General features: G+C 40.5%; 1 protein-coding gene across 1 annotated transcript; it reads right to left on the bottom strand.

Annotated features, from left to right (window-relative positions):
* Positions 1-15017: 15017 nt before the first annotated feature.
* GARS1 (glycyl-tRNA synthetase 1) lies at positions 15018-53708 on the bottom strand (the record flags this gene model as incomplete). The annotated part of the gene is made up of 17 exons (XM_084229316.1): positions 15018-15143; positions 16488-16678; positions 17234-17327; positions 19384-19493; positions 21037-21122; positions 25712-25857; positions 26640-26747; positions 29389-29553; positions 30827-30989; positions 34689-34838; positions 36790-36935; positions 40152-40228; positions 40576-40664; positions 42075-42216; positions 43572-43674; positions 44298-44399; positions 53487-53708. 17 exons carry the CDS (start codon positions 53706-53708, stop codon positions 15018-15020), a joined length of 2220 nt encoding a protein of 739 aa, XP_084085442.1.
* Between the last annotated feature and the right edge of the window lie 18381 nt (positions 53709-72089).

The following is a 72089-nucleotide window of genomic DNA, read 5'->3' as shown; positions in this document are numbered from 1 at the left end:
CAGCTTCACAGGGCTGCATCTTAACCTACCAGGGAGGCCTCTGATTTTTTTTTTTACATAAGGTTTAAAATTTGTGAGGGATGTGATTTATGGCATTTGGTAAATATTTACATTTTTAAAAATATTTACCTTTTAAAATAAATCTGCTACAACACTTTAAAATACATCATACAGAATCCAAACACAGAAATGATTTAATACTCACTCTCATCTATTTTTTCAAAAACCAGAACTGCTCTTCTTTGGAAATTTTACATTGTTCCTTTTCATTTTGAACTTGTATGTTCACTCTATTTCCCCTATAGAATTTTATATTAATGCAGTATTTTTATGTTTCAGAGTCTTTTATTGCTTGTCATATTCCCTGCCACAAAATATACTTATTAATTAAAATAGAAATATTTAATGTATTGTCACCAAAGGTTCTAAGACTTTTTAAAAAGTCTTCTAGATAGTGTTATTACAACTACTTTTATATACAATATTGTATGCAATTAATCAAAACAACATAGATAGTAAACATTTTTTATAAGTAATTGTCAAGCTAAAGAGGAAATTTATTGGAAACAGATCTTAATGAAATGGATAGAAATCTAACTTTCATGAATCTATAGATGAATATTTATTGCTAGAGAATATCTCATTTTTTATATTGCTGCATGCAGAGAGGTCTTTGCACATAAATAAGTAAATGTCACATAGATAAGTAGATATCACTCAGTTTCTGAACTCCTTCTGAGACATAGATCAAAAATTACTTAGTGATTTATCATCAAAAATAATGTGTCAGCTGGCCACTTGATTAAGTCCTCTTTAAATCTGACTAAAAAAAGTGAATTGAAAATTAATGAGGCTTGCAAAGGGCTTTGCTAGCTGGGCACACGCTGGTTTAATTTCTCATCACAGGCAGCAGGGTATCAGCTGGCACTTGCTCGGCCAGGTTGGGGTGCAGGGTGGTGCACATGAGTGAGATGCAGGGTATGCCCTGCTTCTGCTGGGCAGGCAGGAGGCCAGTGGGGTGCCTTGACTTTGAATTTTCTCGAGAGTTCTTGTGCATGTCTTGAAAGGTCTTCATGCACACCTGGGGGAGGTGAGGCGGCATGATGGCAGCTTCCATTAGCATCGTGGAGGGCTCTTGTAGAGCAAGGAGCTGCAAATGTCTGGGACCCAAGAGGCCACTTTGGCAAGCTTGCTGCCAGAAGAGGCAAGCACTCATCAGTGCAGCCAGGCTGAAACCGGACCTCAGTGCCAAATTGGGGCCATTTAGCTCTGCTGTTCAGCAGCAACAACTCCCCAGAAAGCCTGCAGGGATGAACATCTAAGATACTGACCTTTGTCCATTCAGTAAGCAGCTTGACCACCTCTCACTCCAGTTTCCCTCCTCGGTCTTGCGTTGACCCTGCATGCCCTCATTATAAGGGTCCCTGGTCTTGGCCCCCATTGATGTCACTTTGAAATACCATTGCACCCATTAGGACTCTCTCAGAGTCCCTGCCTTGTCATCCTCATTAGGAACCTGTTCCTCACTGTTCCATACAGCCACGCCAGTCCTCATTAGCGTCTGCTTCAGCGGGGGCAGTCCCTCACTGTGCTGGCCTTCCTGGAAAGTGGCCTCATTAGCAGGCTTTCCTCTGTAGCAGGCAAGTTGGCACCCAGACCTCAGGCCCTCAGGCTCTCTTGTTTAACATCTGCACCCCTGATTTAATAAAGCAGAACACTTGAGCCCATGTGGGTAGTCCTCACACTGGCCTGCTGGGCTCCTCCCTCAGGTCTCTGCAGACAGAGTTCTGAGCCCACACAGCCCCGAGCCCCTGCCTTATCATCAAGGTGAGCCATAACTTGGCTGATGGGGTACAAGCCAGTAAAGGACAAACCTGCCAACAGGAGAGGCAGACGATGGAGCACCTGTGGGAGAGGACTTGAAACCTGAGGATGATGTTTCCCTCCCAAGGACCCCAGCTGGGAGGCTCCATAGTCAGATGCCACCCAAGGGCTGAAGCCTCAAGAGTTCTGGCCTCCTGGGGAAGAGACTAACTAGCAGCAGAAAAGAAAATCAACCTAAAGTGGAGCTAGGACGTGAGCAGAAACTGATGTCTAGTATACCGACCTGCACGGGGGAGGGGACACACTCAGGCTGGAAGACTGGAGGCAAATTCCTGGGATGTATGCTTGCTCACCAGCCACTCCCCATTAACTAAGCGCCACTGTGTGCCAGGTGTAGGGAAAACACACAAATAAGAAACTCGGAATCTAGCTGAGCTCCCGAACAACACAAGGTAAAAGCAGGAAAAGGACCAGAGGCTGTGTCTCTACCTGGGAGGGCGTCAGCAGCCATTTCTGTTTGTCCTAGTGGGGAGGGCTCAACCTGAGCACTGAAAAGCCAGTCGGCTTCCGCCATTGCCATCCTCCTTAGTCTCTGCCCTTCCCACACCCATCATGGGCCCAAGCCAGACAAAGTTTATGGGACACAGGATCCTCAGCTGCCCTCCCTATTTCTTTTTTTTTTTCTTTAAATATTTATACAAGAGCTGGGGAACAGGCCAGAGGTATGGGGGAGTGGGGGTGAGAGGATTCACCACAGACAGAGGGGAACAGAACAGGCAGATCTACTGAAACACACCGCTGACGGGAGCAGCAGGCGAGGCAGGAGAGGTCTGCCGTGCCATGTGGGTATATCTCTGTGGCCGACTGGGGATCGAACCGGCGCTGCAGAGGCTACAGCTTCACAGGGCTGTGCTCAACCCGCTGCACCACCGGGGAGGCCCCCTCCCTATTTCTTTCCTCCTCCCCGAGGTCTGCGCCTGGGTCCTTGGCAGAACTGCTGCAGAGACAACTGGGAGAGATCCTGGAGTTGTCTGCTCTTCTTTTCCTGAACACCTCTGGAACCCTCTAGGCAGATGGGTGCATGCACAGTGAGGCAGTGAGAGGAGAAGGAGATGTCTCCGGGAAGAGATGAACCGCAAACTCAGGAGAAGCTGTAGTTGAGGCCTTCATAGGGCATGTCTGGGGCCTTTGAGACCCACGGGGAGTCCTTTCCCAGAGTGACATTTCAGGCAAGGTCAGGGAGTTTGGTGGTAAAGAGTTGTCCTCTGTGGAAGCAGTGGCTGGAGTGGCAGAGAGCACTGGAGGAGGGTCAGGAGGCCCTCCAGCCAGAGAGTTTGGCGAGGGGCCACCGCTCCGAGACGTCAGCAGAGCCGACTGGGCTCCTGGTGGAGAGCTGACTTCGGTAACCAGTACTTCCAGGCTGGGTGGATCAGGGAGTCTGTGCTTCTAAGATGCAGGGGCTTCTGTGGATGGTATAGAGCCACTGAACAAGGAAGCATCTTTGTTCTCCGACACGCACACAAGCACACACATAGAGAAGTAAAAGTGTGTGACCTGCCTTTCTGGAAACCTCCAATGGAAGGAAGCTGGGAGAAGAGAAGGAGCAAGTTTTCCCCAAGTTACCACTAATTCTCCCTAAGGGGCTGTGCCGCTTGGAGATGTTAATTAGCAGGAGGCGTGGGGGAGGGTGGGCTGAGATCACTCCCTGTGATTGACTGAGTTTCCTCCAATCCTCTCATTAAGGATGATTTGCTTAGAACTTAAGGTGCTCCGCAGACACATATCAAGCCTCCCCCATTATGGAATCACCACACAGTGGCCCCATCTGGCATATCCACCCCACCTTACCGGACCTAGCTCAAAGACCCTTTCCTCTAGGAAGCCTCCCTGCCAGCATCAGAGATGTATCCCCTCTGGAATCTCCTCCCACAATCCCCTCCAGGCTCCTCTGCCTAGGCTGGGAATTACTGGGGGAATGTGTTAGTACTGACGCCCACAGCAAGAACTCTGCACCCAGCAGGAAATCTCGAAACATTCATTGAATAAACTGGCCCTTCTTATTTGTTCCACCCAGAGCTGGTTCACTGTAGGGTAAATGAAGATTGCTCAGGCTTTTGTGCCCTTGTCCTCTGTGGCTATCACCTGCGGCACTGAATGCAAGAGGTGCCTGTGAGCGAGGGCTCGAGGTAAGCAGGCCTGATGGGGGACACCTGGAGTATGCTGTGGGCATGCGTAAATGGGCGTTCCTGAGCGGAGAGGCTGAGCATATAAGGTGTGGCAGAGGCCAGTGCAGCAGAGTGCGGTGGAGAGCTACAGAGCTTGAAGATTCACGGGGGCTGGGAGGCCCCCACAGCCTGCCTGGTGCGGGCTTGCCACTACGACTGGCGTAGGTCTGCGGGATGATTCAAAGCAGACAGTTATGGAGCCCTCCGCCTCAGGAGGGAGTGAGGGGTGATGCCCCCAAGTATGCAGTGCTCGGGGGTGGCCTCTCTGTGCACCTCCCAAGTGGCTGGTGCAGGTGGAGAGGACTCTGCACGCAGTGGGATGGCATTGGACGGACATGGTGCCTGCTCGGAGGCAGGGCTGAGGATTGAGTGTTCTCTCGCAGCTGTGCAAATGGAGTCAAGGACAATGCTGGAGGCGCCATGGTGGTGGCAAGGCAGCACAGGTGGTGACCAAAGTCCAGGGGCTTCAAGAAGAGCTAAAGACGCTGCAGGAGCACAGATGGTGGACAAGGTTCGGGACATGCAGAACAAGACCTCAATGGAGGAGGAGACAGCCTGCAAGGGCAGCCCACGACCCCTCAGGCAGCAGACCCTTTGGGGATGAAAGAGGACCATGATTCCTCTGTTGGAGCGCGCCCAGTGCTGACACAGGCTGAAAACTAGCAATTCTGCCAGGAAACAGGGGAACTTGGGTAAGTTGATGTTACATCTACGGGACCCTAGGGATGGAAGGGGTCATTTGTACACCCCAGGAGATGAAGATCAAGGGGTGGCCGGTGGGCCTGGGTGGCCTAAAGCAGTCTTGTGTGAAGTTGTCTGCAGCCAGGCAGAGGAGAGGGGTCAAAAAGGCCAAAATTGGTGCCAAGGTTGGGAAGCCTGAGGGGTTGATGAGCGGTTGAGAGGAACCAAAAGAATCAAGCTGAACAAAGATATCTCCCCAGAATCAATTTCCCGAAGCCGGGAGCTTTATTATTCACAGTCTGTGAGAAAACATTTATTTCTTGGAGGAATGCCTGTCTCCTTTATTGATTGCTCCCTTTATTCAGCCTCCCATTGCCTCTTATTTCATCCTGAGTTTGGGCTCTTACCCTGAGCAGAAAGAGTCCCTGCCCAGTGGGACACCATGTGACACCATCTCTGGTCTCACGCAGGACCTTTCATCTGCGTCGTCTGTCATCTGTGTGCCCTTTCTGTGTCTGGCCCACCCCCAATCCTAAATATTTTAAATCAGACAGTTGTCAAAACCACTTTCAAGTAAATGCCTCCAAGTACACTGTTTGCACAGACATGTTCATTTTAATACATTTGATTGCTTTTTAAGTTCCTGGTCTTTTTCTTTTGCCATATGAACATTTAATACCCTGAATGAAAGTTGTAGGAAATTAAGCTCATTCAGTTGTCACACTGATTGCCGTGAGAACTTTAGTATTTTCTCTTCTAAAAATTGCAAAGAAATGTGAGGGCCTAGAGAGCCTTCTCCCTTAGTGTCTTTACTCCATGTCTTCAGGGTTACTATTATAGTCTCACCATGTCATTCCTCTGAAGGACTGAGAAAGATCCTCACTTGGAAACATGAATTATCTTCCCTGGAAAAATACGGTGGATGATCCATCTCATGACATATATACAGAAATCTACAAAGGTTTAAAAGCCCCTGAGCTCAGGATAAATGTAACCTCTCTAGTGAGAAGTCCTTGAGTTGGTGGTGCTCAAGCCTGTCTGGGTGCTCAAGCCTGCCCAGAAGCTCTGGGTGTTTTACTCCACACAGACTTCTGAGTTGTTCCTGACGTCCTGAGACAATACTGGGAGGTGTGAACTAGTCACCCACATATAGACCTTCACTGGCATCTCTCCCACTGCTCCCCCACACACAGACCCCCACCCACAAGGGAGTACACCTTTCTCAGCTGGGCCAAGCTCTCCACAGTGGCCACACAAACAGTATAGAAGGCCTCCTCCATCACGTCGTGAAGGCCGTGTTGAAACTTGAGAGAAAAGCACTGGGAGAAGGCTCGCCTGAGGCGACTGCGGAGTGAAGTCCTGAGGGTCATGTCTGTTCCAGCTCTGAGCTTCCAGTGCCCAGGAATATCAGGGTTCCAGGAGATTTCACTGAACCAAGTGTCCCACAAGCGTGCGCCTGAAGGCCATTGCATTTACACATTTCAGTCCCGAGGACATTTTCTTGGTGCCCAGCAGGTACTAAGTCCATTTAGTGGAGCACCGCGGACTGGGAGAAGCCAGCAGAGACTCACGTGAGTCGGAGGGGCAGACGTGTCCATTGAATATGGAGCATAAAAGGAGAGAAATGAACACTGCAAGTATCTGCAGAATGGATAGAAGTTCTTCCTTGTGCTTTCTCATTTAATTCTTTTAAGATTCCTACAATATAGGAAACCTTCGTTTACAAAGGAAAACAAACCAAAAAAAGCTACCATGGGTGACCAGTTCTTTTGGGAAGCCTCACCTAAGCCCAGAAACTCTTTCCTCTAAAGCACCTTGAAATCTTAAGAGTTTCTCTGCCGAGAGCCTTTCTCCGGGGCTCCAAGTTTTACAAGAATGTTTGAATTTACTACTTTCATTCTGCTGATACTCTTGAAATCTAGTGATAATCCTAAAAATTTAGTGATCTTAAAAATATATTTTACATAAAACACCTTTTTTATAGTACCAAACATTACAATTTTCTCAAATTGGATTGAGATCTTGTTTCCTCTATAAAAGGCCACAACAATATAAAGCTTGAGATCTAGCTTTGTACTAGCCATTCAGCGCCTGCGGAGCTTTTGCAAAGAGGGGACACGTTTAGAACCAAGAACTGAGTGGTTCTAATACTAATACATTAGTATTAGCCCAAAAATGGGCTTCCTTGGAACTGACTAGTTTTACATTACTGATATGTTAGTAATGTAATATTAATGCATTAGTATTAGGAGTAATCATTTCCAAGGAAGCCCATTTTTTACACCAAAATAATGAATGTGGAGCTTCCTCTAAAGAGAAGATTCATTAACTCATTCAAATATTTATTGAACATCTACCGAGTGGTAGGCATTCCTCTGGGTATAACAGGATACAGTCATGAACAAAACAGATCCAAAGCCAAGTTCCATCCATGTTCCCGAGGAACTTACATTGTGATGGGAAGACAGAATGAAATGAAGAAGCAAAATACACTCTACAATGCCTGGTGCTAAAGAGAAAAAGAAAGCAAGGGGATACAAACTATCTATGTGTCTGGCTGTGTGTGAGGATTTGGGATCAGGTTCACTGTTTAAACTTGCGATAAAATGACTGGGAAGGGCCTCCCTGGTGGCGCAAGGGGTTAAGACACAACCTATGAAGTTATCCACAGCCACTGCAGCACGAGTTCGAGCCCCAGCCCTCCAGGGAGAAACCCATATGGCGCAGCTGGCCTCTCCTGACTCGCCTGCTGCTCCCTTCAGCAGTGTACCAGTCAATCTGCCTGATCTGTTTCCCACTCTGTCTCTGGTGAATTCTCCCCCCACACACACCTCTGGCTGTACCCCAGCTCTCAGAAAAAAAAATGACTGGGAGAAGGTGTTCCTGAGGTGACTGTGGAGTAAAATCCTGAGGGAATTGAGGGTTCGTAGCCAGAAGCAGACAAGGACTAGTGTGCACCACAGTCCTGCTTCTGGGTGAGCTGGGCCAACACAAAAGAGGGTGTGTGTGTGTGTGTGTGTGTGTGTGTGTGTGTGGTTGGTATGGGGGAGCTTGTGCAAGGGTTTTGAATGGGATCACTGACTGTTCAAAAATAGATTGTGAAGGGATGAGATTGTGTACAGTAGGGAGTTCAGGTCTTTTATAACAAACCAGGTAGAAATGATGGTGGCTTGGACCAGGGTGATGGCCAGAAAAAAAAAAAAAATGGTGATTAGCAGCCAATTTCTGAATATCTGGTGAAGATGGAGTTGGTGGCCTATATGTGGGTGTGAGAGAAAAAGGAGTCAAGATTGGCATGGAGGTTAATGAAGTGTGTCAATTGGCAAGTTTGCTGCAAGATTCTTTCCAGAACAAATGGGAGGCTGGTCTCAATTTAAAATGTTAAAGATTTTTTAAAGCTTGTTAGTGTTTTTTCCTTCTCCACAATTTCATTGTGCTTAATCTCATTATCAATTAACTCAGATGCAGAACAGTAGGTTTGATGAGCTAAAAATGGTTTTAATTAGCCTAAGTTGTTTAATTAGCCTAAGTTATTTTAGTTAGCATAACTGATTTTGCACTAATTGTTGGTGATTGAGTTTTAAAACTTGACAAATGCAGAAACTGGTTGGGAAAGTTCTCCACCAAGTCACGAATATTGAAAATGAAGGCAGAGGACTTTGGCTCTCAGAGGAAAGGGTTCTCTCTAGCCAGCTTCAAGCTCAGAAGCTTCCATTAGATGAAGTCTTGGAGGGTTAGAGGGTTAGCACAGCTAGCTAGAGACTCAAAGAGCTAGGGCAGAGTCCATTTACTTCATTTCCAGCACAGAGTTCACCCCCACCCAGCAAGAAGCTGGTGCCACAAGATATTCCTGGAGTACTGAAATCCCACTGCTCACTTCCCTGTTCCCATATCATTTCTCTCATTTGGGTAGACGTCTTTTTTTTTTAAAAAAAAATTATTTATTTATGCATACAAGAGCTGGGGTACAGGCCAGAGATGCAGGGGGTAAGAGGATCCACCAGAGACAGAGTGGGGAACAGAAAAGGCGGATTGACTGAAATATACTGCTGAGGGGAGCAGTGGGCGAGACAGGAGAGGTCTGCCTCGCCATGTGGGTTTCTCCCTGGCCGGCCAGGGATCGAACTCATGCTGCAGAGGCTACGGATTGCTTCATAGTGTGGGCTTAACCCCTTGCGCCACCAAGGATGCCATACAAGTTTCTTAGAAATCCACATTCTCTCTGGGAGAGCAGTGGGTTCATTATTTCACATGGCAAGAAGTTCATTATTTCATAGTGGTGCCATAGAGGGGAATCCACTTAAAAGGAAGGACAGCCCCTTCTGAGGGATTGCCTACAGCGCACCTTAGCCAGCCATACCACCAGCACCGACACACATAGATGCAGAATCTGGGCTCCCAGAGTAGACAGCTGATGCACACTGGCAAATTCAGTCAGAGCCTTTTCTCTTTGAAAATCAAGGGCACAGGGCCCAGTACTGAAGCCTCATTATCCCGTGTACAGGACTATCATTCTTTAGTCTTCTCATTGGGCAGCTTGGAGTGACCTTAGGATTTTTTGTTTTATTTTTAATCATTAAAAAAATCAAGTCAGAAATGGCTCACTCATTAGCCTAAGCAGATCCATCTGCCCCCATTTGCTGATGGAGGACTTTTTCTCTTTCCCGTTCTCCTTCCCCTGATTTTTTTAAGTGAGAACATAAAGTTTCTTTAAAGGCAGAGGAGTGTCAGCTTTAGGTTATACAGATTGCTCAGGGGAACATTACCTGTAGTGTCAGTGCTGATTCATATGTGGCTACATTGGCCTCCAAGATTAGCCTTAAACTCACACTTCCCATCAGCGGAAATGACATTGGGCACAGACACAAAAATGGTTGCAGACTCAGAATCCAACTAACAACTGCAGAGAAGCCAGGTCAAGGGCAGGAAACTTCATCTCAGCCTGCTCTGATGGCAGCTCCAAAGAGTGAGGGGAAAGTCTTTATTATTCAGCTATTTCATGGACAGACTTGCTAAAAATGGAAATCATTCTATTCAACCAGCTTTCAGAAAAGGAAACAACCCCTCAACTACCTCCTCTCCTCAAGGAGAGGAGTATAAGGACAGAGTGACTCAAGTGACAGCTCAGTTCTCCTCTCTTCAAGCAAGGGCCCTGCCTCAAAGTTCATTTTATGACTCTTAGCACTGGCCACAGCACTCTGTTATCCCACATGGCGCGCAGGTTAATCCCCTGTCAGTCATGCGGTTCTGTCCGATACATGCCCTGAATTCATATCCTGGGCAAAAAACCTTAAATAACTTCATACGTGATATCTAAGAGGTTCTGAATAAGAGGTGAAAGCAGGAAGATAAGCAAGGACTAGATCAGGGAGGGATAGGAGAGGTAACAATTAGCGAAGACGAGGTAAGTAAAATCATTGCCTGAGAACAGAAAGCAGGGTGCACGGAGGCAGAAGCTACGTTCTAACAGTGAGCCCAACGGCCTTCCTGCCGCTTCTCTGTCTCCCCTTCTAGTGTAAGCAGCACCCTTTTGGGCTAGTACAGTTTCTCTGGAAAAAAGTCATGGTTGGTAAAACTAGACTTCCAATCCTGGCTGAGAAGCTACTTCTATCAACACCACAGTTGGAAGTCAAGGTTTTATGTATTTTCCAATAGTAACAAACTTTTAAAACTTGGTAGTAAGTATGGCTCAGGTGCAGTTAAGATACTGACAAGGACAGGGAGCTCCTCCAGAAGCCCCATCCTCTACAGCATGAGGAGACTGTCTAATCAGCCCCGAGGCCAACTCCAAGTTTCTGAGATAGTGATTCAGCAGGCTCTTGGTTCTCGGTCAGCCATTTTGATTGCAAGAGCTCGGGCTGTCCCTACATTTGAGGTTTCCACTGCCATCAGAGAATGTAGGTTTCCACATTCAATCAGGATGAGAATACTGGGAGAATACTAGGGCACTTTTCTTCCATACACTCATCAAGACACTCTCGTCATCTTCATCCCTAGTGATAAGGGAGATTAGCAGATCAGGTAACAGCCTAGTGTGACAGAATCATGTACTTTGAACTTGGTCCCAAACTAGTTCTGCCCCTCTGCTAGCCAAGTGAACCTGAAAAGGTTCAACTTCCTTTTCCTTCTATGGGCATGAGGGTTCAAGCAGATAGGTCCATGAGGGTTCAAGCAGATAGCACATAGGAGCTCTCTTAGAGCAGTCTGGCATAAGGGAGACATCCAACAAATGTTCCTTTCTCCCTATAAACACAGTGTTACAACTTTGCTAAAAGCTCTAGGGAAACAGAGCAGGCTGGGCTTGTGGGGCAGAGAGGAATTCATTCCCTAACACTATACATTAAACAGTGTAAGGGAAGCAACACATACACAATGTAGATTCTTGAGGGTTGCAAGAGCATGTACAGAGATCAATGGATTAGCACAAAACAGTGGTTGCTCAATTAAATCTTTCCTGGAAACTTCAGTGTTGACAACACCTATAGTTAGAAGAAACACTTTGTTTAGCAGACCTTTCCCCACTCCAGGACGGCTTGAGTCGAAGCATATTACAGTGGTGGTTCTTCTAATAAGTTTTCAAAACTGATGCCCGAAGTCCACTGCAGAGAAACTCATTAAATTGGTTTGAGATAGAGATAGTGACTTTGAGATAGAGATAGTGACTCTGATGTGCAGATGGGGTGAAAACTGCGCCAACATCCTGTACTGCTGCAAGTTTTAAAAAGATGTGTCCTTGAACCCACCCTTGTCATGAAGCAGGAGACGCATGTCAACCAGCACGACGTGCTCCTGGATGGAGGTCAGGGGCCACAGGCTGCTTCTCTGAGGCAATTCCTGGCAAAGCTCCCAAATTATATCCCAATTTCCTGAAGACGTTAATTCCATCCACGTGGTCTTAATACAATTACGTTTTAGAGGCTGCCCAATAACCAAGAATTATTGAAGAGGCAATAAGAGGTGAATTTTGAGGCACAGCAGAATTATTCATCCATTCACTTACTGAATCAAGTAAATTTCATTTTGGTGTTGGCCAAATGCCAAAACACCAGCTTAAACATAGTGAAACTATCAGCAAGATACTGATGCAAGGCTCTTAAAATAAGCAATGCTATCAAAACTTCAACCTAGCCCACCCAAGAGACAGAGATTGGTTTTCCCTGGTGATAGGTTAAGTTAGGAGTAGCAATAGCTAGACATCATTTGGATTTCATTCCAGGGCATTCAGGTCTCTCATGAATAGATACCACTGGCTAAGTAAGACAGTCATCCTAAATTTATACAGATTAATAAAGGTCTAGAATAAAATCTATTTTCAATTTATTTATTCACTAAAATAATCTTTTTTTTTTTTTTTTAGAGGCATGTTTTTTATTTATTTATTTGTTTGCTTGTTTGTTTTGTTTATACATGCACTGGGTACAGTCAGAAGCACGGGAGGGTGAGAGAATTCACCAGAGCCAGAGCGGGGAGCAGAGCAGGCAAAAGGACCCAAGTACACTGCTGAGGGGAGCAGCGGGCGGCAGGAGAGGTCTGCGTGCCATGTGGGACCCTCCTCCGGTGGCCGGGGAGCAGCCGGGGATCGAACCGGCGCCGCAGAGGCCGCGGGCAGCTTCGCAACCCAGCGCTCAACCACTGCGCCACCGGGGAGGCCCTATTCACTAAAATAATCTTATGTTACTGTCACAAAGATCTTTGACTTCTGACATCTCCAGTACCACCTCATACAATTAGCAAGATCATCACTATATATGTATGGCTTGGCAATTAATTCCAATAGATGGAATATCCATCTATATTCACTATTTTACTATTTTGAGTGGTTAAACAATATTAAAGTTTGGACTCCTGCAGAAACCAGGCAGACACTTCTGTAGACATAATTCCTTGCTGTATTTAATGGAATGCCCTTAATTCCAACCTAGATACATTTCAAGACTCTATTGTATTTTATATACATTCCATGGAACTTCCCCATCATGATTTTTGGGGAGAACGGTTAACAGGAATTCTTCTCTGAGAAACAGTGCTGATTATCTAGCTCTTGTTTTGCTAGCCCAGTGCGATACATACAAAGCCAGAAAATCCTGGCTTTAAACATATACTGGGCTTGAAAAGAAGAGGGATCTGTGTGTTGTTGTCTATGTGCACACACACACAATTCTCTTTTTTTTTTTTTTTGGTTTTTTTAAGGTTTTGTTTTAAGATTGATTTATTTATGCATACAAGAGCTAGGGTACAGGCCAGAGATGTGGGAGGGTGAGCGGACTCACCAGATACAGAACAGGGAACAAAACAGGCAGACTGACTGAAACACACTGCTGAGGGGAGCAGCGGGCGAGACAAGAGAGGTTGCCATGTGGGTTGCTCCTTGGCCGACTGGGGATCGAACTCATGCTGCAGATTGCTTCATAGTGCAGTGTTGAACTGCTTGCACCACCAGGGGGGCCCAAAACAATTCTCATTTGTAAAGAGATTCTTTGTTTAGTAAACAGTTCATTAACTGCTTGTGTTTAGAATCAAACATATATGGTACAAACAGTACAAAGAAAGCTCTGTTACTTCCATCTTCCCTACTCAGGTAATCCATCACTGGCGACAGTGGGTGTTCTCTCAAGAGAAATTGTACATTGTACCTTAGAGCAAATGGGAGGGTTTGCAGAAATAATCTCCAACATCTAAGTCTTGACAACTGTATCTGCCAATGCATAGTGAAAAGAGCTTACGTTCCAATTCCTTTATGATCCAAAGTAGGTGAATTCCACTACTTATTTAATGTCTTTTGCTATTAATAAGCTGATAACAATGTCTCTGGTGATATTGCCTGTTTGACTATGGAGTTAAGTGCTCCAGAATGAAGTAAATAAATGGGAAGAGTAAAGACCCCTCCTGCCTGTGAGAATGCTAGAATATACCCCAAAAGCTGTATTAAAATGTGGAATTTGAAGTAGAAGGAATTCCTAGAAAATGAAAACTCAATTTATTTTCAATATAGTTCTTTCTAACTTAATAATGAATGCTTTATAAAGTATCAGGCAGAAAAGAAATAAGCTTTAGTGAAAGCTTAGTAAAAGGCTTTCTTCCCCAAAGATTTATTCAAAAATTCAAGACTTACCCGAAGGCTACTAATTGAACACCTACTCTGTACAGTACTGTGGAAGGAAGCACAGGAGAGATGAAATGAGGTACTCTGGGAGGAAGTTACTATCAGTTGCTCTTCAAACCCAAGACAAAGGAAAACATTCTGGTGATCACCCCTCCCCACACTCTTTGAGAGGAAGTTAGAACGCGAGGCAAGGTCTTTACTGCAAATAACAAGTTGCTCAAATTCCTCCATCCTTGCTTTTTTCCTAACAAATAAACATACGTGTTGAGTGCTCTATATAAAAATATAATAAAAATAACATCCCTCAGAAGCCGAGTCCAGAACCACTAGGCTAGGATCAACACACTGTGATGGTTGAATACTGCCAAGTCAGGGTAGATTGATGGGGCTCCTCTAGCATCAGGAATTCCATGATTTCCAGGACTATGTGGGAAGTCAAGTACAAGCACACCCTAAAATAGAGGGCTTCGGCTACTGCATCCACTACCAGAGACTTTGAAGACATGGATGTCTGTCAGCAGAACATGAGAGGCAGCAGCCCTAAACCTCCACACCAGCACTCCTCTCTCTCCGCCTCCCCTGCTCCTGCCACCCCGTCCCCCACTGAGCTTTTCCCAGACGCCTTCCCACTTGCTTAGAAACTGCTGTCTCCTTTTAGCAAAATTCACTGCTTTTTCAGAAAAAGGACAGAAAAGACAAATCTAGAGAGACAGAAAGTAGCTAAGAGGTTGCTTGGGGCTGGGGTTGGACTGGAGAAAGATGCTAAATGCAAATAAAGTTTCTTTTTGGTGTGCTGGAAATATTCTAAAACTGGATTGTGGCAGAGTTGGACAACTCTAAATAGAGTAAACATCACTGAATTCAACATTACTTAAAATGGGTCAATTTAATGATATGTAAATTGTACCCCAATAAAGCTGTTGATTAATGTATTGTGTGTAATGTTAAGCCATAGCATGTTTAGCAAAAGGTAGAAGAAACAGTTTTGCTGAAAACATAAAACATATGCAAATGATTACAAGATTGTTCAGAATTCCTTCAACTTTAATTGTGGGAGTGAGATCAGGCAGCCACTGAGGATAAAAGGCAGTCCCTGGGAGCAATCACAATGCTGTTTTCTCATAAAATGGACATGATAAGAGTTATTTATTAGCGCAAGTGGTCAAAAGTCACCAAAACTGTCTTCATTCCTCGACTGTCTCTTTTTTACCAGTCTCTTGTCCTTCAAAGAGAGGATATCTGGCTTCCACATCAGCCCATGTGATGCAGCCGTTGGCTAGATCTCGGACTAGACTGGGCAGTTCAGAGACCTGGGGCGAAAGAAAAGAGAAGTCCACGAATCAAACATTTGGGGTAGATAAGCCTATCAAAGAAATGAGGAAATCTTTCAGTTCTAGGTAATGACAGGATCTTTCCACAAACTGGTCCCCATAGGACGTTCCATGTCACTCCCACTGAAGCCTCATTATGTGACTATACTCACTTTCCTCGCAGGTGTGGGTTTCATGCTCTTCCTCTAGCCCAGATGCCAGTCCCCATCCCCTGAAATGACTCAATTCTCCAACAAGGCCTTTTCTAATTATTCTGAAGTTCTGTATCACCGGAAGTAATTTCATGGTGTATTCATTTACTGCTTAGAAAGAGGTCAATCAAGTAACAAGAGTGAAGGGAGTGAGGGGAGACTAGCAAGTTACAGCATCCTAGGGGCAGCCGTTCTTCAGCATAACCAAACATTGGCTGCTACAGGGCACGTGTTCTCAAACTTAAATATCTTGTCTAGAGGTCTCATCAAAACACTTCTGCCCCTCATCTCTCCCTCTCCAACACCCTAATCACCACCACCCTCAGCTCCTGGCTCAGCGGGGCAGACAAGGGGTTGTAACAAGTTCCCAGGTGATAAAGACGCTGCTGGGCCACACCTGGAGAACCACTGCTAGATGAGAATGGAGGTAAGCACATCTGGGGAGGCGTAGCCAGACCTAGTTTTGTATAAAAACCAGCCAGAAATCTATGACTTCTAAATTAGACTATAAACTCCCTTGGGAAAAAAGGCAGTATTTACTTCTGTTTTCCTTATTACTGTCTGTGTTAGAGTACATAATTTACATTCTAAATAAACACCCACTCTAAGTTAATAAGTTAGTCAAGTGCTTGTCAATTTAAGTAGCCACTCTTTCCCCTCCCTCACCATCCTTCCTTCTGCACTTTCCTATCTCCATTACTCCCTTCCCATTAGGTAAAATTACTGAAACATTCACTGTTTTGAATGGATTAATATGGAAAAGTTTATACATATACAGGTCCGTATTTATATAGAATTATAAAGATAAAAATGTCTAGGCTCCCTCAAAGACTGTCAATAGAAACTATGGCAACAACCACTTGGGATCATCTTTCTCTTGCCCAAATAAACAACTATAAAAGCAAAAGAATGAGCCCAGAGTGATCCATATGGCTATAAAATATTAGAGAAGTGTTAGTGGATATTTTCATAATTAACAAAGGGGATTTGAGAATCTGAGCTGATACAAGCCTACGATTAAAATTAAAAAGGAAAAAAAATGCAGCATAAATACATCAAAATCAATCCAGCTCAAATTAAGGAACCAATACAAATTTCTAAAACTAAAGATGAGGAAGAGTAGGCCAGCCACCTCTGCTCTGATCTGTCTCATGGAGTCTCGGTCTCGCAGAGTTGCAGTGTGAGGGGTCTTGTTCACTGTATCGAAGTCAACGGTGATCCCAAAAGCCACACCAATCTCATCAGTCCGGGCATAGCGTCTTCCAATAGATCCGGAGGAATCGTCTACTTTGTAAGAGACTCCATTCCTGGTCAGGGCTTCCGCTATCCAAAATAAATTAAGTATATTAAAAACAAAAGAATGGAGAATTCCATTGTTATCTTTATGTTACCATGTAAGTTCAAAAAACTTAAAGGGAGAAGATAACATTAAGTTACAGTTGCAAGAGAAAGAAAAATCCAAAAGTGTTAATAGTCCCTGGCTGGAGCCTAACCCCTTACTTAGAGCTACATCTGACTCAGCTGTAGGGGAACAGTCTCAGCTCAGAAAGGCCAGGAGGCTGGTCCTGACTTCACCACCCCTACCTGCATGACCCTAAATTCCACTAAGGGTGTCCCTGATGAAGTGGACACCAAAGTTAATAGAAGACGCAAGGACCTCTTAAATCTGACTCTTGGGGGCTACTCTGACTCCTGGAAATGCCAGGAGAAAACATCCTGAGTAAGTATACTTTCTCTTAGAAATAAGAGCAGAGGCTAAAGTCACTGAGATTTATTCTTTATTCAATAAGTAATTTCATTGAAAAAAACAATACATTTCCTAAAATTCAGTCTACTTGACGGTGTTCCCATGGAGATTACCCAATTGGATTTGCTTACATAATTCCTTGACAAACGGCACGAACTCCTGGTTTTGGCTCAGGGGAAGGACAGAACATTTGAATGGAGCTACCACCGCCGGGAAACTGAAGAACTAGATAATTTAAAAAGAAAGAAACCCAAATAGTCAGTTTATGAAGATCTAAAAGTTAATGTTCAAACTTCACTGTGTACCACAAAGTAAAGTGACAGAGAATAAAAGTAGGATAACCAGAAGCAGAAGCAGAATCAGTAAGATCTGGTTTTCAGCTCTGAACACAGACACCTCAGTGAATGAACTCTCTCTCTAGACCTTAGTTTCTCTAAAGAGTAATCTCTTCCATGTGTTCTGCTTACTTACAAATCTGTTATAAATAGATGAAGTAGTGTAAAAGCATTCTGAAATCTACCATATAAAATGGCAATTTCTTGGTACCACATAAATTCTTACAGTGAAGACCCCTAAAGAGCCTCCCCCCTAAATCATCAAATTAATATGTGGCAGTACCAAAATAAAAAATAATCCTATTGTATTCCTTAAGAATTGGCATAGCGGAAGGATCTGTGAACCTCAGTGACCAAGTAAGCAGAAAAGTTTAAATTAGGTGACATAAGAAATAGCACAAAACAAAAACCCTTAAAACTGCTCCTGAAACAGGGTTTAGAGTTACTCAGAAATAAAAGAGGACAAATATAGTCTGTGGAATGCAAACTAGTCTACCATTTGAACTTGGAAATGAGACCTGAAGGGAGTTTTTAAGTAATTCTTATACAAATAATCCACTTCTAGGGAAGAAAATGGAATTCAGAATGAACAGTACTCCCTCAAAAATGAGTGACACAGGTTCCAATTTAACCCCTCAAAGTCTTTATTAACCTAATTAAGTGCCAAAGTAAAGGAGAATATCCCACTATAAGTAAACCCTGGACTCCACCAATATGGCTGCCTGAGGAGTAGAACGTTCGGAGCTCTACTCCCTGCTTCTATCTTGTGATAATCCTATATAATGTGAGAAAGACGCAGAGACCTGCCTTTATAGCAAAATAATATTTTTTTAATCTCACTAGCAATGTTTTCCTATCAAATTTAGAGGAAAATGAGCTTCAGGACTATTTGTTAATAATTTAGAAACATTTTTTTGAAACATTTTCAATAGCCTAATCAAATTTCTCTTCATGACAGGAATCTCTGTGTAATTCATAAAACTGTTACTAACTTATTTTTTATTAGTCCTTATAAAATTTTTCTATTAAAACTCTAGTTCTACCAATATTGCTAAGTTCAAATGAATAGCTAACGGATTCTTTTAAAAACTTCTTTTATAAGAAAAATAAGCAGGAAAACTTAATGCAAACTTGGCACCTAAAAAGAACACATTCAGAGATACATGTCATCTTTTCTAAAGCCCAGGTTCTTATTGACTGAAGAGCCACTTAAATTTCAGAAAACAAAGATGCAACTTTAGGGCAGAGATTACAATAGTAACTTTATTAGACACATATTACCAATAGTATGTCGGAGTTCTAAAAACATTGGAAAGAAGAATTAATCAGCCCATTCTTCAAATTTAACAATCCGAGAAGTACTACAGTGCTGATGCCCAGGACTATGTGCTCACTAACCTTTCAATGGGTATACAGATGGAAATGTTTCTTTCAGTTATTTTGATATCTACAATCTCTCTTTTCTGGTCATTCTTAGGATTAATTTTCCTGGAAATATGTGCCTAGAAATTAAAGGAGTATAATTTCTGCAGGCAGAGGCAAGTTGAGAAAAGCAAAAAGGCAGAATAAGGGAATAAAGTATAAGGCAGGGAACAGTGATTCAGAAGCATCAGAGGCAAAAGAAAACTTGTGGAAGTTGATGGAAGACTTCTTACAACATCTATCTTCAAATATTCATGAATCTAGGAAAAGCTATCCTCCAAATACTAATGCCCAATTAATAATCTATCAATCTCTCACATCAGAATCACCTAGGTTCTTATAAAAAACAAAGATCTTGTATTTTACACCTAGTAAATCAGCACCTCTGGAATAGAACCTAGAAATTTACATATTTATCCCAAAAGTACTGCAGACTATTTTATCCCAAAGACATTAATGTACTTCAGTAAATTTTATTCTATGACACCGTTAAGAGAATCAGCATCCTGTACAGGACAACTTACAGTTCTCTGTTCATCTCCCTCGCGTACATGGAATGTATGTTCAAATACTGTATACATGATCCTGCCCAGGCCAAAGGAGGGCTCAATTACATTTGGAACAACTTCTTCCACTGAAAAAGAGAGAGAAATTCAGTAACATTCTCTCAAACCCCAATGCGGCATTTTAGGTACTCTCTAACAATTCATCAGCCACTAATAATAATTTTATTTTAGTTGGAGTTTGAGCCATCCTGTACATCAGGGCAAGAGATCAGAGATTCCCAAAAACTATTTGCTAGTGGGGTTTAGCCATTTTAAAGAGGAAGTTGGAATGAAAAAAAAAATCCACCAATTTAATTCTTTGTTTCTATAGTATAAAAATGAAACAAGGAACAAAGGTTTGTCTTCCCTAGTTAGTAAGTTACAAGCAACAGCAGCTAGACTCCAAAGTCATCTTTGTTGCCTATCCAGAAAGGAAGAAAACTACAGTGCTTTTACAAGACTGCTGGAATTAAAAACTACCATCATGGCTGGCAAAATTCACAAAAACAATTCCTTCATGCAGCAAGTATCACATTGATTGTATTTGTTTTACTTTTTCTCTTGCTATCTTGTTGAGAACACTTTAAAAATAGAGCTAAGTTATTGTAGTTGTATATACTTCCAAGGCTCTGGGGTCAGGAGGTCGTTAGAGGAGAGTTTGCACAGGATCAGCCTTCCCATGTGTGAGGCTGCAGTACACACTGCACATGAATTCATTAAGCATTCAGGAAGGTAGTCTACGGTAGTAGATCCTAACTCTGGAGATTTTATGTTTCAAGGGAAATAACTAGAACCTGAAACTCACACACAAGAAAAAGAGGCTGTTTCCTTTGTCTGTGCTAAAAACAAAAATATTTTAGAAACATGATCATAAGGTAGAATCTGCCCATCCTTCCATGGCATTCGAGCAATGGTGAAGTATAGTACTGAATCAGGTGCCAGGGTGGTGGCCAAAAAGCTCCTAAGTATGAAGAAGGACCCAGTGCTTCTGCTACCAGTGTGCAGACTGCTTTTACTTTGTGAGCCAGGTTCACAAAAGCCTGGCTAAAAAAGGGCCAAAAACATATAGAAAGGTAGATCTGCTCTCTTATGACTGCAATTCAGTCATAACTAGTCATAAACAACCTTCATAAAAGCTCCAAACACTCAGTTCCCAATTTATAAAGCTGCTCTACAACAAGTAATCATCTCTTTGGCTTTTAATAAAAGCAATAAAGGTCACAATCTAAAAGTCTTTTTAACAAACTATTTTGGAAAAAAAAAAAGAGGAGAGTTTCTTATTTTCCTTAAGAAAAAATGGACTCTCCCTTTAAATGAAAACAATGATGCTTTTAATGAAAGAAATGTTCATTATTTCTTAGGTCTCAAGAAATATAAAGGTATCATTATATATTAGTATTCAAGATAAGTACAATTATGTTTTAAAAAAAGTAAAAGAAAGGCCCAAAATAATGCCTTAGACATTAATCAATGTCAGGATTGTGGCATAAGGATTTATTTTTTCCTCTTCAAGTTTCTGTAAAATAGTTACATTATAAAACTTTTTAAAAAATGAAACATTAAAAAACCACTTTAAGAAGTAGTAACTTCACTGTATACATGCTTGCTTCTTAAATATTTTTCACAATTTACCATGTAATGTTTTCTGGAACCGCTTCACACTGACCATGTTTTTTGTTAACTGAAATGTTTTCCCTTCAGTTTCAATAGTGAATTCCCTAGAAAGAAATAACACATTATATATTAGCTAAAACATGCATTCTTATACCTTCATTTTAAGGAGTTTTACAGACTGCTAAATTGTGTTTCATTTTACGTATAATACAATTTGGTCAACTCCGCAGAAATAACAGCTGAAGTCAAATTTAAATTGTTTTATAAGGAATAACAAGTTACTATTAAGATTTTTAAAATTTATTTATGCATACAAGAACTGGGGTACAGACCAGACATATGGGGGGGGGGGTGAGAGGATTCACCAGAAGACAGTGTGGGGAGCGGAACAGGCAGATCTACTGAAACACATTGCTGAGGGAAGCAGTGAGATGGAGTCACCTCCCTGGCTGGGGATCAAACTCATGCTGTGGAGGCTGCAGATAGCTTAACAGTGCTGAGACTTAACCCCTGCACCACCAGGGAGGAGCACAAATTATTATTTTAACAATGGTACCAGACTATTCTGAAAGGTACCCAAAAATGCAACTACTTTTATTAAATTCCACAAGTAACTTAATGACTAATTCCTTTGGTTGTGAGACCAAGAAAAACAAACAACAAAAAAAATTCTTTTTATACCGTTTTAGATCACAATAAATTTTCCAGAAACAGGACTGTGGCAAAGTTTCTCATTATTAGCCCAACAAATATAAAGATGATTAGTTGGCCAGTTAGAGAAAGCATTTAAAACTCCTACAGTATTTCCAAAATAAACTGACACACTGATGAAGATCAGCTTAAAGGGAGTTTAATGATTATCTGATATGCCAAAATAAAATACTCCCCAAAAAAGCATTGGCTACAACATGTTTATATTCTGAAATATGCCTATTCTATTGCAGGTTATAATAGTTCACCTGTATAAAGCACTTCATTAATATCTGTATTTCAGCTTTTGAAGTATTTTCTCATATAATGAAGATCATGTTAATTTTCCTGCTCTCACAAAGCAGCTCACTGCTGGGCAAAGAGAGCCCTCATGTGGTTGTCTTTGAAGCAGTTGTAGGCACATGTTACACTGTGTTTCGCTAGTTTCTAAAAGTGTTGATCTCATGCATCATATGAATGGTGTCCATTATTTCCTGTTTTTACTATTCTGTCTGAAGTTTGTGAGTGGAGTGTGTGCATTAAAGATTCCATTATTTAGTTAAACAGTATTTGCATTCTTTCTGTGAGTACAGTCTAAGTATAGAACCGTTATTTTAAAAGAGCTGAAATGAGCAAGGATAGAGTTATTGAGAATCAAGGAAAATGCTGTGTGTGGATACTATCTAACTAGTGATCAGTGTACATTTTAATGGGATTTGCTGTTTTAGCAGAAATAGGTGATGTTATTCTGGGAGACCAGAAACATTTAAAATTTTCATACCAATATGGTATGATAAGAGCTCATCTTATGATACACATACAACCATCATCACACCAAGTTCCCCTTGAGTCCTTTTCTTTTCAGTCCTCTCCACCCCCAGTCAACTACTTTCTATCACTATAAATAGATGACTTTTCTGCAGTTTTACATATAATCGTATATAATCTCATCTAAGACTTTCATTTAGTCTGATGTCTGTGACACACTGGCAAACTTCTGCAAAGGGTTAGAGATGGAAAATTTCAGACTTTGCAGGCCATATAGTCTCTCATATGGTTCTTTAAAACTACCCTTTGAGAAAATGTAAAACTCAGACTTAGCTGAAGGGCTGTACAAAACACAGTATGAAAGATGTCTCAGATGCACTTAAAAAATGTGTCCTCTAGCTATTAGGTATTCTATAAATGAAAATTATTAGTGTTTATGCCTTCAAATTCCCATTGACTTTTCTGTGTACTTGCTCTCCAATTACTGCGACAGGGGCACAGAAATCAACTATAATTGTAGATTTCTCTAATTTTCTTTTCAGTTCTGTCAAGCTTGCTTTATATGGGATTCTGTTTTTAGCTGCATACACAATTTGGAGTGATATGCCTTCTTGATGAAATGATTCTTTTATCATTATGAAATGCAATTTTGTCCTTGGTAATTTCCCTTGTTCTTAAGTTTACTTTCTCTGGTATTTAACATAGTCACTGCAACTTTTTTTTTTTTTTAAAGGATTTATTTATTTGTTTGTTTATTTATACAGAAACCCGGGTACAGGCCAGATGTGCAGGAGGGTGAGAGGATTCACCAGAGACAGAGCGGGGAGCAGAACAGGCAGACTTACTGAAGTACACTGCTGAGGGGAGAGCGGGCAAGTCAGGAGAGGTCTGTTGCGCCATGTGGGACCTCGCTGGCTGGCTGGGATCAAACTGGTGCTGCAGAGGCTGCGGACAGCTTCACAGCGCGGCGCTCAACCACCTGCGCCACTAGACACAGGAGGCCCACTACAACTTTTTGATAAATGTATGTATGAGAATTTTTTTTTTATTCTTTTACTTTCAAACCTATTTGTGTTACTAGTGAAATTCCTGTAAACAGCATTTAATTGGATCTGAAGTTTTTTAAGCAGATAGATATTAATTCAAGTATTCAGATCATTATACTTATTGTAGTCATTGATGTTTTTTAGTTGAAACCTACCATCTCAGTTATTTTTCTATTGCTTCCAGCCGTTCTCTGTTCATTTTTCCTCTACTGTCTTCTGAGGTATTATTATTCTACTTTTATCTCCCTATTGATTTATTAGTTATATCTCTGAGTTTTGTGTGTCTGTTTTCCAGGTAATTCCTCTAGTGTTTACCACATTTTTTTAAAAATTTATCAGTCTACCTTAAAATATTATGGCATTTCACATATATTGTTTATATCTTATAACAGTATATTCCCAATTATTTGCTCTCATCCTTTGGGCTACTGACAGCATTTATTTACTTCTACATATTATAATCCAATGTTAATATATTTGCTATAAACAGCCCATTACCTTTTAAGAAATTAAAACGTCAGTATACTCAACCAGTTATTTATAAATTCTAGAGCTCAATTTCTTTGGGTAGATCTAAATTTCTGTACATTTACCTGAAGAACTTCCTTTAACATTTTTTGTAATATAGGTCTACTGGCAATGTATTCGCTTGAGTTTTTGCTTGAAAGTTCCCCTTCATTTTTGAAAGATATTTCTTTCGGATCTTTGTCTGCACTGAGAGATTTCATTCCACCGCACTGTGGCTGATACAGCTTTTGACAAGAATTCTAACTAGTCTTATCTTTGTTCCTTTTTATGTTAATGTGTCCCCCCTCCCCCCTTCAGAGATATTTCTGTTAATTATTGTTTTTCAGAAATTTGACTCAGATGTGCCTTCATTTGTTTTCCTTTGTATTTTATTCTGCTTGGGGTTGAACTTTTTTTAAAAAAAGATTTATTTATTTATGCATACAAGAACTGGGGTATAAGCCAGGGGTGGGGGGGGCGGGGAAGGGGGGGTGAGAGGATTCACCATAGACAGAGTCGGGAGCAGAAGAGGCAGATCAACTGCAATGCACCGCTAAGGGGAGCAGCGGGCCAGATGGAAAGGTCTGCTGTGCCATGTGGGTCACCTCCCTGGCTGGTGATCAAACTCGTGCTGCAGTGGCTGCAGGCAGCTTTATAGTGCCCTGTCTTAACCCCTTGTGCCACCAGGGAGGCCCCAGGTTGAACTTCTTAAATCAGTAAATTTATAGTTTGTATCAAATTTGTAAAAGTTTCAATTATTATATGTATTCAGATATTTTCAGATATTTTCTCTTCAGATATTTTCTCTGAGATTCCCAATAATACTAGATTGCTTTATATTATCCCAAAGGCCAACTGCTATTTTCTCTCTTTTTTCTATGCTTCATCCTAGTTTCTGTTGCTATCTTTAAGCTCAATGTTTAATCTACTTCTTCAATGTTTAATCTACTTTAATCCCATCCAGTGACATTTTCATTTGAGATACTGCCTCCAGATGCTCCATTTGCTCTTTTTACTGATACAACTAATGTTCCACTCTTTTCCTCTCCATCATGCAAACACATTTCTAACCTCAGATGTGCATGATTTCCCTTATATTCTTGAGCATATGAAACATATTTTTGCCCATTCTAACACCCTTATGTATTTATTCCATGTTTTTTTTTTGAGTGTTAATTTTGACTGATTTTTCTTCTCATTAGGGGTCACATGGCCTTACTTTTTCACACAAGTAGTAATTTTTCAGTTTTTTTTTTGTTTACCAGACATGGTAAATTTTACATTATTTAGTACCAATTTTATTCAATTCTTTTAAAAGACTTTTCTCTATATTTATGCTTAAAACAATTAGAGTGCTCATCCCAAAGCTCAAAAAGGAAAAACCACACTTGAAAGATAGGTGGTTTCTAATGATACCTCAGTCATTACCATGGACAAGTCTCCTCTCTAAGAAAAACAATTTCCCTAAAAGAAAACAATTATCTTTGAGCCCATTTCAAATCTATTTCCAGGTTGTCATGTGAAAATCTCAGCAAATATAGTCCTTTAAATGTAACTAAGATAAGTACTTACCTGCGGAAAATTTCTAAAGAAATTAATGTCAATCTAACTTTCAGAAGCTGACAGACAAGACATATCTGACAAGAGCCCATCTAAAAAAAATACACATCTTTTTATCTTACCCTTTTTCATTCAGTAGTTTCTCCATTTCTGTAATGTAACACTCATCACAAATGGCAAGGTATTCCATCACCAGCTTTGCATCCTTCTTATATGCCTTACCAATTCCTCCCTTATTGGGTTCAAACTGAACAACATTAACTGTTTTGTATGAAGGAGTTAAGGAATCCAAAAATACAAACTGCCTTAGTATTTCAGAAAATGATCTTAAAAATGATCAGTCATCAACTTAAAAATAAGTACTGGTTCTCTGTTCTATTATTACCCTATATCCTGTTTATGCTGATTTCAAGTGCAAGATGGAACAAGTGTCCACAAAATTACTCCAATAGATCTCACTCAAAGTAAGTAAACACCAGCAACAGAGATTTTTTTCCAAGTGAGATAAAAGGATTATTATCTAATCAGCAATGTAACCCAACCCACAACGTAATCTCTGACAATTTATAAAATACCCCAACAGCAGGAGTCTATTCCAGAGTGCTAGCCAGCTCACAACCTCACTATAGGCAGAGGCAGGAAATTTCTATTTTTCTGATTTATAGATCAAGTGAGCTAAATTACTGTTCTACCTACCATAAAATGACATTCATCTTTTAACAGAAAAAGTGTTCACCAAGTACATACTTTTTATTTAAAGAGCATGTAAGTAGGTATAGGTATGGAGAAATGCACTTTGGAAATGGCTAAAAAAAAATCCCTGGTCAACAGAAAAACATTCAGAGCATTTTTCTGAATGTAATCATTTTAGGGACCAAATACTGAGCAAGTACTGTTAGATTACAAGTAAAGAGAATATGAAAAGACCAATGAAATGGGCAAAATAATATGTTTTAACAAGTGTTACCACAATATTCAAAACACTTAATTTATCCATAAAACAGGTGTTTACACTTTAGTCCTAGTTTGGCGAGTGACCAGAAAGGATATGGGTTCTTTCAGAGGTTTCTCAGCTACAAGTGGGACTTTGGTGGCTCGTGCATGACAAGAGAGGTCATAACAGGAACGATCAGCACATCCAACAATTTCAATCCAGCCCTAAGAAGACATAAGAAAATATCTATTACTTATATTGGGTTCATTCACAAATGCATCCAGACTATACCCCGTTCACAGGCTCAAGTATAAGTCAATTACAGGATCTCCACTCAAACTTTATAAACATTTGAAATGGGAATAGTTTCATACATCAAGAAGCTGACAACACTATAAGGTATAATTCACACATGGACACAAAGTAGTCTTGTTTTCTTCACAGATTTATTTTGCTATAATGCAAATGTGTGTTAACTAATATGTTCTAGACTTAATTATGGAAATAAAATGTGAATCTAGACAAAATTGGTAGACTCGCTTCAAATTTGTGAACAGGATTCAAAATAATTCTGGCAAAACAACTACTATCTTTGGACGAAGTGTCTACTGCTCTCACAATTTGGCATCAGATAGCTGCTGGCCATGAATATGAGCATTTGTGCACAATTCAGTTTTCCAACAAAAGAATACTCAATAAAGAGCATGAAATGTTTAGGTTGCAAAATAAAACTAACAGCACTGCTATCACTATGGGGCTAATTTCTTGTTAATACCGAAGACACTTCTCAAAAACAAAATTAAATTATTTTCAAAGATCTTTAAAAACCTATTTTTTGAAAGAGAACAAAGGAGGTGAAAAGATTAGTGGATACCTAGTGAGTCCTCATGAATATTTGTTTTTTTGCCTTTGATCCAAAGAATTTAGGAAAATTCAACCATCAGAATCACTAAGCTTTTTCAGAGGGCAAACACAACCTTACAAAGGTTCAGGAACCCCAACACGCACAACAAAGGAATTGAAAGAAAAGAACAAATTCTTAAAAAATGTAACTTGATCAACTGACATTCATTAAGGATATCAACTAGTGTATTTATGTTCTTAAACATAATGGTGATTAACTTGATGGTTATTATTTATTAACGATGTCAACTAACATTTAGTACTAAGAGATTAAATTACAAAAACACACCTGAAAATGGTAAACAACTTTTGGATAGCGGTTACATCTCAGGATGGAGAGGAAAAGGATAGAACATTAACTGTATCAGTAATTTTATTTTAGTTAAAAAAAAAATATGAAGCACACAGAAAAAAAGCATTAAAGCCTTAAAAGGAATTCTCTTTTCTCCTTACAAGTTTTTCACCTTGGAGTTTCTGGTATTTAGTTTTGTCTTCCAGAGACCTTAAATAAAACATAGCATAATCTCAAAGGAACCCCGTATTTTCTGTAGCTACAGTTCACAGTGATACTCCGATAAACATAGCAGGGTTTATCAAAGCAACATAGCACAACAGTTAAGAGCATGGGCTTGGGGTGTGGTAGCTCAGATTCATATTCTAGCTCTACCATTCACTAGCTGTGAGATTCAAGCAAATTAACTTTTCAGCACTTCAGTTCCCTCAGAAATAGTATCTATGAATAGGATTATTGTGAGGATACAGAAAATAATACAAATGAAGCACTTAGAAAGAAATCTAGCCCTTAACAATTAAAATGTTCAATGAACAAACAAATGAAAGAAGTAAAAAGCAATTATGCCCCAGATTCAGAATCTAAATTGAGACAGCAAAACTCTTTGCATGATTAACTTGAAATTAAGATCACAGCAAATTAAGCAAGGAAAATGGTAAGAAACAAAGTGAAAAGAAACCATCTTTTCTCACACAAATGGAAAATATTTTAGTAATTTGATCTGGAAATAAAAATAAATTCCAGAAAAACCAAAGGGTAAAGAAATTAATGACCAGCTATATCCAAAAATAATTACCACCATTTTGGCATATGTTAAGCATAGCTGCAAAAAAATTAACAAGAAAAAATTAACAGATTTCAATAATTCTTTCCTGATTCCACAAAGGAAAAAACATTAAAAGCAATACCAAGAACAGTAACTGCAGACATAAACACCATAGTGCATGTATACATGTGTCTGCAATGCACATAGAATCATTCAGAACAAATACTGACAAATCAACCCTATGGAGTTAAGAGTTGCTATTACATGTTTTTTTTTAAAGATTTATTTATTCATGCATACAAGAACCGGGGTACAGGCCAGACACGTGGGAGGGTAAGAGGATTCACCAGAGATAGAGCAGGAAACAGAACAAGAGACTGACTAAAATATACTGCTGAGGGGAGCAGCGGGCGAGACAGGAGAGGTCTGCCATGCCATGTGGGATTCTCACCAGCGGGCCAGGATCGAACCCACATTGCAGAGGCTGCAGACAGCTTCTCAGCACTGTGCTCAACTGCCTGCGCCACCAGGAGAGGCCCAGCTATTTCATTTTTAAAGGATTGTAAAAACCAGCACCACCAACTAGCAAACCTTGCCAGAAAAGAAGATACTCCATCTCAGCTGTACACAGAGATATTACCAATAGCACTGTCCCATCACCGGCTTCTCACATGCTCTGAAAAAGTCATGTAAGTCTAAAAAGCACTACAGGGACAAGAGTAGATGCCCTCCTTATAAAGAGAGCACGGAGTAACTGTTTTTCCTGCTTTGCCCAGAAAAATATCTTGTTTCTCTCTTTTACTTTTACTTTTGACATAAAGGACACAAAACACAATTCTGATATTGATCCTTCTCAGTTAACTATGTGAACATCACATAGCAAAGTCCACCTTGTTCTACTTACATAGGATGTCTTGGATTCAGCATCCCAACAGTCACAGGCATAATGGGCCATCTCATTCTCCATGTGCTGCCGGAAGCGGAGTTTTTCTGGGGATACTCCAACCTTCGTGAGGTAGAGATAGATGCGGCCAATAAAATAGCCTAATACTGAGTTGTTAATCACACCCTAAAAATGAATGGAAGAACAAATAAGTAAATAAGCAAGCAAATATGCAAGCAAGTGTGCAAACAAGCATAGAGGAAGAAAAAATAAACACATGAACACTTTTAAAGGACAAGGTAACATTTTCCATGGAGGTATTCATAATCTACTGAAAAATATTTGAAATAAAAAGTAAGATAATTTACTAAACCTTCAGAACAACGTCAAATCCCCAGAATGTGATTATGGTTATATTTAAAGAGGGTAAAGTCAAGTGAACAGGCTGAACAAACTCACCGAGTCACCAAAAATTCACTCCAGTAGCTCAGAACTTCCTGACATGCAGTACTAAAAAGATATTCTACGACCCCTAGCGATGGTAAATATACCCCTTCTGATTTAACAAAAGTAATAAAACATGCTGAGGGGATTTTAATATATCCTTATTAACTGAAATTTGTGAACCCTAATCAGTATTATGTTATCTTACAAATTTAGTTCTGGAAGGATCTTAGAAATCATCGTTTCATCTTCCATCTGACCTAGGAGTCTTCTCTGCAAAATGGCTGACAAGTTATTCCCCATCCTCTATTTTAACATTTTCAAGGGTAAGAAGCTCACTCTTCACCAGGGTCATAACTAGGCAGCAATTATTGTTTGAAAGTTTTACCCACTCATTTCCCCAAGAAAACAATTAGAGATCATCTATGTCATGCAAGATCTTATCCCAATTGCTATGGGTAATATAGAAGAGTTTTAAAAGCTTTCTGTGAGTCTCTCCCTAATGTAGTATAGTTTAATGCTGGATTGGTGAAAAATAGTTCAAATTAAGTGCTCTGCTGAAACTTTTTTGCACTTTAGCCCTAAGAATAGTCGACATATTAGGTAACCTTCCCCCACTATCATAAGAGTGTATGGGGACTCCCTGGTAGCAAAAGGGGTTAAGTCTCAGCACTATGAAGCAATCTGCAGCCACTATAGCATGAGTTCAATCCCCAGCCAGGGAGCTAACCCATATGGCACAGCAGATCTCTCCTGTCTCGCCTTCTGCTCCCCTCAGCAGTGTATTTTAGTAGATCTGCATGTTGTGCTCCCCACTCTGTCTCTGGTCAATCCTTTGGCCTGTATACCCCAGTTCTTGTATGCATAAATAAAATCTTAAAAAAAAATAGTATATAACAAATACTGTATTAAAAAAATGACTGCAAAAATAAAATACTTTGATAGTTGGTACAAGACTTTGCTAAGTGCTACAAACCCTGAATAGATATAGTCTAAATTATCGATGGGTTCTTACCTGTTCAACAGCGTCTCCTAGGCGCATTTTCCGAGCAGATTGTCCACTGACTTGGGCTTTTGCTGAATACAAATAAAGGTGAATGTCTGCCACATTCTGAAACTTGGGGTGGTCTTTCTCACTGGGATCTACAAAGTGCTCAATTTCTGCCATTGTGAATTCTCTGAAAACAAAAATGTAAGAGATTATTGTTGCATGTTTAACTATAAAAAAGCAAGGTCCTTATTTTCAACTTCATTCTACAAATGACATAGGTGCACACATTACAGGAATCTCTTTCACTAAGCAGAAAATTATTTTTTAAGGGAATGGTAAAAAGCAGTTGATTTAGGTATTTTTAAATGCATTAATTAAAACTTTCATTACTCATTATCTAATATAAAAACAAACTTCTCTCAAATATTAACTGCTGTCTTCTTTGCTTGGCCAAACTTACCAGTCTCCTGATCTCTTCTGGAAGAAGAGATCTGTACACTTCCTTTTACAATCCAGTTTTATCAAGAACCCTGCTAAGGGCCTCCCTGGTGGCGCAAGGGGTTAAAGCACTGCACTATGAAGCAATCCACAGCCCCGGCAGTGTGAGTTCAATCCCTGGCCCTCCAGGGAGCAACCCACATGGCGAGGCAGACATCTCCTGTCTCTTTCACTGCTCCCCTCAGCAATGTATTTCAGTCTGCCTGCCTGTTCTGTTCCCTGCTCTGGTGAATCCTCTCACCCTTCGCATCTCTGACCTGCGCCCCAGCTCTTAAATGCATAAATAAATCAATCTTAAAAAAAAAAAAAAAAGAACCCTGCTAAATGACTTTACTGAGGATCCTCCCCATTCCTGCTATCAGATCAGCCTTGCTATCTTATCAGGTAGTGGCCATCACCTACACAACCCCTAAGTGGTATCTGATCCCTCTGGCCTGTCCTCAACAAGACAGGTTGGATCAGCTGAGCCAGAATCCCCTTTACCTCTGTATGTTTCCTCTTAGTAATATTCCATCCACCCATTTCTTTTTCATAAATTCCACTTGCCTGTGCTACAATTAAAATTGAGCCCGTCCTGAATAAAATCTGATTTTACCACTTTAACTACTGTACATATCTTTTCTTTTGACACTAGTCACAACCACAAGGTTATTCTTTTTAACAGGAAATAATTTTTAAAAAACAGATTGATAGTTTTTAAAATTAAAACTTAAGCAGATGTCAGACACAAAAAGAAATGATATTGAATAGTGACTTCCAAATAAAATGGTTTTCCTTAAAACACTAGCAAATCTTTATAAATATACACTAAATGAAACTCCCGGATATTTACTTTTCAAAGAATGGGAAATTAAAAGTGAATTGAAACTGTTCTTAAGTTTTTATAGCAGTTTGATTTCTTTTTATCGCACTGAACAAGTAAATAACTGATAATGGCACTATACAGCTGGATTTTTAGAGTAAGAGCTTCTTAAATAAAGTGTTATTCAAGGCAGAAGACATATGGCATGAATTGGACAAGCAAACATCAAGCCAACTGCATAATGATGAAATAAATATGCACAGTTATGTTTTCCCAAATAAATTTCTCTGAATGGCAATTTAGTAGCCATTGGAGGGAAGTATTTTAATTTTATGAGTCAAAATCAAATCTCTTCACACACACAGATATTTATACTACTGAGCTTTCACTATTATCTCAGATGTTTTGGAGGAAAGTCAAAATAAATAATGTAACATTGTTTAAATGGGTCCTAAAATAGGTGAAATGCGTTACAAGAGCTTTGGTTTTAAATTTTATTTTTTGGTGGCATGAGTTATTTGATTCTGCAGCACCACCAATGTATTGTCTTACAACAACAACAAAGATCAAACATCTCTGTGTAATAAGACAGAAAAGCAAGATGTCTGTTCTCACATAGCATATAACAGGCTGAACAGCAACGTAACATCTAAAATGCAGGACAGATCAAAATAAGGGTCCTGCCCAGAATCCCAAAATAATCCGTTGCTGAAGTCGTTCATCTGTTCTGTCAGATAATCCCAGCTCCCAGAGAGGAGATGGAAATTAACACTAACATTGGTTTTGCCAGTTATCACCTACCCTTAAGTTCAGAGACTGCACCTGGACTGTGGAGAACTAAAATATACACAGCTTAGAAGAGAACCAAAATAAATAAAATTTAATAATTTCATATGGGACCTCCCTGGTGGCGCAGGGGGTTAAGATGCAACCTATGAAGCTGTCCCCAGCCTCTGCAGCAAGAGTTCGATTCCCAGCCAGTCAGGGAGCAGCCCACATGGCGCAGCAGACCTCTCCTGACTCGCCCACTGCTCCCCTCAGCAGCGTACTTCGGTCAGTCTGCCTATTCTCTTCCTTACTCTGTCTCTGGTGAATCCTCTCACCCCCAGCACCTCCAGTCTGTACCCCAGCTTTTGTATGCATAAATAAATAAATCTTTAAAAAAATTTCATATGAATAATCTAATACTCCCAATCTAAACAAAAGGAATCATAGCTATACAAAAACCTGATAATTCTATATCAATAAGAAGAGATCATAACACTAAATATATCTTAGCTCTATTGACTCATGGAAAAATGGGTGGGCTTCTAGTCAGGATCTTGCAGAGGTATATAACAAAACCAGCCAAAATCTAGACAAGAGTTTGAATCACAGTGTGGCAGGCAAGTGGGTAACTTGAAAGCATACTGGAGCAGAAAGTAAAAAAGGAAAAAAGAGATTAAAATAGCCCAGACACTGGGATGTAAGACACTCAAACTTAAGTTTTTCATTGTTATCATACCTGGTTTAAGTTACTGACCAGGTACGAAGACACATAGGGGTCCTTCCCACTCCCTTCCTCTAAATTGTGCAAGCTCTGTCCTTCATGAAGTCTCTCCTTTCTAGAACATCAGGCTCAAGAGACTATAGGACTAAAGATGCAGTTTTGTCAAAATATGGAAGCACTGCTTCAGAAGATGCCAAGGGAATTAACAAGAATAGGGAGGTGCTTTTGGGTGCTTTGATGTAGAGTCAGTGGCAGGCATATGCTATGGCAGAAGTCTGTAATTACAATGAGGTAGATGAGAGGAAACAGGAAGAGTAAGGTTATGGAAAAACTTTTGGAGCCTGAGAGAGTTAAGTTTACCTATATACCTATTATTAAAACGGAATTTATTACTCTAAGAGATGACTTCAGGAAGAAAATGTATGGAAATCACAAAAAGCTTAAGTTATAAAACATTTCTAAAGAAAGGTGGCATATAATTAGTGCCAGCATGCCTATATACAGTTGTCCTGGAGACAACTGTTGAAAGTAGATTATTAGAGTAGAGGCAAATGAGTATCTGAATGAGAGTAGATAGGGATAAGCTTGCTAACTGCCCTTTCTGCACTATAGGTCCCCCCAAAATATCTAGAGGAATACCAACCAATTCCTGAAATACCCTCACCCAATTCCAATATGGTGTTTGCCCTGGACATCTAGAATAATGCTCCTATTATAACCATCACCCACCCATTTCACTCCACATATATATACATCATCATTGCCAACAAATGCCTTGATTTAGACTATCAAGAGCTCACATTCTCAAAATATAGGATGAACAGGGGGAAAGATAACTGTGGAGCAGGTAAGAAACATGCAATTCTTCACCTTTCTTCCCTTCCCTTCCAGTTCACTTTCATTACTCAAAACTGCCCATCATCCCAAGGTTATCTTTGAATACTGAAAATGTAAAACACCCTTTTCTAGAGGACAAAAATGCATATACAATGTAAGGATAAAAGAAGAATTGTTTCAAAATAGCAAGCTTTCCATTCAGATTCAATGCCAAAGTGGTTCAATATTATGAGAAGAATAAAGAATAACAAGAACAGTACCTGACTCTGATCAGTCCAGATCGAGGGGAGATCTCATTTCTAAAAGAATTTCCAATCTGCGCAGCAGCAAAAGGCAACTTTCCTTGGTTAAATTCCAAAAGTCGTTTGAAATTCAGGAAAATCCCCTGTGCCGTTTCTGGTCGCAAGTACCTATAAATTTAAATAAATCAGTCTGCTATTAAGAAATTATGTCTTTCAACAAATCTGAAATCCTAGATACAAATGCTGAAATTCCTAAATATACTGTCTTCACACAAAGCTGCCGAGGCTCTAAAACAAAGTTTAAACAGGTATTTTTACTCGGAAGTAAACATCTCAAGAAAGTATTAGAGAATCGTATCAGGTAATAGGTATGGTGGTATTACTGTTAAACATGTGAATTTATTTCATCAGTCCAGTCAGTCAAACACCAGCTCTCTCATATTGTTCCTTAAAGCCTCTGATACTCTCCTGACTAATCATTCACATGGAGGCTAACAATTTTAATTCTTCTGAAAATAAGACCCAGGTCTAAGTAAAGCTCTGTTAAGGCAGCACTTTAAACATATTAAACACATATTAAAACACAACCGTGGGGCTAAAAAGCTGCCAGTGTGGGCTCACGTAGCATTTAATATGAGAGCTCACTCATTATAATCATGACCCAACTCAGATCATTTTTGAGGTTTTTCATATAATTTTCTTTGTTCTACTTTACATTTAAGTCACAGGCTTCTTCTGAATTCTGCAAATTTTAAAGAGTTAGCCAAGTATATATACCATTATCACCGAAGTCCTCTGCCTAATTTCAGAGAACATTCTATGTAAAATACCAACTAAGAAAGTGTTCCAAATGCTATGGTCTATTGCAAAGTAAGTATTTTACAGAAACAACTTTAAAGCCAGAAACAAAAACCTGACATGTCGCCCTCTTCGAGCTCCTCATTTTTATGGCCCTTTCCAGCTTTCATCCAGACAAGTGCATTGTTACAGTTTATCTGTATATTTATAAGTAATATGTAAAATTATATATTATTTCAGTTATTTTATACTTGACCATTTTCTACATAATCACAAATACTTCTCTCATGTTTAACAGTTACAGGGTAGTCTACTAAAATAATCCACATTATAATTTATTTAGCCACCCTCAAATTACTGGGTGCTTGTAATTTATATGTTCTTCATAAGTATAGTTTCCTTTCCTTTTAAATTATTTCCTTGGATAAATTCCCAGGAATGGGATGACAGGTTGGAGAGTATGACTCATTTCATTCATTTCATGATTCTCTATGTATTGCTAAATGCAAGGTCTACCTTAGCCCTCCTTCCACAAAATACATCAAATCATGCTGGTGTCTTGTTAAAATAATCAAGTAACACATTTTGCCACAATTAATCTGTATTAGTCTTTATTTCTACTCCAGGAAATATGATGTAAATGGTTTCATTTAACAAAAACCTACTTTCTTTCACCCCCAAATGAGACCTTAAGAAAAACAGCTAAAGCTCTGAAATAGAATACTTTGGCTAAGATTGTTCACAGTGGACACGGAATCTGAAAATGCAAAATCTAGCCCTGATCATCTTATCAATGAATAAGTGAAAACACTGTTTATGTTTTCCTTACTCTATCTGTGAATACCACAATTTTTAAATTAAGCTAATAAACCCATTCTGTTCAGTATGGTAGGGTACCAGCCACATGCATACTTAAATTGAAATTAAACAAATTTTAAAATTTAGTTCCTAAGATGCACCAACCACATTATCAGTGCTCAACAATCATATGCAGTAATGGCTACCATGTAAGACTGACTTCAGCAATAAGTTTCATTGACTTTCAAAATAATTTTTCAACTGTCCCTCCTGATCCACATAGTTATAACGAGAAGATGTTATACATTCAGGGTTATTATTTTATGGCAAAAAAAAAAAAAATCACATACACTAAAAATAAATATTCAAAAAAATTAGATGAAAATTTAAGAATGCCTATTATTTCACCTTAATATATTTATCCACACTTTCTATATATCACTTTTCAAATGGCTAATACTGATTTTGACGTTTTATTACAAGCAATTTTAATAACTTCAACACATAAATAACTAACACATACCCAGGCATGTTTCCTCCAGGTCCAATGAAGGTCTTGAACATTAAGTTAAAAGATACTGGAGGTGACAGATCATTTCCAGTAATGGGGGATTTCACATTATAGTTCACAAAAAGGTCCCCGAGTTCCTGCTGTCCGTAGTTATCGAGCTATAGAATATGTCAAGAAAATAATTAGTATACTGAGAGAAAAACAAGATATATTAAAAACCCCATCCAATTACTATTAAAACTCACATAAAAAAAGAATGTCAGAATTAAATTTAACCTTCGAGATAGCCAGCCACATTAAAATTGTAACCAGTTTACACACTTTCTATTTACTAATAGAAAAATGGAGTGTCTTTCTGGGACTGACCAAAAACTCCTTCATTCACCATTTCTCAATGAAAGATTAGGCAAAAATCTCTTGTTCAATTATAGTTATTGTTGACTGGCAAGAATCTGAAGTCATATAAATAAGTTTTTAAAGTTGAATTTCACCACTTTGTTCAAATTTAACAACCAGGTGTACTACTTCTGTCTATAAATTAAATGTATATATGACTTCCCCCACCCACTAGATAATTACGTTCCTTGAAGGTATAAATCACGTCCATTAACCTCTGTATTTTCCAGTGTATTGCACGCTTAATACATTAATGATCAATACCAAATCTTCTAATATGATGTATGACCTCCAATTCAAAAATTTCAAATGCCTATGACATAGCATGCAATAGTTAAGAATATTTAAAACTTAAAAAAATAATGCTGTATATCATATACTTTTCAATTGAAAAAATGTGTCAGAGAAATCAAATAGTTGACATGGGAAAGCTTTTCAATATGGAAATATTCTAGCTGATAAACAAAAAAGAAATAACAGAATGACAAAATCACCACTTGAAATCCCTAACCAATTAATGGATCTAGACAATGATAATTAATGGCTCTAGCTCATTAAAACCATTACCAAGAGTCCTGCCAAAAGTATCTGTTCAAGTCTCTAGATCAGACTACAAAATTTTAAAAATATATGGAGAAGAACATGTGAAATATGACTACAATAATGCAATCAACCAAATCCAGGCAGCAGAAAACACTAAGGAACAAATGTCTCAACTTAAAATTTTTTAATGAAAATGTAAGAAAAAAAGAGATTTAAAAAAACCTACAGATCAAAAGAAATTGAAGAATATATCAACCAAAGTACAGCCATTATCTGGATTCCAATTCAAATACCAAAAAAAGTAAACATTTAAATCAGTTAATGTAAACACTATTTGATTTTAAAAATTATTAATATTTACCAAGGTGAGAGCAATGAGGTTTATTTTTTAAAAATCTTTATCTTTTAGAGCTACATAATTAAATATTTACAGGTGTAATAAAATGATAACTGACATGCACTTCAAAAAATTCATGGGAAGGCAGGGAATTTAATAGGGAATAGATTCAACAAAATCTGTTAATACTGAAGCAGGCTGGAGGGTATACACATAATTTTTATGCCATCTTCTACTTTTGAATGTTTTGACTTTTTCAATATAAAAAGTTTTACAATGACTTCAAAACATGGTACATCCAGTGATGGGTTAGCACAAATGAACAGTGAAGAGAAAGGAGAATTCTGAGTTGTTGAAACCATGTAACAGGAGTAAAATTCTTCCTACCATAGAGGGTGAATCAATGCCTTTTAAAGGAACGCTCATACTTCATACAGCTTTAAAGGAGTCACATGCATTAACAGATACAGAAAATGTGTTTGTATGCTCAAGTGTTCTGAGTACTATACAATTTCCAACAGGTCCCTAATTTTTCACTGAAGATTATACTGACAGCTCTATGGTTATTTGATATGACAAATGAAAAAACAAATTGCTCTCCTATGGAAAACATAATAATTCAGCGTAATTCATGGCATTTCTTTTCATTTCTTCTTTCTTTATTAACACAGGTCATACATTTGGAAGAGGAAGGAAATGAAAACTGAATGTGTGAGTATAGTAGTATCAAAACACAAGAACTGATTTTCTACACCATGAGAAACCATACTAAAGCAATGAGCTACAAGCAAGGAACAAAATATACTTCACAAGGACCAAAATAAATCTGCAAATGAGTCAACAGTCAGACTAAGATGATTTTCAATTCAAAAGAGGAAGGAGGAAATTTCTCAGCTAATGTTAAAATTTCTCAGACATCACATGTTCAAAAAACATGTTCACAAAAAATTAGGGCAATAGTAGAAAAGTTTCCAGTAATTCTCACAAAAGCAAAAGCAAAGAGTTAGAGAATCCTACATTCAACCTCACATATATATAGAAAATGTAAAGAAAGGATGTATAAATACAACATTGTTTTTTTTTTTTTTAACCTAAGAAAGTAAATAAAATTGAAGAAGTGAGTCTTGATAGACCTCACGACCAAACAAGCTATGAAGAAAATGTACTTTGCTTAAATGGATAAATGACGTTAAGAAAGCAGCAACATATATACACATACACATGCATCTTCCTGGGGCAGAGATGTGCAGTTTTCGTCATACTCTTAAAGAGAACTGTGAGCCAGGACAAGAACTACTTTTTTTTTTTTTAAAGATATATTTATTTATGCATACAAGAGCTGGGGTACAGGCCAGAGATGTGGGGGGTGGGGCGGGGAGAGGAGGTGGGTGAGAGGATCCACCAGAGATAGAGCGGGGAATAGAATAGGCAGACTGACTGAAATACACTGCTGAGGGAAGCAGCGGAAAGACAGGAGAGGTCTGCCTTGCCATGTGGGTTTCTCCCTGGCCAGCCGGGGATCGAACTCGTGCTACAGAGGCTATGATTGCTTCATAGTGTGGTGCTTAACCCCTTGCACCACCAGGGAGGCCTAAGAACTACCCTTGATATGGAAAGTATTCCTACACTTGGCGAAAGTCATAGATTATCCCTACGGTCTCTATTGTTGTTCATAAACTTGTCACCTTAAATACAAATGATAAAACTTTAGTTCTATATGGTCATCAGGTTCTAAGTATAATAGCATTTATCAGGGAAGGTGAAACCAGAAGCAGATCAAGTCACTGATGAGAATGTACTCATAAAGATATCTGCCCCCAAGTCTCCACATCAACACTGAACACTACTCATCACTGAACACACTCCTCTAGTTTTTGCTATTAAATCCACAAAACTAATTTCCAAGGAGAGAAAACAAATTTCACACCTGTTTACACAGACTTGCTAATTTTGGTTGAAATAAAGGGTTAGCCACCAAAGATATAGAAAAGAAAGTAAAAATGCACTGTGAACAGGGTCAGCACAGTGTGGAATTCAAGTTATCATGCCCTGAAACAAACACTCAAGATACTGTGATAAAGTTTTCTCAAGAACTCACCTGGGTCAAGACACTTTCCATCTCTGATTTCTTCTCAGCTGAACACTTCTTATCAGACATCAATTTCTGTAAATGAGCTGTCAGAAAAGCATTGGTACATGTCAATTTCAATCAACATGAAAAGTTTGAGTTTTAATGTGGAACAGGCCAAAAAAAAAAAAATGAACCCTAGGAAAATGCTCTTAATTTATATGAATCCCATGACTGCTTTTACAGAGACAATCATCATAATGCCTTGATCCTTTTGCTGACTTGGAATGTCTAATTAGTTGCTTGTAATTTTTTTTTATTTTAAATAAGGCAATTGATACAAATACTTATCAAGAAAGAAACTATAAAAATAATTTGAGAAAAGTTTAATCTAAACCCTTTGTTTTGATCAACCCTACTTGAAGGCATATTTACCTGAAAGGAAGAACCATACCTTTCAATAGATGGTCTGCACGGAAACACTCTCCATTTTTAACGTCTTTCACCATGAAGTCAGCAAATTTGTCTACGTGGCCAGAAGTCCTAAATTAACAAACACCAAGTCCACCTGTCATTTTACAATTAACCCACAGAATTTACCTTATATGACAATGCCCCTCCTATATATTTCTCTATCTGATTTATATCTGTGGATCTGAAAGATGGACGCTCCCATATCTATAATACATCTGTGGTAGATAACACTCTGTGGCATAGAAAATTCTTCCTCAAATCTATTCTCTCTCCTTAAATTCTCCCTTCCCATATGAAAAAAGGTATCAATGAGATTATACTTTTTAAGTCTGTGCTACTTTGCAGAATCGATTAATCCATGTCTATCCCATTATTATTGTGATCTAAGAAAAGGTCAAAACCAGGAGAAATGTGAGCAGGCAAGAATCCACAATAACTCATATAAACACTGATCCTTAAGGAAAGAGTTTTCTGCCAGTAAAACGTATAAGAGTATTGGTGTTATCCCTATACAGTTCCTATTAGCAGAACAAGTAACTAAAAAACAATCTGTTCTGATATTTTAGAATCATTATTAGGAATTCACCTTGGCTGAAATTTTTGAGAGAGTCTGAAGAATACAAACAATGAAAATTACCTCTTTACTAGGCAATATTAAATAAAGTGATCAAATGAATTAATTCTTAAAATAAAGTGGTAAGAATTATTCTTTCATAGTTTTAGGTCAAAAAATCTGGCCCTGGTAGGAATAATCTAAACTTTTACATTAAAACCTCAAACAATTGTATTTATTCAAAAGGTATACCACACATCTTTTTGCCCAGAACTCCTATGAACTTATACTAAGGAAATAATCAGGCCTATCCACAAAAGTTCATCTATCAGGATGTTTACTGCAGTCAAAACTCAGACTTCCTACAACATGGCATTAGCTAAATAAATTCTGGTACCTCTATAAAATAGAGTGTAACACTGTGATTAAGAATGTTCTAAAAAGACAATGATGTAAGTAAATATTCACTGACATTATGGGGGGGAAAGGTCAGAAGCTAATAAAACATTGATAAAACACTGACACCAATGTCATATCAATATATGTACACATATATACATACAGATTCTTAATTAGAACACTGTATTCTGTTTTATGGATGAGGCAAAATTTATGTAGCTAGTGCCGTGTTGTAGAAATTTCAGCTGTTCCTAAGTTTTGCCTATATTAAATATCCTGATAGATGAAGTTTTGTGGATACCCCTGATTATTTCCTTTGTGTGTGCGTTTTATATATATATATGAACTTATAGAAAAAAAAGATATATACAACACTTTTAACAAGGCATTCTGTAGGCAGCAGATGTATATTCTCTTTGATTTTATTTTCCAGATTTTAACAATAAACACAAGTAGTTTTTATAATCAGAAAAAGTTACTTAAATTTGCACATCATAGAATTTTGGTCCTCAAAGCAGAAATCTTACTTTAAAACTGGCTCAGGGGTGAGCATGGTGCAATCAATCTCTAGAATCTGTTCCTCATGGATAAAGTGCTGCCTCCAGGTCTGAATAATATTGTTCTTCAAAGCACATCCAACTGGCCCAAAATCATACAGACCACTAACACCTGAATATACAAAAAGAAAATATGTACTTTATTTTGTCTCTCTGAACAAATCAAAGCAAGGGGACAAAACAAATACCTGTAAGTCTTCCTAAACTCCCTAAAAATGCACTAAGTCGACACTCAAATCCTTTAACACAAATAGCCTTACTTCCAGATAGCTGGCAGAAGAAAATTAATAAGCTGTCATTCCATTTACAATTTCCCAAGTTTGGAATTTTAAAGTAGGATTAGCAAAAAACTAAAACAAAGTAAGTTCTTCCACAAGAATCAGAATGATGAAGCATAATATAGTTTTCTACCACAGATATTAGAAAATAACTTGTTGCATAAGCTGATAACAACGATCTAATTAATTAATTCTTGGGTATTTGAGTCACTATTTAAAGTTCAAGAAATTAAACATTTATAGATCTGCTTAGACAAGCTTGAATTAAGTATTAAATTGACTCAAAGTACTAAAAGTCTATTAGTGTTACAATGCTCTCTGTTAACTATACAAAATATCATTTATATTAAAATATGATAAAAATAGGGCCTCCCCTAGTGGCGCAGCAGTTGAGCGCTGGGCTGCAAAGCTGCTGGCAGCCTCTGCAGCGCCAGTTCAATCCCCGGCCACCAGAGAGGGTCCCACATGGCGTGACAGACCTCTCCTGCCGGCGCCCGCTGCTCCCCTCAGCAGTGTATTGCTTCAGTCTGCCTGTTCTGATCCCCGCTCTGGCTCTGGTGAATTCTCTCACCCTCCCGCGCTTCTGACTATACCCAGTGCTTGTATAAATAAATAAATAAATAAATATTAAATTAAAAAAAATAAATAAAATATGATAAAAAGATCTTAAAATATTTCTTCAGTGAATTATACCCACCTTCATATAGTATTCAGAAAGATGTAGAGATTTCTCTATATACTTATGAAGGTGGTTTTCTAGTGGTCACAAAAAGTGAGCTAGGAACTCCGGTTTATCACTGCCCTTGTGTGGAAGGATATAGTACATTCCACCAGTGCGACAAAGGCCCTCTACTGCTCCAGAGACCATATTGCATTTTAAGATGTCTATCTAATATGTATGTGGATCTATCAACTACTCAATGCCTGGGCCTTCAACAATTCCCTACATTTTTAATGGAAAAAAAGCAGCCCTCAAGAATAAGTAGGTTATAGGGAAATAAGAACAGATATTATACCAAATGGCTTACTCTAAACAAAAACAAAATATCCTCTGCTTTACATAACTTCATACAATCAGGTATCAACTATTTATAGGTACCATTAGTATTATTAGATACCAAGCTGTTTTTCTGATTTAAGAACAATATTAGTCACTGATAAAATTTTCTTTCTGCCATGAATCCCTTACCTCCATAAATAGCAAAAGCTTGATCATAGAAAAATCTCCTTTTCAGGGTATCTTCCATTTTTGCTCGGTCTACAATGTCATCTTTGGGCTGTAAAGCTAGCTCCTATAAGGGAATTTTAAAAAGAAAAGGTGTGAATAAGAACCTGAATTTACATACATGATATTTATTTACAAGCAGAATTCAGTATAAAATTTACCAAACATACAAGATTTTGATGCTCATACAACAGAAACCCTAGGGTTTTTACCTTGCGTTACAGAAAAGATTATTACCTAATTATTTAGAAAAGTTTATGATAATTTCTGAAACTAAAGTGATCACGATAGCAAAATAGTGACTTAAAACTCCAAACTATTTCAGTTTGATGGTGGGAGCAGGTACTAAATGATAGAACTTTTCCTTTAAAAAAAAAAGCTTAAAAGCAGCAAAAACATTATTTCCAGGCATAGGAGAATTCATAAAGAAGAGCACAGTGATTTCATGGGGAGTAATAAGTACTTGATTTGAGTCTGGGGGAAGGAGGTGTGGGTTGGGGTGAGGGAAGCTTCACAGAAAAGGTGATATTTTGAGATGTTCTTTGAAAGGAGTGTGCTAAGCAGGGAAGGAAAAAGCACCTGGATAAAATAAATGCTATTGCTCAAAAACTTTTATAGTTCTCTCCTGCTCAATAAAAATGGACAATCCTATACCTGCTTAGGGTTCTATTTTAGGATCCCAAGACTCACCTTTGCCTCCAGAACCCTCTTCCGGGCTTTAAGCTCAGCTACTGCTCTGTCTACATCTACCTGGGGTGCTTTATCTTCTTTGAGCTTTCGAACAAGATCTCCCTAGACAAAAAAAGAGAATTTCTTATTCAGGATTGGTTTCAGAAATCAACAAAAGTTATAAGTGTGCTTTTATCCATGCCTTTTAAAAATCTGTGTAAGACTGAGGAAATATAATTTTTTGTTGTGTGAAAGGTCATTACGAATAACTGAAGGTCTTTGCCTGTGGCATTTACAACCCATATAATATCCACATAAGTTCATAAATAACTGTTTACCAGGTGACTATCACTGATTTTTTTTTTTCTTCTGGGGGGAAGGAGTGGGGAAAAGAGCATTGATTAAAAGTAGGAATAAGCAAGATTAGTACTTAGCCCACAGAAGAACCAATAAAAAGACTACCTGTCCTTGAGTCCTCTCCTCTCTTAACAAAAAATGACAGTCTTAGTTGTCCACCTACTTCTCTCTTTGACCATTTCTTCTCAGTCACTTCTGGCTCATCTTCCTGTTCTTAATTGTTGGAATTTTTCACCTTACTAATTTCTCTAGATACTTCATTCAATTTCAACAACTTACCGCCTGCACACTGATTTCCCTACTAATGTGGTGGCATGAGTATTCTGGGAAAACTATAAAACAAAAACACTACCTACGTGGTCTGGAAACCTCAAGCTGAAAAACTAGAGTTATCAAATTGACAGAACTCTTGGATACCCAACAGAAGCAACTGCTCTCTGGAGTTGAAGGGAGAGCAGACCTCCCACATAGGTCTACAATGTTCACAGATTAGTCACCACAATAAAAAGCACAAAACTCAAAATTTAAAAATCCACGAGGAAACAAGTTACCATGAGTGAGACTCAGCAGAAATGACAACAGAATTAGATCCTATAAAAATATTAGGAGTCTGGGGCCTCCCCTGGTGGCGCTGCGGTTGAGCGCTGGGCTGCGAAGCTACCCGCAGCCTCTGCAAAGTCAGTTCAATTCCCAGCCACCGGGTGAGGGTTCCACATGGCGCGCAGACCTCTCCTGCTGCCCGCTGCTCCCCTCAGCAGTGTACCTCGGTCCTTCTGCCTGCTCTGCTCCCCGCTCTGGCTCTGGTGAATTCTCTCACCCTCCCACAATTCTGACTGTACCCAGTGCTTGTATAAATAAATCTTAAAAAAAAAAAAAATTAGGAGTCTGTCATTGCCTTTCTCCTGTTGACATTTTCCAAGTTCCTACTTTCTTCCCTTTATTCAATGACAGTCACCCTCCTCTCCTGCAGTCACTTTATGCTTTAGAAGGTCCCAGTTAGAAACTAAACTAATGAATATGCCTTAATCAAAATCATTTACAGCAACTGCATTTACAGTAATTCTATCTATATACACATATATAAACATCTGCTTATTTCAAATTTGCATACTGAAATATTCTTATAAATTACGTTTTATTTATTTGTATCACTCCAGGGCCTCCCCGGTGGCGCAGTGGTTGAGCGCTGGGTTGCGAAGCTGCCCGTGGTCTCTGCGGCACAGGTTCGATCCCCTGCTGCTCCCTGGCCACCGGAGGAGGGTCCCACATGGCGCGCAGACCTCTCCGGCCGCCCGCTGCTCCCCTCAGCAGTGTACTTCGGTCCTTCTGCCTGCTCTGCTCCCTGCTCTGGCTCTGGTGAATTCTCTCACCCTCCCGCGCTTCTGACTGTACCCAGTGCATGTATAAACAAAACAAACAAACAAACAAAACAAATAAATAAATAAATAAACATGCCTCTATTTGTATCACTCCATTTAGAGCACTGTATATGCACATATTTTTCTTCAGTTAGATTTATATAGTTATTTTCTTTGAATTTCATTATATCATAGTAATAGGGAATTCCAAAACATCTCCAATAAAAGGGACATCAGTTCTGATACAGTTGAGAGCCACTGAACCTATTATTCCTCTCATTCTCTTATCATATACAAATTAAATCTGGCCCGTTATTACAATAGCACACTTTATTCTTTTTTTTTTAAAAGATTTATTTATTTATGCATACAAGAGCTGGGGTACAGGCCAGAGATGCGGGGGGTGAGAGGAGTCACCAGAGACAGAGTGGGGAGCAGAACAGGCAGATAGACTGAAATACACTGCTGAGGGGAGCAGCGGGCGAGTCAGGAGAGGTCTGCTGTGCTATGTGGGTTGCTCCAAGTGGGTTTCTCTCTGGCCGGGGATCGAACTCGTGCTGCAGAGGCTGTGGATTGCTTCACAGTGCGGTGCTTAACCCCATGCACCACCAGGGAGGCCCACATTTTATTCTATTATCCTGACCTCTCTAGCTAACGCAATATCCTCTTCACTTTCCAACTTTACTTTAGCTTCACTGCACTTACAATACCTAAAATCACCATACAAATGGACTGGCTTATTTATTTAAATGCATTTTATCTCCCCCAATCTTAAAATAGTCTCTCAAGACAGGGATTGTAGCATGTCAATTCTGCCACTTAAATATTTGTTGATTGACATCACAACCTAAACCTAACAACAGCATCAAGCACCTATTAGTCAGCAAATTATCTATTGATTTATTCTTTACTCTTTCAGTGGCTTTCCCCCCCTTCTTCTACATGTCAGAATATCTACCTCACAAATGTTTAAAAACTGTTTTTTGATGGCGATAAAAATTCTATGAGAACCTGTGTTCTGAAGAGAAATTGGCAAGTAGTTCTTTTCGAATATCTGAAAGTAAGTAAGTAGCTTTTCTGAATGTCTACCCAGTGTGTCAAGTACTGGGACTCCTACATATATCATCTACCTTTTCTTTTGGAGTCCCTAAAGGACACTGTAACTAAGACACTACAACTACAACTGCAAGTAAAGACAGAAGTAATATTTAAAAGTAATGGCCCTGAATCACTTTTCTGTCTTTTAAATTCAGGCATAGAATTAGACATATGTAGATTTAAGCAGAAACTAGCTACAGCACATGGAAACAGTGTGAAAGGAAACATTCCCAGAGAGTCATCTAGCACTAAAAACTCAGTGAAGAATGGAAATAATTGTGTTGATTCTAACCAACAGAATATTTAAACCCATAATTAATATTGATCCAATTCTAAAAACAAAGAATTACAAGTGATCTAAACATGGAATGAAAAGTACTTAAGAATTCCTAATTTCTAATTATTTTCCTTCTATCTCAGCTACCCAATTATATTTTTGTATTTGTGTGCTGTATGAAGCTGATATGAACATCACCAATATCGCTAAATAATCTTTAAGAAACATCAACTAGAAATATAGTTCCTGTATATGTTTACCATTAAGACAAATACTAGCACTCAGAGTATGGGATTATAAAGCAAAGTAATTATCAGCAAGAAATCATTCCAAGGGATCTTACTCATGGATCATGTGTCTTGGTATATATTCAGTTGACCAAGGAAACATTTCTTCACCTTTTAAAGATGTTTAGCTTTACACATGTGGAGAGTTTCTATTAGGATTAATGAGTTCACCTCAGATTTCCAGTTCTTTTATAACCATTAACAGAAACTTCACAGGCTTCTCTTTTGTGCTTTGTGGATTAAACAAGAGTTCTTTTTTTTGTTTTTTGTTTTTTAAAGATTCACCTATCTATGCATACAATAATGGGGGTACAGGCCAGAGGTGCAAGGGTGGGGGGGTGAGAGGATTCAGCAAAGATAGAATGGGGAACAGAACATGCAGGTTGACTGAAATACACTGCCGAGGGGAGCAGCAGGCAAGCCAGGAGAGGGCTGCTGCGCCACGTGGGTTGCTCCCGGGCCGGGGATGGGTTGCTCCCTGGCCAGGGATCAAACTCGCGCTGAAGAATCTGTGGTTAGCTTCATAGATTGCATCCCAACTCCCTGCGCCACCAAGAAGGCCCTAAACAAGAGTTTTAATGGGCATTTTCAGTTCAGAAAATCAAAGCAGAGAAAAGTCCAGAGCTCTTCATTCTAAGCCATCTTACAAGTACTAAGATCTGAATTTCATCTGTGTCTTCCCAATTACAGTAAAAGAAAATATGAAATGCTGAAAACACAAATAATGTTTCTCACAAGCATTCTTTTTTTTTTTAAAGATTTATTTATTTATTTATACAAGTACTGGGTACAGTCAGCAGCACAGGAGGGTGAGAGAATTCACCAGACCCAGAGCGGGGTGCCGAACAGGCAGACTGACGAAGTACACTCCTGAGGGGAGGAGCGGGAGGCAGGAGAGGTCTGCGTGCCATGTGGGACCCTTGCCCATTGGCCAGGGATTGAACTGGCGCTGCAGAGGCTGCGGGCAGCTTCACACCCCAGTGCTCAACTGCTGCGCCACCAGGGAGGTCCCTATCACAACCACTCTTAACCTTAGCGATTTAGACAATAAATCATCACTTAAAAGACCTCCCAAGAAATCATTAAAAAGATTTCTATTATTACGAAACTCAGAAGACACAATCCTTTCATAAAGCTTCAAAATGTTATCAAAACCAGAATCACAAGAAAATATGTGAACTCCACATCAGCAATGGTTTGGTAAAGCCAGCAATACAGTAAATCACAGTCAGCACTTGCCATGAATTATTGCATCTTAATATCTATAATAACTCTGTCCCCATATTACAGATGAAGGCACTTAGCTACAGAAAAGTTAAATAATTTGCTACAGGTCACTAGATAGTAGATAATAGAGTTAGGTTCAAACTCTGAAAATAAAATCTCACAGTCTACACTTTTCATTATGAGGTGAGCAACACAAAAATAGGCAAGCACATTTAGCAAGTCTTCAAAACCTCTCCTATCTTGACAATTGTTAAGTTCACTATAGGTTAAAAAAATCCTTTTGGTTATTTTTCTCCATACTAGATTCCTTGTTGGGGCATCAAGCTCTATCATCTGCCTAGTGTAGATGGACCTAAATCATTTCAAGGTGGCCTTATAAGTCCAGACAATGAACTGGGAATATCTTACCAAACCCCTACCCCAATGACCCCTAAGTCTTCAGATCAGTAAAAGTCATCTCAACTAGTCCTGTTTACACTCTAAGACTTTGAAGCACATATTTCTTTACCTATAGATCTCATTCAGTGTTTAAACAAAGCCAAGGCAGGGGGCAAGGGAAGTGATATGGTGATGGACTACTTTTTGACAGGAGGGTGTGATCAACACAGTTAAATGCTGAAGACAGGTAAAAGAATGATGGAAAAAAAGTACCCATTAAAGTACTAGGCAAGGCAGTGGTAGATATCCAAGGCAGAGAGAAGCAGATAGGAAAATGAATGGGAAATGAGAAAGTAGAAACAATGAAACTTTAGGAAACCTTTGACTGTAAAGGGAAAAAACAAAGCAGTCTGAAAGAATGGGAGCTTCTGGAGGCTGTGTTCAAACAGCAGTCCAAATCTGTCACCTTACAAATCAGATACTTCCGTTCCCCTAAAGCAACAGTTCTGTAACTTTTTGGCCTCAGAATTCCTTTGTTGCTGTTAAAAATCACTAAGGAGACCAAAATGCTTTTGTTAATGGAGGCCATTTCTATCAATTTTTAACTTAGAAATTAAAATGGAAATTTAAAAACATTGATTTATATAAAGTAACAATAAAAACTCAGTAATGTGACAATATGCATAAAAATATCATTTTTGTAAAAATAACTTATCTAAAATAAAAACAAAAGCAGTGAGACTGAATCTTATAATTTTGCAAATCTCTTTCATTTCTAGCTTAGAAGACAGATTTTGGGTGAAGTATACGAAGAAAATCTTACATAGCTGGAACAGGGAAGAGAACTTTAAGTCTTTTCAAATTAACTGTAGATATTTCTTCCTTGATAAACTAAACCTTTGACAAGTAGTAATTTATTAAAGTGCTTCTGGGGGCTGCAATTTGGAATTGAAAACCACTGCAATGAACTTTTTTTTTTTTTTAATAGAGGCATGTTTTATTTATTTATTTGTTTGTTTGTTTATACATGAACTGGGTACAGTCAGAAGTGCAGGAGGGTGAGAGAATTCACCAGAGCCAGAGTGGGGAGCAGAGCAGGCAGAAGGACTGAAGTACACTGCTGAGGGGAGCAGCAGGCGGCAGGAGAGGTCTGCGCGCCATGTGGGACCCTCCTCTGGTGGCCGGGGAGCAGCCGGGGATCGAACCGGCGCCGCAGAGCGCTCAACCGCTGCGCCACCGGGGAGGCCCTGCAATGAACTTTTTGTACTGTTACATTAAATCTATTAATGTATCATAGATTCTGAATGCATCTTTCACCAATACCTGATTTATAATATCATGCATTGGTCATCAGGAAATACTGGTTAACTAAGTTTTGCAGATTTTCCAAATACTGGTCTATTTATTACACAGTCACCAAATAACTACAATTTGATATTACCGCACATCTTATCAGAAGTCTTAAAGCACTGTGATGCTCTCACTCACAGCAACAAATAACAAGTTTCCCCAAATTCTAAAATTTCCCAATTTTATTTTTATTACTGGTCACAAATACTACCAGTTGTCTTCTTGCAATGAAAAGCTTCACTCATTTTTGAGAAAATGAATACCCAATACTCGTGATTGAATTAATATCTTGTCAAACATCTTATAAACAGTGTTCCATGAAAAGAAGCAGAAAATTCAACTTGCAGCTCAGTCACACACATATTCTTCCTGAGGTCATCATCACATTTTAGTATGCTTTATGCATTTCCCTATTTCATCAGACAGAATATTTTTAAAATGTATGTGCAAAGTCTAGATTTAAAAAAATTAGTCATCTTTACTACTTTATCATAAAGGACACTAAAGCAAAATTGACTTTTTTAAACTGTTAGGGTGTGGCAAAGAATATAAATACTTAGTAGAGTGTCCCTGAGTAGATTAGTGCTAATGGCCATCAGTTTTACCCACCAATGCTTTTGCAGTGCAAATATCAATATAGTGAAAAATGCAAAAAACATTACAGCTTTACTATGAAAATGGCTTTGACCTTGGGAACCTCCAAGGATAAGCCTACTAAATATAAAGATTGTTCTTTATTCTGAGTTTTGATCTGCCTTTTTTGTGTGTGCATTAAAACGTCTTTATGAGATAAAGGGGGAAATCTGAGGGCAGTTTGTTGCACTGTGTTTTTTAATGCCCTTATTCAGCAAAATAAAGGCTGGCCACACTTTCCTAATTTCCATTTTTTAAAAAGCAGCTTAATTGTGCTACTTATTTCTCCAGGAAATAAGTATGATTATGCCATGTGAAAATATATTTCAGTCAACAAACCAATTGTATCCATGTGGCATAGCAGGTAAGGAAATATATATAAACATATTTATATCAACCACATGCCACTAACAAGTCCAGTTGTCAAACATCTTAAAAATCTCACTCTAAGGACATCTTCAATTGCACAAACTTTACAATGGAAATATGTAAAATGCATAGAGGTGACAGTATATCTTGTTCCCCTCATAAGCAAAAAGCAAAAAAAGGTGGAAGTAAGGGAGAGACTTAATTTTTTACAGTCCCTTCCAACTGACACTAGAATCAGTGTGACTCAAAGTTCCAGAGTACTGAAATATGTGTGGCCCTGGAAAATTAAAGAAAAACCCTACCTAACTTACATAAACTAACTTACATATCCAGAAAAGTATCTTAAAGCACACAAAATTAACAACAAAGCCAACATAAACAATACACAAGATAGTAACATCATCAAAATGTTGTTCCATGATCAAAGTTTACTTCAGTTAACCAGTTTCACAGTCCTACTGCAGATGGACAATTTGCACTGCAGTTCCAGGCTAACGTGGCAGAGGGAGGGGTTTGGGTGTATGTTTTTCCAAATTAGATGTATTCTCCCTTCTAAAGTGAAGGATGTGAAAAAAAAATTGAGAGTTATAAAAAAGACAAAGGAACCACACCTAACTTTATATGGGAGAGGGTGGGTGAAATGAGATGGAGAGTAAGAACACACAGCATTCTGAACAAACAAGAAGAAAAAAACTAAGCCCAAAGTAAAATGTAAAAATAAAACACGACTGAATCAGTCAGGCTCAAAGTAGGAACAAGAAGACACTGTAAAAGGACAGAATTTGTTGGATTTGCACAGTTCTGCCCCAATGAATTATTTCGAAGAGAGATGGTTCCTCCCTAGTTAAGTTATTGCATCAGGCACCCGTGCAGGAGAAACCCGTTTGGTGTTTACTACTAGGTCAGGGATCTCCCGGGTTCTCTTGCAAGCTTTTGGTTTTAACTGGATGTGAGATTCATTTGAAAGAAAATTATTTCCTTGTCCCTTCTTAATTCTGATATCCATACAGTGCCCTAGGAAAAGGCGGCCTGGATTAAACCACGGAGCCCTTTAATCCATGAAATCTCCTCCCTTCCAGAAAAATCATATTTCAAAATGTTCCACACTAAGGATGACTAATTTCACCGAGTAACTCAGCAACATTAACAGGATCCCAGGTTTACGAACTGAAAGCTCCCTCACTCCAAGTGGTCCTTTTCGAAATCTCGAAGAGATGACAAGCGCGAAGGACGATGAACTCACATCATTATTAGAAGAAAAAGTTGAACACCTCCCCACATGTCAACTATCTCTATTTTCTCAGCCGATCATTCGGCTAAGCAAGCAGTGAATAAAGGAAGATGTAAAGAAAGAAACACTATTTAAAGCATCCTGAAGATTTCTAAAAAAGAGTATAGCCATCAGAAGAGCGAAATGGTTTGCTTTGGCTCATAATGGACCGGGGGCGGGAGGGGAGGCGGGAGGAAAATTAGGAACCTCACCACCCAGGGTGCACAAAGCACACAGCAGAAACTGGAAAACTGAAGCTGAGGTCATTGGGTTAGGACAGGAGGAGAACCAAAGTGTCAGGGATTGCAGCCCCAACAGAGAGAAGCTCGAGCAGTAGTAACAAGGACTGGGAAAGAATAGATGGCGAGGGGATCCGAGGGGGTTACCCAAGGAGAGCGGAGGACGGAGATGGTGGCCACCGCACCCGGGCACTTGCATCCAAAGTGGGGGAGGCGAGGAAGATGCCAAGAAACCAAGAGCTCCCAGAGGAGGAAGGGAGAGGAGTAACCGGCAAGGTGGGCAGGTGCCGGGAGAGGAGCGGGGATGACCAGGGATGCCCAGCGGGAGCAGAACCGAGGGTCGGGGGGAGGCTCAAAATGCCGGTACCTGCTGGCGCACGGCTAGCCTGAGAGGTGCCAGCACCTCCTCAGCCCCGGCGCCGTCCATGCTGCTCCCGGCGGCGGCGGCGGGCACAGAGGTCGGGACGCGGGCGGGCGTGCTGAGGGGCCGGCGGGGCGGGATCGGAGGCCGGGCGGGGAGTCGGGGCGGCAGCAGCAGCAGCACAGCGGCGCGGGCGGCTCTAAGCAGCGCCGGGCGCGGAGAGGGCATGAGCCGGCGGCCCTGGGCGGTCGGGAGGGGGCGGCGGCGGAAGCGGCGCGCGCGGCCAGGCCCCGAACATGATGAAATCGCCGCGTAAACGCCGCGGCGCGCGCGCAGCCGCACATTCCCCACCCGCCGACGGGGCGTGCGATTGCCGCCGGCAGATTCGACACGAAACCGCGGAAGGGCCCGCCGTCTTTAAGAACCCATGGGGGGGGGGGGTTGCACCACCTTGGGCGTCGGGGAGGGCTGCGTGGTCTCAAGTAGCACCCCGGCGAATAGATTTGCGCAAAGGTGCCTCAGGCCAACCCAATAGGGTAGATATTTGAGGATGCAGTTTCTTCCGAGACACGCAGATGAGACGCACATGGACCTCTGCAAGGTGTGGGCTTCTATTCTGGCTCTGACACGTGGGCTGACCTACTGTACTGCCCTTCTATTTCTGTTTCTTCGTTCCCTGGGCCAGAAAACATCAGGGTCATAAAACATCAACTCAGAAAGGGACTTCGACTAAATGTTACTGAAATGCAGATGACAGCAGATAAGGAAACTGCAGATAAGGAAACAAGTTAAGAGAGAGGTTAATGATTTGCCCAACTTCACACATCCATGCATTGCCAATTTCAAGACCAAAGTTGGGGAAGAGGAGGAATGAGGGACTTTCTGGAGGTCAGCTCTGACGAGCCCTTACAGCGTGGGCAGGATTTGAACCAGCAGAGATGAGAAAAGGCAGGACACCGCCAGGAGTGGAGAGGAGCAGCCCAGTGCTCAGGGATGCGTGGCCTTGCTCCTTGTGGTTGGGCCCCAGGTGTGGATCTTCCGGAAATGTGTTCTTCCATCCCTTCTGCCCCCATGGGGGATTGACTGGAAAGCTGGATTCCTGTTCCAGAGAGGGGTTGAAAAATTAAAGATGTGTTGGTTTTAGAAGCAGCATTGCGTACCCCCACCAGAATGCCTATAATGAAAATGAAGGAAAATGCCAAATGATGCTTTGGGACTCTCCCCAGCTGCTGAGAGAAGTGTCAATTGGTGCAGCCACTTGGAGGACTGTTTGGCAGATCTACCGAAGCCAAGCAAACACAGCTTGGCTGTCACCAATGCTCCACCCCAGGAGTATACACCAGACTCATCAGAATGGAATTGCCTTTCTAGTAGTATGAAAGTCCCTATTGGCTTTCTGTTCCAATTTATGGTTCATAACATGGAGTCACAATTTAGCATAAACAGGATGAGTTCCCCCTAAACTTTTCTGCACTATCAAACAATTTGTATTTTTAAAGCATTTGTTTGACATACAAATCATAATTTTATGTGACTTTATTTTAATACATTTGTATCTTAATATCTTAAGTGTGGAAAACCAATTTTTGCATATACTTTTACTTACATTTCTATCAAAACACTCAAATTCTGTGTACTTTCAATACAATTATGTATTTTTAATTCTTTAGCTCAATCATGTCACATCCATTTGGGGGCTAGACTGGCAATATGAAAATAAGCTCATTAATAAATAACTGTTGGGACAGTCCTATCACTAGTCTCCATTCTTTTCCACATCCAGTGCTGCCTCAGTTATTATTTCTAAAAGGCTATTATTTTGATGAGAGTAACTAAGCTACTCCTAAATTTCTGACCTACAGAAACTGGGAGATAACAAATGCTTATTGTTTCCTAAGCCACTAAATTTTGGAGTAATTTGTCACACAACAATAGATACCTAATACAAGATATTTCCCTAAACTGGGTGTACAATCCCTTTTCTTCAGAATTACATCATCAAACTCTGGCCCTTCAGGAACCTTTTAGGACCTTCAAAGTGAGTGTCACAGCAGTAAGAGCAGTACATTATTCCCTGAATCTTCTTACCAGAGTCATACACTGGTTATATAGCCATTCAACAAACTTTTACTCCTTTGCCTAAGAAACAGAGAACTTGACTTTCTGGGTCATCTTTCTTTAGGTGCAAGCAGCCATAGTGGGAGACAAAGGAGGAAGGTACTCTGAAGAAAGTTGTAAATGCAGGGTGACTGAACCTCGCCTGTGAGTCAACTAGCTTCTTTAATTCTTTCTCACTATTCTTTTTAGCCTCTGAACCATTAACAATTTCCAGTCTCCCTTACAAATATTTGTTTTAGCCACTGTCTTCCCAGAACAAGGAGGCACGTTCCCTTGAATCCTGAGATAATATTAATCTTGAGTGATCACTGATAATTTATTATAAGATTAATTTGTTTTATTTTACTAGTGTAGAAGCATTAGGAGAAGGAGAAATGCTTCCTTTCCCTCCTTGATTCCCAGAGCAAAGTTAAAGAAAGATTTTAAAACTTCTAAGACAGTTAAATACAGGGCTGGGGGGACTATGGCCAGTCAGGACCTTGGAAAGTGATAAGAGGAAGGAGCTGGAGCGGCCAAGGAACCCAGAAGAAATGGAAACCAGCAACTAATCCCAAATAGTATCTTCCTGCATTGTTCCTAACACTAAATCCAAGTGTTGGGAGTCCCAGCATTTAAAGGGACTCCTGTGTTCCAGTTTGTCACACAATCATTAAAGGACTTCTTGCCACTTGAACAGTGAATGTTACCGTAGTGAAGTAGTATCCTTCCTGAATCTTCTGAACTACATGAAGCCCTGACACCTGTCACTTAGTCATTCAATAAATATTTACCTAGCACCTACCATGTGCCAGGCATTTTTCTAATAGGAATAACAAGGAACAAAACAGACAAACATCTTATTCACTATAGTTATAGATTTGGGGCTAGACTGGCAATATGAAAATAAGTTCATTAATAAATAATAGTATCATCTAGTGATAAAGGCACTAAAGATAATAGAGCAGAGAAATTTGACAGAGTATATTGGGGGAATAGGTTGGTATTTAGATAGGTGGCCAGGCAAAGGGCCCTAAATAGGAAACTGGTTGGTCTATGTAAAAAACTGTAAGAAAATTCATGTGTCTGGAATGTTGTGAGTGAAGAAGAAAGAGATATGAAATACTATTAGAGAGGAAAGCTGAAACCAGATTATATAAATTTTACACACTATGCTTTAAAAAAAATTTACTTTTAGTGCAATGGGAAGTCACTGGAGCATTTTAAGCAGGAAAGTAAATGTCTGATGTCTGTTTGTTTTTTTTTTTAAAGATTTTTATTTTTATACAAGAGCTGGGGTACAGGCCAAAGGTGCGGGAAGATGAGAGGTTTCCCAAAGACAGAGCGGGGAGCAGAACAGACAGACGACAGAAACACACTGCTGAGGGGAGCAGTGGGCGTGACAGGAGAGGCTGCCACACCATGTGGGATTCTCACCAACCGGCAGGGATCGCACTGCAGAGGCTGCGGACAGCTTCACAGCACAGCGCTCAACCCGCTGCACCACCAGGGAGGCCCCTGATATCTGTTTTAAGATGATCTTTTTGTCTGCTTATAGATATTAGGCTGGCATAAGAGAAAATTAGCAGTGGGGAGATTTTTATTCATTAATTATTAATATTTTAATATGAAATCAAATGTTACATATTATAATAAATAGAGAAGGTTATTGTAGCAACCTATTAGATTGCCTCAGTCACAGCAGTAACAGTGACAGGGGTTATATTCAGGAAATAATTTTAAAGTAAATTGAACATGCCAATGAATTAGTTGAGGAAGAAAGATTCAGGAAAAGAAAATTATGAAGATTAATTCATAAATATTGATAGCCTAAACAAATGGGTAGATAGTGGTATCATTTCCTGATTTGGAGAAAACAGAGAGAGGAGCAGAGTGTCTGCATTCCAAAATAAGATATAGATTAGACCTGAGGAAGAACGTGGCAATGGAGGGCAAGAGAAGAAGATGGATAAAGAGGCAGATGCTACATAAAATTAAAGGACTTCTCTTCTGTTGGTGATTTGTGAAGCAGGAGGTAAAGTCATCTCTTGGAATCTAGAATTAATAGAGCACTGAAGATGATAGCAACACTGATTCCACATCTACCAAACTTAGACGCAAGTTTATCTGTGGTGCCAGAAACATTTTTGTGGCTACCATATGGCCCAAGAACATACCACAGAGGTGAAAGAATTTACCAGACACTAATGACACAAGTTATGAAGGGCAAAGGGAGGTCTTGGTTCAGCCTCCCCATGCCATCATCAGGCCAATCTTGTGAGAGTAAACTCCACTGGCAGGAATGTCCCCTCCTGAGCTTGCACTCCACATCTGCCTCATGGAAGAAGAGAGCCTTTCCTGCACATTGTTAATCTCTCAGAGCAGCTGTCTTCTTCCAAAATGGAGCCATTTGCAATGTGGCTGTACTGGGATACCTGTATTCTGATCTCATGCGAGGCATCTGTCTTCCCCATTTACCATTTTAAATAAAAAAAAAAATTCTCATAATCCCACTTCCTTTTTGGGTCCTGAGTTTCTGGAAGCCCAGTGCTACCTTGAGGGTGGGTTCTGCCTAGTGAAATAGATTTTCCAATCCTGAGGCACACTGCCTCCCTCAATTGCCCCTCCTGTGAACTTCTTTGGGCCTGCTTTGACTGGAGATTTCACCTGGAATTGTTCATTTATTGCAACGAAGGAATTGTCCTCAGCAGATCGCGGTACAGAAGATACTCTTTTCCAGCTGCAGCTTCTGACTCAGGAGCTGAAGGGATCCTCCTCTACCTCTTGCTCCTCAAGGCATTGATTTTTCTCATCCCTGAGATGCTAGGGGCCTAGGGAGGCCTTTCTGTCACATATACTCTTTCTGCAGGGGATGTGGGGAAGGCAAGCCTGGAGCACTTCTGGTGCTCTTTCCCCTCTGCCATTATCTTTCTCCCCTCCAGAAATTTCCAACAGTTTAACCCACTCCTTAACTTGGTCCTATTACTTTTTTACTACAAGTGCACCACTCTAAATGCCACCCTTTCTTTTACTTGTTCCTTTGCTTTCTGGTGTATACATTAATTTTGTTCACATCCCCCTATAGAATTATCCTGTGGGATCTTCCATAGTGAAGTCTATGAAATTAATGAGTTCTGGGTTTACCCAGAGGATCTTTTGTTTAAACAAGTTTGCCCATCTTCTCACCTGCACTAGAAGAGCCCAACCAGAGTTAGGTAGCTAGAACACCACAAGTTAGGTAGTTACAACATAGTTAGACTGGACCCTTCAAGATGCCAAGACAGGACTAAATATGCAAGGATTATTTTAGGGGAAATGCCTAAGTAAAAGAACAGGGAAGAAGCCAGAAAGGACAGGAGACACACCAGCCTATGATGCAAGGTTGACCCTGAGTAAAAGAGAGGGAGAGACAGGTGACTGAACTGTCCTGGGCTGCTACACAGTCTAAGGAAGCTTCAGCAAAGCCATTGGGGAGTCCTGGAACCAAAGTGGATACTATGCAAGTACTTGAAGGAATGATTTACCTTAGCAAGCTGATGGCTCTTCCTATGGCAAGAAGCAGCTTGTGGGAGGTGTGTTTTGACAAAATCTGTTATGGGTGTTGTAGCTGGGGTGCTCAGTAATGCTTGCTGTAGTGGTAGGTCTAAAAGATCACTTCTGGTGGTACCACACAGCCCATCAGATCAACATCTAATCTGGGTTTGGACTTTGTGTTTTTCCTTGTTCTTCTGGATTCTCTGAGTTCTGGCTAATAGAATATGATTGAATTTGCTATACACTACTTGCCAGCCTGGCCTGTAAGAACTCCTGTGTGCCAGCCTCCATGCTCTTCCTTTTTTCTGCTGGCTGCATGTCAATGTTCATAGGTTAATAATGGCAAGGCCTGGTCCCTGAGTGACTATGTGAAGCAGAGCCCATTCCCTGCCCCTTTCTGATAAGCTCTTTGAACCGTTGATACAAGGAAAAAGTGAGTAACAATTGCATTTGAGCAATTACAGTTGACCCTTAAACACAGATTTGAACTCTCGTCTGCTGGTTTGTAGATTTTCTTATAAACAGATGGCATATACTTATAATATTGATAAATACTCTATAATTACTATCATACTATATATCTTCTCAGTAACATTCTTTCCTCTAACTTACTTTATCATAAAAATTCAGTATATAACACATAAAACATACAGAATCTGTGTTAAACAACTTTGTATTATCAGTAAAACTACTGACCCACAGCAAGTTAGTAGCTAAGTTTTGGGTGATTCAAAAGTTATGTGCAGATTTTTGACTATGCAGGGGTTGGTGCCTCGAACATCCATGTTGTTCAAGGGTCAGCTGTATACATTTTGGTCTATCTATTAGATAGTTAGCTTGCCCTAAGTATTACCCTACTATTGAGCATGTATGAGAAAGAAAGTAAGGGTATCTGGGACACAGAAAAAGGATGAAAGGACAAAAAATAGCTTTTGATTTACAAAAGTTCTTTTTATACATGGATTTTTAGGTGTGTGGAGTTAGATAAACTAGAGTCATCACAAGGGCTGATGGGAAGTTTTTCAAAATATGTGCATGGTCCTGGTATACTCCTCTGGGTCAGCATTTCACCAGCTTTTTTTTTTTTTAAGAATTATTTATTTATGCAAACAAGAGCTGGGGTACAGGCCAGAGATGCGGGGGGTGAGAGGACTCACCAGAGACCGAGTGGGGAGCAGAACAGGCAGAATGACTGAAATACACTGCTGAGGGGAGCAGCGGGCGAGCCAGGAGAGGTCTGCTGCGCCATATGGGTTGCTCCCTTGCTGGCCAGGGATCGAACTCGTGCTGCAAAGGCTGTGGATTTCTTCACAGTGCGTTGCTCAACCCCCTGTGCCACCAGGGAGACCCTTCACCAGCTTTCTGATCCCGCTACCTGAAATACCATATCCACCCCTTTTCCTTTGCCTTCTCCTTCTCCTGCCCCTTCTCCTCCAAGGTGAGGCATGTACAGACTTCCCAGGATCGCTGTCCTGGTCTCCTTCCAGTTTAGGCATCCAGAATCCTAAGGGATACTTCCCCAGGGCTTGGTGTGAGTGGAGCCGCTCATGTCCAGTCTGGTGCCTCCTCCAATTCTGTTTGATTTTAGACAAGGCCTTTCCCCTCTCTGGCCTCAGTCTTCCAATCAATAAGGGGACTAGACCTGTTGACCTCTGGTCCCTTCCTTCTCTTACCATGGGTCTGTGAACTTGTAACTTAAGCAAATAAAATCCCTAAGAAGTGGACGGAGTAGATTTCTCTCTGTCCAGCAGAGGGGAGCAGCTCCCCACAAACCAGCACCAGAGAAAGTGTTAAGATGGGTGTGTGCAGACCTGGCTGGTCTTCAGGAGCCTTCCACAGAGAAAAGTAGCTTCTTACCCAAAGTTTCCATCATACGAGATCCCACCCTCAAAGAGTGAGCACAGGGAGGCCTTCTTGTTCCTTCTCAGCTCTGACCTAAGGTATTTCAGTCTCCCTATACCTCTCCTGCAGAGAGAGAATGGATGAGTCACGAAATAATAGTGGGGCTCTGCTTTGCCACTTTGGTAGAAGGAGGAAGCTTGTGCGAGCTAGGAAGACAAGACAGGCAAATACGAAAGGCTCACCAAAGCTAAGTGTTACTCCTATGTTGATATGTCTCCAGCTACCTGGGACCTCAGACCCCTGGTTGTGAAATGGGACAAATGTGGAAATAAAGGAAATAGCCCTGTTAGTGGGTCCTCACTTACAAGTGTAAGAATGTAGAACACATAGAGAAAAATAAAAAGGATTTATTTACATAGAAAAGAAATGTATAGGCCATCCCATAGCCAGATGCAGTCTGTCCTACCTGCAGATGGAGTCAGCTGAGCAGAGACCAGGATGCACTCCAAAGTCAGCCTAAAAAGAAACCTGGCCAGTGTGTGTTCAGTCAATCTGGTCACTCAGCTCTGTCCCTAATTTGCTAATGCTGCCCACCCACTCCTGTTCAGGAAGTCAGGCTCCTGGTGTTCGGGGAGTTGAAATGCTTAGCTCCTGAGATCTCAGTCAGTTCTGATATGGGGGTGGAGTCTGGAAACACACCAAGGGATGTGTTTAAGCTCCCTGCCACCCCCGCCCCCCCCCACAGACACACACGGTGATTCAGAGTTTTGCTTGGACTGTCAATCCAATATGACTGTGTCCTTATAAGAAGAGAGAAATCTGGACAAAGATTGTTGCTGCTGTTGGTTGTAATTTTGAATTTGTGTGACTCTACCTGGGCCACTCCTACTAATGCCTCATCTGGCCTCTGTGGGCATTAAGTTGTGATTCCTGTTCTACATTTTCCTGGGGGCTGGGAAAAGGAACCCCTTAGTCTCCACCCATACTCCTCTCAGGATGGATTTCCTGTCCACTGGACAACTCTCACTCACAGATGGTCTTCATGTTGTACAAAAGTCTGTCCCTCTACAGCTTCATTCCACTAGTCCTTGCTCTGTATTCTAGGACTATATGGAAACCTCTGTTACCTCTGCTTTTAGATGTTACTACACTGGAGTCTTATCCCCCTTATGGTCACCTCACCTGGATACATTTCAATTGTTAATCTTCCCCTGTGATTAGGGATCAAGAGTGGACATAATAAAGCTGGTGTATATTCTCATCAGAGTCAAGGGCATAAGAGTATCACCTCCCTGGTTCTGAGCTCTATACCTTTGATGATACAACCTGAGGCACTCTGAAATGTTGTGACCATTGTGACTTCAGGAGAGAAATGAGAAATGACAACTTATTTGATCATAAGGAAACACTTCAAAGGGTGCAGGGGTATGATATGAGGATGATAAACTATTCAGCTGGAGAAAAGAATGGAACCCACCCAGAGGCTGAAGTCAGAATTCTTGATTCTATAACTTATACTTCCCTTTCCTTTACCCACCAAATACAGTTCCTACCTATTTTATCTCCAAGTCTCTAAAAATCTCTCTAAAATTTCCTTTCCCTACTACCTCCATCAAATTTTACCTGTACCCCTGTAATAATTTTTCCTGTCTTCAGACTGGCTCCTTCAGACAGTCATTTCTCTTATTTGCTACAATCCTTGCTACACTCACAATTTGGAAACATCATCATATGATCACAAACACATACATGCACACACACAAACACACAAACTATACTCATGACTTCCCATATCCTTTGGCATAAAGTATAGTTTCACCATTACCTAAATTTCCATTTCAGTCTATCCAGCCCCCATGGCTTCTGTGATCCAATCTTACTGAACAACAGGAATTGTACTCTTTGTCTTTGGCTTCTGTACATATTTATACTTTCTACTGAAGTATTTGATCTCCTTCTGCACTTTATGTCCCTCCACCACATCCCTATTCTCCTCAGAACTTCCCACCTGGCTCCTGCCTTGTATCAGAGTGAGTTCTTGGTTACAAACAAATCACAAGCCATCTACCGGAGGAGCATCAGGGAGACTCACTGAGTCACCAGGAACCTGGGGTCCAGGCTCAAGAATGTGCAGAACCAAGGCAGCTCTGAATGGCCAAGGAGCAGGGAATCATGTATTAACTAGGAATTGCCTTTCACTGCAATAGCTACATGATAGAGTGATGTAACCACACAGCACTCAAATTCCCTCTCAACTAAAAAGAGGCTGAAGGTGAGAAGAGGGAAGGCACAAGGCTTAAGGAGTTCTGTGAGCTTCTCCTGGCTTTCCTTTCGGGGCTAGCTCAAGATGCTTGATGGAGTGTCATCCATTAGACTTACTTCTCAGGCAGGAAGGATGACGAAGAGGCTATGGGACAGGGCTGGCTTGCCGCCTGCCTCTTCCAAACCCTTGTAAAGCCCCCCTCATCTACTTCTACCAACATCTCATTGACCAGAACTGGGTCATATTGTATCATGGTTAATTTTATCTCACCTCAGCTAGACGACAGCATGCAGATATCTTGTTCAAACGCATCTGGATGTTGCTTTTTTGATGAAACTTTTTAGATGAGATTAATATTTAAATCAGCCTCTGCATGTGGACACACCTCAGTCAGTCAGCCTTAAGTAAAAGGCCCAAAGGCTTTAATTTGGAAACTCCTGTCATTAGGTAGCAGCAGAAAAGAAAATGAGACAGAAAGGACAGTGCAGGAAAGGCGGAAAAAACTGGCATGAAAGCTCAGGGAATTCTAGCGAAAGAGGAGCTCTTTCAATCTTCCGGAACAGAACCGAGGAAGTACTTGGATATTACTCTAGAGTTTACCTGCCTGGGAGAAAAGGATAAAAGATCTGTGTTTGTCTGTCATCTCAGGGCCGGCCTCTCCTTGGCCTGCTTGATTTAGCAGATCCTGCTGGCCAGGTGCCAGTGTGCAGGCAGCTCAGGGTGATTGGCTCCTCCGGAAAACTGTAGCAGATAATCCTCTCTCAAGCTCCATAGCAACCAGATTCCAGTTTCCTGTGACGGGAGGATGGAGAGTGCAGCCCTCCAGGCACTGATCCTTTGGTGTGCAATGCCTCTTTCCAGGCCAGGCCCAAAGCTGAGTGCTTGGATGCAAATGTGCTTAACCCCAAGTCCCTGCTTCAAAGGGAGGCTTCAGGTGGGATAAAGAGACCCACCTGCAAAGTCAACAGCTGATCAATGGTCTGAGGACAGAAATCACCAAATGGGGGGTGGGGGGCAGCCCCTCCTCTTTGGGTCTAAGAAACAGGCCTGAGGGCCTCTCTGAAGAGCTGAACCTGACTTTTGGAAAACTGGTTTCAACTGGTCAAGAGGATGAAGCAGGAGAGCTGTGGCACCTTTGGGACTGGCTGCGGGCCCCTGGTCTGGTGGTCTTTGCATTTTCAGCTGTAGATGGTCAGCAAAACACTGTTTTGAAGACAAGACACTGTTTTGCATTAAGGACCTTAAGGGCCCAGCCAGTTTGAGTGATGGAGTTGCTATATTTCTAGCGCTAGAAAGCACCTGGGACTTCATAGGGGCTTAATAAATCCATGAACTTTAGGTGCTTTGTCAATTTTTTTTTTAAAGATTTATTCATTTATGCATGCATGCAAGAGCTGGGGTGCAGGCCAGAGGTGTGTGGGGGTGAGAGGATTCACCAGAGACAGAGTGGGGAACAGAACAGGCAGATAGACTGAAACACACTGCTGAAGGGAGCAGCGGGCGAGCCAGGAGAGGTCCACTGTGCCACGTGGGTTGCTCCCTAGCTGACTGGGGAATCGAACTCATGCTGCAGAGGCTGCAGACAGCTTCATAGGTTGCGTCTCAACCCCTGCACCACCAGGGAGGCCCCTGTTTTGCTGATCTAAATCTTTTAAACTCATTTCCATTTCATCTTGCTGAGTTTTTGTCATACCTGCCCTCTATGTCCTTACAATATTTTCAACAAAGTCTTACTGGAGCTGTAACAGGGTGGTCCCCAGGGAAGGGGGAAGTGCCACGTTTCCTGCCCCACCCAAGGGAGGGTGGAGCTGAGCAGAGAGAGAAGAATCTGCAGAGGAGACTGAGGAAGGAAAGAAGCAGGATGGAGAGTCAGATGGAGCCCTGGAGGAGGCACAGGGAGCAGAGAGACACATGAAGAAACTGAGCTTGCCTTTTGGTTGTGGGCTGGGTGACACAGATGTGGGTGAGACCAGTGGGGAGGTGACAGTGGCGGTTATTGTCTTGATTTTGCTCTTATCCTTGCAGACTTGTCTGGTTGTTTCTGATCCTTTTCTGTGGGTCCCCACTGGAAGATGCTTCAGACTTGTGGCAGGCTTTGGGGCCTTGTTCTGGGCCAATCCTGCTTGGGTGGACTTTAACCCACAAGGTGACAGGCAACTTTGGGTACTTGATTTAGAAACTATATTCTTTGCCTTTCCTGTATTGTTTCCTAATTGTGTTAAAGTTCCTTCCCATTAAAGTCTCATATGTTTTGTGTTGATACAGAAGATGGCAGAAACTATTTAGAGCAGGCAGGTTTGCAGGGTCTGGGCTGCCCCTCTCCCTGCCCCGTAACAGAGCTAATTTCTATTTTCCTTTCCTTTCTTTCCTTTTTCTACCTTTTTTTCTGAGTTCATGTTTTACCTCTTGATGTCTTACCATCTTTTCTCTGTACTCTTTCTTCCCAGTGGCAATCATTTTACTTTTTTTCCCATTATGTTTATTGAGATAAGATTGGTTTACATTACTGGTTTTGTTTTAGCTTAAAACCTCTATAAGGTATGTTTTCATCCTATGCTCACCACCAAAACCCCAATAATCCATTACCTTGCTTCTTGGGGGTCCCTCCCTCCTCCACACTCACCCTCACCCTCTGCGTCTGGTTGCTTCAGTTTTGCAGTCAGATGTCAAGGGTTTGTTTTTGGTTTGGTTTTTCTCTGAATTCCTCATATAAGTAAGAGGATCCAGTGTTTATCTTTCTCCTTCTAACTTATCTCACTTAGCTTTATCCTCTTCAGTTCGGAACATGTTGTCACAAACAGCAAGAGTTCATCTTTTTTTTATAGCTGAGTAGTAGTTGTGTGTGTGTGTGTACATACACGTACATACACATTTTTCCGATCCACTTCTCTGTCCTTGGGCATATAGGTTATTTCCATAACTTGGCTATTATGAATAGGTATGCAGTGATCACAGGAGTACGTCTATCTCAAATAAGTTTTTTTGTATTCTTTGGGTAGGTACCTAGAAATGGAATGTCTGGCTCATACGGTACACCCATTTTTAATATTTTGAGGAGCTTCAAAATACTTTTTTTTCCATAGGGGCTGGACCAGTCTACATTCCCACCAACAGTAGTTTGCGAGAATTCCTTTTTCTCCACATGGTCACCCTGACAATGAATTGGCTATGGCTTTTGTTTGCCTCACAGCAGCATTTTCCTGGGGAGGACTCTGTGGCTGTGCTTTGCTTTTCCTATCCCTTTCCTATTCAGGAGCTCCTTTACAGCTTCTTTTTTGATGACTCATCTTTGAAGGAGTGGCATTTTTCCTGGACCAACTCTTTGCTGTAACGTCATGCAGGAGGGGTTGGAGCAATGTTCCCAATTAGCTGGAATTTTCCTTGTAATGTAAGTTTGGTCTGCCTTTACTTCTCAGCTTAAGCATGTCTGGGCACGTTCGGCCATCCAGAGGTATTGGCCTCTGTAAAGGTGATTTGCACAATATTATTTTTGATTATTTATTGCCGGGGACCCGCCTCCGGCAAAATGTCATGTCAGGGGTTCCTCAAAGGATGAGACGGCCTAGGCGACCTGTAAGGAGCTGAAACTTAGGGGCTGAGGGGAAGGGGATAAGGTACTGGATGAGGTGCAAGTATCTTTTGCTGAGAGACTCAGCAGGTCTTTATTTATTCATTTTTAGTAAGCAGAAAAATTACATCATCATGTGCAAAGCAGAAACAGTGTGTTTTATTCCCATGGACTACTGGCTCGTATGGGTCTTAGCTAGATGGTAGCCTTCAAGGTTAATAGATAAAAAACCAAACCTAACACTAAAACTTATTATTTCAGCTAGACAATTACCTAAGACAGTTGAAAGCCGCCAGTACATCCCTATCAGCTAAAGCCTAAGCATAGGGCGCAGCGGTTGAGCGCTGGGCTATGAGGCTGCCCTCAGCCTCTGCAGCACCTGTTCATTCCCCGGCTGCAGGCGAGGGTCCCACAAATAAACAAACAAATAAATAAATATTTTTTAAATAAATAAATAAATAAATAAATAAAGCCTAAACCTCAAAAGACTATTCTAAGGCCTCCCCGGTGACGCAGCGGTTGAGCGCTGGGTTGTGAAGCTGCCCGCAGCCTCTGCAGCACCTGTTTGATCCCCGGCTGCTCCCCGGCCACTGGAGGAGGGTCCCACATGGCGTGCAGACCTCTCCTGCCACCTGCTGCTCCCCTTAGCAGTGTACTTCGGTCCTTCTGCCTGCTCTGCTCCCCGCTCTGGCTCTGGTGAATTCTCTAACCCTCCCGCGCTTCTGACTGTACCCAGTGCTTGTATGTATGTATGTATAAATAAATAAATAAATGAATAAATATTTAAAAAAAATAAAAAGACTATTCTATTCATATGGCCTTTAGCTGGAGACCAGCTGCTACTCAGCTATCAGAACTTTTTTCTACCTAGAAACTTCTTAACACAGTTAACTTCATTTAAAAACTTTCCTAAGAAACTTCTAAATAAAAAGGGACTTCTAAAAAAAGCAAAGGAAGGACTTACTATAATAGTTGTGCTGGATTGCTTGTCGGATACGGATACGTACAATAAACTGTCTCCCATTGTCAAGTGGGCCAAATTGTTTAATAACTAATTTTTTAAACAGATAATTTTCTGTGCCATTTATTTGCAGTATACTGATGCATATAATTTATTGCCTAATGTACTTTTTGAGAAATTTTGTCTCTTTATGACCAAGAACAAAAAATGAAGGAATGTTAGATCTTCAGCCCCACGGTGTGAGGCACAAGGAATCTTCAGCCCCACAGTGTGAGGTCCTTTACCTTCGGCCCCATGGTGTGAGGCCCTTTGCCTTCGACCTCACTGTGTGAGGCCCTTTAGCTTCGCTGCTTGCCAGTGTCTTATCTGGCTAGGGCAACAAGGCCCCCTGCAGCAATTTATGTATTTGTTTATGTCCTGTGCCTGGAAATAAAGACAGAGTGTGTACCTCAGCCTCACAAGGAGCAGTTTGAACAGTCTAGAGAAAGGAACTGTAGGCAGCAGCAGACAGAGTATCTCTGCTTCAAGGTCCAGATGTCCAGGGGGAGATACCACAGCATGGCAGAGCAGGGGAGATCTTCTTCCCTCTCCCAGCACAACTGGGGGTTCTGGAGCTTTCCTTTGCCACCATGTCAACTGAAATCTTAGGTTATAAGGAACAGAAACCAGCCTAAACATGTACAAGGAGCCACTTTTCCCCTTTCCTTTCTCCTTCCACATTGTCCTAATGTAACCATCGATGACACAGCCACCCTCACCCCTCTCACCACCTCCACCTGGACCCAAGCTTGTCCTCGAATCTTTGAAGAGCAAGTTAGGAGTCTAAATGTTTGGACATTTTAATCAGAGAAGAAGCTAGAGTGATTGTGGTCTCAAAGGAGGAATTGAATATGTAGATTCAATGGATGGAGCCCGCTTTGGAATTTCCATGTCTCTCCGAGGCCCTGCCTCAGGGTAACTCTATTGTAATCATCTTTAGACTCCTCTTCAGATTCAAATTCCCTGAAAAGAGTGTCTCATGTTGATCAGTAATGTGAGGAAAGAACTAAAATGTATCAGCTGCCAAGGGCTAATGTCATCTTTTTTATTTTGCTTCTATAGAAGGAATGCTGGTGCAGCATCATGCTTGAACCTGTCCTCTCTGGAGATTGCCTAACTAGGTTAATCCACTCAAAGATAAGATCAAAGGAACCAAAGTCACAGCCAACCTTATTCATCAATAGCCCATGTTCTTTACCTAAAAGCCAACCACCCTCTTCACCATGGGTTTCAAATAAAAATATGATAAATCTCTGGATTTATCCTCTTTATATAACCTCTTTATATAATCTAGGTTATCCTCACCCTTGGATCTTTTTAGCTACTAAAAAGATTAGCTCTCAATTCAATAACCCCACCCATATCCCTGCCTGGCATGAGTCATGTGGAACTCAGGTGAAATGCTTTCTGGAAACCTGCCTAAAACCAACTCAACGATTTAAGAGGGATTCTAATGGGGAGAATTTAGAGAGAACTAAATTTGGAGAAGATTCAATTGAAAATTGGACATAGGTTTAAAAAAAGAATTTATAATAAAGAGAAATATGTTTGGTTACACTGAGAAATTAAAACCTGAGCAATTACCATTGAGATTTTGGTATAATCATTTCAGCAAATGAGTATTGACTACCTACTGAGTGTCAAATAATGTACTTAATTTAATTTTTTTAAGATTTTTTTTTTTTAATTTATACAAGGACTGGGGTATAGTTCAGAGGCACAGGAGGGTGAGAGAATTCACCAGAGACAGAGCGGGGAACAGAACAGGCAGATGACCAAAAACACTGCTGAGGGGAGCAGCAGGCGAGACAGGAGAGGTCTGCGGCGCCATGTGGGTATCTCCCTGGCTGGCCGGTAATCGAATCCACACTGCAGAGTCTGTGGACAGCTTCACAGCGCTGTGCTCAACCAGCTGCGCCACCAGGGAGGCCCTGTATTTAATTTTAAATATTCCAAAATAGATAAGACATGGATCTGGACCGTCAGAACTCATTGAGCAATAGAGAAAGTATTTGAATGTTTCAGAAACTGGAGTCAACAATATATTATATTTTAATTGCCTTTTATTTGGGTTATAAAAACTATTCTTATTAAGCATTGGAAAACAAAGAAGAAATTAAAAATCACCTGTGATGCTGTCATCAGAAATAATCACTATTAATTTTATCTTTTTTCATACATGTACATGGTCACAATAGTAAGCACTAACATTAATTAAATGCATTCCATATGCCAGATTAGCATATGAATTGCCCAGCAGCCCTATGAATTGGGTACTGTCATTGTCCCCACTTTAGAGTGGAAACAGAGACTTTAAGATTAATATGCCCAATGTCTCAGAGCTAGCCATTGGCAGTGGTAGGACTCAGCTGAGATCTGTCTTATTCCCAAGCTCTCAACCAGCCTAGGGACTAGGAGCACCAGGCAGCCACACACCATCATTAGAGGGGACAATTCTGGACACAGCCCTGTGGCTGTGACTCAGATTTGGCTTTCAAGAGACTAATGTCTGATTCCTATGGGGAAAAGGAGCTGAACGAATTATATACAGCCTCTAAAAATAAAAACAAAACAAAAAAATTTGAGGATTTTCTTGGGGGGGGGGACTTTTTAATAGTAGTGCAAAGCTGGGAAAGGAATTCTTGGTCACTGATTGGGAGGAAGGCTGATAGCATAGTGCTGCCACTTGGTGGAAATTCTGTGTAGGACGCTGTGTCTAGTATCAGAACTGAAAGAGAACTCCCTGGGGTGGAGGAGAAATATTTGGAGAGAAATTTGCAAGAAGTTGGGAATCTTGCACTGACATGTAGGGACCCTCTAACATTCCCCATAGGACAGGCTTGGACAAACTCAGCTTTAGGTATATTTTCTGCACTCATAAGTGTTTTCTTCTATATTTTATTGTAATGAAATTAACTTAGTAAGTGATATACTAAGTCATTTTCAGGAATTAGTTGACTGGCATCTAACATCAAGAAAAAGGCACAGAGTAAAGCAATAGAAATTTGCTCTCTGGTACTACTGTATTACTGTGGTATACATACACAATGGAATACTACTCAGCTATCAAAAAGATAAACTCTTGCCATTTGCAGCAGCATGGCTGGAACTGGAGGGGATAAGGCTAAGAGAATTAAGTCAGGGAAAATACTAATACCATATGGTATTACCCTTCTTCCTCCTGCTGTACCCATGGGGTTTGCTTTTTGGATAAGGTAAAAATAAATCTTAGCATCACCCTTTTTTTCTTTTTTTAATTAACCATGGCAGGAAGATGCAGCTAGTCCAAAATTATGAACCAGAAGGATAAACAAGTTTTTGAATAATTTCCTACTTCCTCCTTGTCTCCATGTTGCTAATGAAGGTGCCTAGGGAGAGGGACTCAGCTGATTGGAATGGAGAAGGACTGCATTGCTCATGAGCAGGGAGACGGGGGGCAGGGTGGGTAGCAGAGAAAGAAAAAAGTGGAAGTAAAAACTTCTCTGCACAATAAGGTAGAGCAAAGAGGACATTTCTACCCCTACCCCCTACTTGAATGAGCAGAGAATACTTTTTTTCTAATTACACTGCTTTAGGAAAATGTTCTTCCTTGACCTGGATTCCCACCGTGCTGTCTCTGCATTATCATGTGAGATGAGCGCGCACGCTTCTGTCCAAGAGTCCCCCTCCCCTCAGGGGGCTGCAGGACTATAGGGAATTGGAGGGGCTATGACTTTTCTTGCGCTGGGTGAAAGGGACCAACAGTCCTCTGTCAAGCTCCTCAGTGACTAGATTCTAACCTAAACTCACTCAGGGGAAGGAATGCCTGTAGATTGCTGTGCTATTCAAGATAGAGGCACAGATACCAAGCAAAGACTAGCCTATGTCTGCTGCCCTCCTCAGCCTACAGAATTGAAGAGAAGTATAAATTGGAGAAAGCCAAATTAAGGGTATAACTAGTGGTGCCAGCAATTTTCAGGGGCCCCTTTGATTCTGGGAACAATATTTAGTATCTAGTTTTAAAGAACTTTTTTCTACTGTGGAAATAAAGACCAACAAAATGAGATCACTCAGGATTGCTGTAGCAGGGAGTTGGCTCGGGCAGCTGTCATCTGGCTAACTGGATGAAGTACACCCTGTGTGATTGGGTGGGAGAACGTATTTACTTTCTCCAGTTGGTCCTAAGTTGGAAGCAGAGGCAAAAATGATGGAGGTTGTCATTTATTAATAAAGTGCTGGCCATTGTTGGCCTATTGTTAAGGGGCTTATAAGGTTGACTTCCTGGACTGGAGGTTAGAGATGAGGTCTGACTTCTGTCAAGTCTGACTT

Source organism: Talpa europaea (assembly GCF_964194135.1).
Source record: "Talpa europaea genome assembly, chromosome: 3".
Classification (NCBI taxonomy): Eukaryota; Metazoa; Chordata; class Mammalia; order Eulipotyphla; family Talpidae; genus Talpa; species Talpa europaea.
Note: the sequence above shows the minus strand (reverse complement) of the source record. Positions and strands in the feature narration are given on the sequence as shown.